This window comes from Megalopta genalis, unplaced genomic scaffold, assembly GCF_051020955.1.
Source record: "Megalopta genalis isolate 19385.01 unplaced genomic scaffold, iyMegGena1_principal scaffold0046, whole genome shotgun sequence".
In the NCBI taxonomy this organism is placed as follows: Eukaryota; Metazoa; Arthropoda; class Insecta; order Hymenoptera; family Halictidae; genus Megalopta; species Megalopta genalis.
In genome coordinates this window covers 256,913-329,001 of record NW_027476115.1, presented here as the reverse complement: position 1 = coordinate 329,001, position 72,089 = coordinate 256,913, and the positions used below count along the sequence as shown (strand labels likewise).

The 72,089-nt window shown below is 38.1% G+C and overlaps 2 protein-coding genes and 1 pseudogene across 3 annotated transcripts; all 3 read left to right on the top strand.

The window, feature by feature from the left end:
* The first annotated feature begins 19,738 nt into the window (after positions 1-19,738).
* LOC143261257 (mast/stem cell growth factor receptor Kit-like) lies at positions 19,739-22,103 on the top strand. The gene is made up of 7 exons (XM_076527841.1): positions 19,739-19,799; positions 19,846-20,070; positions 20,435-20,603; positions 20,747-20,756; positions 20,862-20,965; positions 21,470-21,575; positions 21,975-22,103. Exons 1-7 carry the CDS (start codon positions 19,739-19,741, stop codon positions 22,101-22,103), a joined length of 804 nt encoding a protein of 267 aa, XP_076383956.1.
* A 13,958-nt stretch (positions 22,104-36,061) lies between these two features.
* Positions 36,062-39,778, top strand: LOC143261256 (uncharacterized). Its single transcript, XM_076527840.1, has 6 exons — positions 36,062-36,677; positions 36,767-36,985; positions 37,151-37,330; positions 37,401-37,813; positions 37,997-38,292; positions 38,368-39,778. Exons 1-6 carry the CDS (start codon positions 36,062-36,064, stop codon positions 39,776-39,778), a joined length of 3,135 nt encoding a protein of 1,044 aa, XP_076383955.1.
* Positions 39,779-47,163: 7,385 nt separating this feature from the next.
* On the top strand, positions 47,164-50,001 carry LOC143261253 (uridine 5'-monophosphate synthase-like; annotated as a pseudogene). The gene is made up of 3 exons (XR_013035426.1): positions 47,164-47,352; positions 48,307-48,790; positions 48,855-50,001. The product of XR_013035426.1 is annotated as a uridine 5'-monophosphate synthase-like (transcript).
* The last annotated feature ends 22,088 nt before the right edge of the window (positions 50,002-72,089 follow it).

Below are 72,089 nucleotides of genomic sequence, written 5' to 3'. Positions count from 1 at the left end.
CTATATCGTCAGTGAAAATAAATGAAAGTTTGTGTTATTTTGTGGTTAATTATTTCTTATAAAACTCCACTACATTCCTGATCGATTTTAATTATACACAATAACATTTTAATGTCCCCAAACACGACAGTTTTTCGTAAAATTTTGTATCAACCTGTTTGATCGTAAACTTTTTGCCACAGCTTTTTGCCAACTTCGCTTTATGGGTATGTTTTAATTTTATTTCTAGATATCTAAAACTATCTCTTGAATTGTATAACTTTTATTACCTGATAAGTTTTATACTTCATTTAACTTAAACTCGCTAAATTTTTAATTCTATTTTATCACAATTTCTTAATTAATTTACACTTACATTTAGTGTTGATATTGCTTTTTAAATACTGTAATTAGAAACTGTCTGTTTCATTATTTTATTTCTATATCTTTTATCTTGTTATTACTTATCTATAAATTCTTTTTATTTTTTGTGTAAATCTTTGGTCATGGTTTACTTTTTTCTTATTATTAGTTCTTTTCTTTCTATATAAATCTTTGAAAATATTAACTTTATATAAGCTTTTATAAATTTTTGTCTTTCCAATGTTATTAGTCTTAACAAGTCTATCTATTTTTACATCTTTGTACAGATTACAAAATATCGTACATCAAAACAGTCTCTGCAATTTTTTGTGTGTCTTTTTCAGTCTTAAGTGTTTTTGATTCGAATTACTTATCCAATTTTGATGTTATTTATTTTGTTTCCTATTTTTTGACATTCATATTTTAACTTTTCATTCTTACATTTTCATTGAAATCCCTCAACCTGTTTATTAGGGCCGTAAGCCAAAATCTAGATAGAATTTTATTGTAACATTGTTGATTTTATGTTTGTTTACTGCTATTAACACGTTGAACGACCAGCGTGAATCGGTAGAGTTTCTCCCGGCGCCACGAAGCAAAAAAAAATTAACAAAAGACTATAACGTATTGCCTGAGTGTTCAGAGTCACCCCAATTATGTTTACAATGTTTTGACGAATTCTCCATCGTAACTAATAAAATATTATAATATCTTAATAACAAATTTAAACGTAAGTACAATTTGTTAGTATAAGTATATTTCATATTTTATTATCTTATTTTATTATTAGTATAAGTATATTTTTAATGTTTCTTTTTGTTTACTTTATACTTTATTGTTACCCTATATTGTCTATACCGTCATAGTTGTGTTACAAATAAAATGACTATAAACTACCTCCAAAATCCTGGTTTAACCGTTTGCGTCCCAGGGGATATTCAGATAACACTGTTGAAAAATGACGAACAGTGTGATAGCGCTTGTCTTAATTGATTGCGAAGAGAACCAAGCGAGAAGCAAGAAACCAAACAATAACAAAAAAAAAGAAAATGAAAGCAGCTATGCGATGTACGTGCGTCACTAAAGTTGAGCGCGATACAAAATCAATACAAAATCGCACCTAGATATGTGTGTCATGACGTTCAACGTGTACATTTCCATAATTTTTCTTAACATTTATTAATCTCGTCCCTTAGTTTTGACCTCAGCTGTTGACGCTGGAGGTTATACAGAGAACAGAAGAAAACCATGTATCCAAGGACTCCTGGACCAGTATGCAGTTGCACATCCCTGTTGGTCTGATTCTTTTACGGACTTTTGACTCCTTCAAATTGATTGGTTACAATTTTACTCAATCTCTGTTAATGACTTCTCTATTGCTTTCTTTATTGTAGAAAACGGTTTTCCTTTCAAATCATTCTTATGTATGTTTTCAAAATACGAAGTTCTTACCTTTTTGCTCTGCTAATTGTCTCTAATTCCCACTTTTCCCTTACCTTCCTTTTAGTTGTGCTTAGCATGCTGCTACCGGGATTTTGATGCTTCTACTTTGTATTTCTTCCGTCCTGTTCTTTGCTAGGGCGTGAGCTCTCTACTTACCTGGAATACCGACATGTGCCAGGATTCAGCCTATAACAGTATTATGAAAATAACATTAATTAAGTTATTCTATTATTGTCAAGATCCATGGTTCTTTTTGTTTCTTTTTCCTCAATTATTTATTTATCTTTCTCTAGATTTGCTATTACCGATAATGAGTTTAATAAAGTAATTAGGTTTTTTTGCTACTGTTTATTACTCTCTATTCTGATTTTCTTTAGATTCTTCTTCTATGGCTATTGAGATGGCTATTGTTTCTGTTGTGAAGAGGGTCATTTCTTTGTTAATTGCTAAACTCTTTTCTTCCAATATGTTACCTGTCTTTTTAGTCATTCCTGTATCATTTGCATTTCAGTTTCCTATTTTAGGTCCATCTTTGTATATGAATATTGACTTGCCTTTCTCCATTTCTTATTATTGGGATTATGGAATGGAAATGATTCTAATTCTTTGCTTTAGAAGACTTTATTTTAATCCTTTATTGAGAGAAGGTATATGAGCGAAACCGATCGAGCGACCAAACTCTACTGAGAGTCCGGTAAGAAGAAACGCTTCTTTTATACCCTTTTTGGGTTCGTCGTGTCCACCAATCAGAGACGTTTTATTTGTCGCGTTTTACATTGTATACGTGACGCTGGGACCCTCAAACAGTCAGGGCACGATGTACATCAAAAGGTACCGGCGATGATGTATCGCGGCATCTAATATATACAGTTTACATCACCGTCGCTGCCCGCTGACGGAGCCGGCGAAATGTAAACCGATATCTTAACTGAAGATATCTTACTAAGTAAACTATAGATTAATTTTTGTTCGAGGCTAAAATTTCAACACTTATTTTCCCAGAATTGCTTCTTCTATATGGTTACTTAGTAGAGCTTTTTGCACTAGTAGATTTCCTATCTTCTGTAAAATATTTGTTCCATTGTCTTTTTTTATTTATAATCCAATCTGTCTTTATTATATCTTCTCTTTTGTTATCTATTTTAGTAAAAGGTATCCTCTGTAACCACATAGCTACTTTTGATTTTATCTTTTTGTGGGCCATTATTGATCATTTCTCTATTACTATGTTTTTCATACTAAATTTCTCTCTATATTTCTCTCTGCTTGTTTGCACCAATATCTTTCTGCTAAATATTCTGTTCTGTATTTTATGCTCCATGCACCAGTTTCGGAATTTATTATGTTTATTAGGGTAGATCTTGCACATCCCATTGCTATACGGAGAGCGGATGATTCTACTTTTCTTATTTTTTCCGTTTCCTTTTCTGTATTGATCCATTGATGACTTAGAAGGCATATTCAAGATGCATATTCTATAACCGACCAGATCATTGCTGTATACATATATTTATACCCCAGAAGGGATCTATTCCGCTTCTTCCTTTGCAGAGGTATTTGATAACAGAGATTCTCTTTTTAACTTTTTCTAATAATCGATTTATGTGTTCATAAAATAGTACATTGTTAACGAATTCTATGCCTAAAAATTTGGTGACTTTATTGTTTTAATGCTTTCTTCTTTTTCATTTTCTTGGTATTTAATTTCTATTGACAGTTTCGGTAACTTGATAAAATGTAACATTTTCGATTTTTCTATATTTAAATGCAGGTTTATTGCTTTCAAAAATTTGTTTACTTTAGCTATTGCTTTTTGGTTTGTGTGATCTAATTCGCTCTTTGGCTACCATGAGAATAATGTTGAGGTTGTTCATGGTGGATCGGTGTCTTTTAAATCCGGCTTGATTTTCATGTAGTATGTTATTTTCTTCTGTCTATGAGTTCAATCTTCTATTTATTATTCTTTCCGTTATTTTTCCGCTAACGTTAAAGTTATTGGACGTGGATTCCATTTTTCTATTATCATCTCTGCTAATACATCTTTCATGAAATTAGGTTGTTTTCCTATTATGATATGATTTATTTTATCTGTTCCTATATATAGATCCAATTTGCTCTTCTTGGAGTAATCTATTAACCATTCTATCTCTGCTTTTGTTATATGTCTATTCCATATTTCTATCTGCTATTTTTTTTATTTCCATGTCTTCTTTTTTATTTCTGTTGTTTATTTCTATATTCGATCTTTGTCCTATGAAGGCTTTAGTTACTCTTCAGATCGTATTGCAGATCTTACTAAGGCTGGTATGATCTTGTATTTTCTTTAATCAGTCTTTTCCATTGGAATATGTGGAGGAACTGAATGGGAGGGTTTAAAACCTAACCAAAACGGAAGAGTGAATCGTATATTACGCATTAGGTCACGTTTAAACTGTGTAACAACTTCGGGCAAGTTGCCTTTACGTTTATTTATAAGAATAGTAACAGCGTAGAGTGTTGAGTCTTACAATAATTTTAACGGAAATGAATTTAACAAAGGTGTCAACCGAGTTGACTCCCTTGAATGAACTCACAAACCAATAATTGTCAACCGAAAAGAAAGAAGCTGTTGTCGAAATACGCCGACCGAAATCGCTCACAAGGAGCGATCGAATGAAAAAAGAAAGTTGTCGAAGTACATATGTCGACCGAAACGAATAACGAACAACCGCACACGTAATGAATGCATCATCGAGAAGGAGTTAGAAAGCAAGCGCATGGGAACGTCTAGGCGTTGAATTTTGAAACACCGTAAATTAATAACATTGAAACTCACGCTCTTGTGTTCTTGAGCGGGTTATGCGACTGACAAGGCCTCCTGCTTCAACCTCTGGAGAGCCCGTGCAGTCGAACGCAGAAATCAAATCTCCCCTCAAAGAAATATTCGCACGAACCAAAACAGCCATTATGTACAGTCGTCGCGGAATGTATGTTGACACATCTTAAAAATGCAATTTTCTGTTTTAAATCAAGAATTTAGGAGTTAATATATATTATATATATATATTAGCCGTTGTGTATATAGCCGTTGTTCACCACCGAGGTGTGAAAGTACATCCCACAGTAAAAGATGGTCGGATCCACCTTGACTTTGCATTGGATAACCCGTGCTTCCTCGAAATCCATCAATTGTCGGAGGTCTGTATTACCGGCTTGTAGTCGCGGTATTGCTGGAGTGAGGTTTATTGTGGGCCCGCCGCAGTCATTTCCGATCAAGACTGATCACTGCTGGATGATGGAGAAGACGAAGATATGTGATGCGATGTTCATCGTGCTGGTTACTGAGACTGAATGATCCCGTGAAAGCTCGGCAATGATTATATATCGTTTCGGGTTGGTGATAAGATTATCCGCGAGTGGGGGAGTACGTGATATCTTTGCACTTTCAATTTTTGCGCATGTCGGTGGGGCATGCTTAAGCTTATTAGTGCCTCTCTTTGGTTCTTTGAGGAGATAAACGTTATTCCTGACGGAAAAGGTTCGTGGGTTGATTTTACGGTCATAGTACGCTTTTGATTTGTGTTTCGCCGAGTTCAAGTTCTCTCTTGCTTTTGTAACAGTGCCGAAGATTTTGTTCTATAGATTGTCAAGATATCGCGAGTAAGATTTATCGGATGAATCATGAGCTATCGGATTTGCATAAGGCGTTCTTGCTAAGTAGCTAAACACAAATTGGTGTGGTATAAATAGTGTTCCTTCGTGGACAGTGGTATTGTAGGAGAACATGGCGAAGAGAAGCCATTCATCCCAGTCGCCCTTATTTACGAATTGTTTCACGTTCTTAGTTAACACGTGGTGCGATCCATCGATAGAGCCATTGCTTTGGGATCAGAATGCTGTGGTTCTAAATTGTTTTATTTTAAATCTTTTCACGATATGTCCTCATGGGTACGCTGAGGACGTTAGTTCCTTGATCCGTTAAAATTTCGTTAAGTGAGCCGAAATGATAAATGAATTTTAGGTGAAAGCGTTTGCAATCTAAATAGCAAACGCATTTTTCAAGGGAATAGCGAGAGAATATTTAGTAAGAAGATCTTGAATTGTCAGGATATACGTATGTATAGCAATTGGGGGATGTAAGAAGAGGTCCGACGATATCCATAGAGATTTTCTCGAAGGCTGTCTCCAGAGTATCTATGATGGTCATTGGCTGACGGGTTTTAACACGAGTTAATTTCCTTTTTTGGCAAGTATGGCACAAATTCACAAAATCTTGTACTTCGTGTTTTAATGTTGCCTAGTACTATTTTTCCCTAATACGTCTATAGGTTTTTGTGATGCCTTAATGACCTGCATGTGCTGAACAATGGTTTTCTATGATGATATCGGGATATTCGTTTACTGGAGGAATAATAATTTCGTTCCCGCATGCAAATAGGTCTAATAAAATTTTGTATATGTTTGTCCATGAGATATCGTCTAATGGGCCTTTTGAAATGCTTATTGAATCTAGTTGTAATTCTGTGGTGATGTCTCAGAGAGATCTTAACGATTCTAGTACGTCCGCGTATTTCCGGAATTGATGACTTTCGTGCGCGATAGTGTTACATCAAGAGGTTCGAGGTACGACATTTTCTTTTCGGAGGTACATATGTACATCATATTTGATATGCAGATGTTTCATGAGCTACCGTCAATGAGGATAAAAGGCTCACTAACACTAAAACGATTCTTTATTATAGTAATATTTCTAAAACGAATCGTGTCGCTCGTTGCAAGGATGAGTTTGTTACATAAATGAAAAAACTGAAAATTGTAGATGATCGAAATAGCGAAGAGCAAAAAAGGGCCTAGCAGAATTGGGTATTATTTATATACAAAATATTGTACGTATTACATAAAGCATAAATGTAGAATAAATAGTTGTTTGTATAATGATATTTAATTTTTTTCATTTTTTATGGAAAATATCAATTCAAATTACTGAAAAATGAGAATTGTGTTCCATGCGACGAATAAATGCGCTTTGAATAATGAATACAAGTTCTTGTATCACGTATTCGTTACTCGATATTTTGATTCACATGAATATCTTGTCGAACTGTGATCTTTTGGACAAATTGGTCACTGCTTCTGCAACCTCACTGCTATTTACAATGCATTAATTTAAAGAGAATGTATGGTGTGGGTATTTGGACAAATAATTGAAACTCGTTCGTATGTACAGTGATTCTTATTAATATTCGGACATCATGCTATTCAAATAATTGTTGCTGGATTCGATTGTTTATAATAGTAAATTTCGTTTTCTTGTTTTATAATATAATATTCATAATAGTTTGACATTTATTACTAGTTCATACATAGTAGTTTAACATTCGTTGTAGTTTGTAATAACATAAATTTTATTTATTTATTGCACATACTTGTAATACCAAACAATGAACTAAATTATGTCGAAATTTAACGTCGCGCAAAAATATTGGGACGCTTGACAAACTATAATATTTAAACATGAAAATTATTAACATAAGCAATAATTAATATTTCGTTGGATAGACCTTATCTTTAATTACGTGTCACAGCCGCTTAGGCATATTGTCTATAACTTTTTGTAAGTAACTTAGCAGTATACGTTTCCATTCTTCAATTAATCGTTTTTTAATTCTTCCTCCGATCTTATCGGTGTTTTTCGAATTTATCGAATTTTCCTGCCCAAAAAATCCCATACATTTTCAATAGGATTCAAGTCTGGTGACTGTAGTGACGAATGTAATACTGTGGAGCAATTAAACAGAAGGTATTCTTGAACTATTTTGGTTTTAAGTTTAGGATCATTATGTTCATAATATTTAAATGTGTGTTCTATATCCATTGTGGTCGCACTTTTCTTAAGATTTTGTTTTAAAAAATTTAGATACTTAAATTTATCTAAAATTTCCTCTATAAAAACCAGTTATCCAACTCCTTTTGATGAAATACACCACCACACCATAATACATCATCATGCATTATTGTTGGATTTAAATTTATTCGGTTAAGCTCTTGATTTCGTTTACGCCATACTAGTTTTCGTCCATCAGTGTTAAACAGATTAAATTTACGGAAGTGACACCCGATACCAGTTTGCTTGAATGGCCGATAATTGCATTTTAAGAGCGCAGGGTACCATTGGTAACCTCCGGCGCTGTGCCCGACGCCGTGGTCGCCATGCTCTGATATGATTGGAGTCAAATTGCGGATGAAAATGTTTTAAGATGTTCCAAGGACGGAAGTGGAAAGGCTTTCATTGGGTCCGATAAATTGATCGCGGCGTCATGTGTTTGATGACTTGACCGGTAGGGTTGGTAAGGTTTGGTAAGATTCAGTTCTATTGTTCATGCTTATTTAGATTCACAGTACGGAATGTGTACTAGATTGAAAGAAAAGACTGGATTGTTACCGATCTTGTATCAGCCAACGACCATATCACGTTGCAATGAACCTTCGACACGGTCTGGTTAGATGGATTGCTATGCAAGCTAAAACGGAAAGGATTTCCTTTAATCTTAATTAAGCTAATACAAAACATGATAATGGACAGGTCATTCAGAGTCTGTCCCTCCAACGACGTTTCTTCTCAACCGTTTAAAATATCCAACGACCTTCAACAAAGCACAATAAAATCGCCAATTCTCTTTAACATATTTACCAGCGACATACTGAACTTATTTGGACTGGACCGAACAAAATGCTCAATGATAGCCAATGATAGCAGATGATTTCATCGTGTATTACGCCGCCGTGAACGCAAAACAGGTACAAACAACCCTACAAGATGCAATAAATAGTATTTTCAAATATTACAAATCGTGGAAGCTAAGAGTGAACACAGAAAAATGTGAAACCATCCTATTCAGACCCTCCCTCAAAACAGCAAAGAAGTGTCTGCTCAAATATTACAAATCCTTTCACCTAATAGCCGACTCAGATTCCAGCACCAAAATCCCTCACAAAAACACACACAGTTAAATATTTAGAATTAACAATAGAACCGGAAAACCGTCACCGTAGGTTACGATACTACTTGATTCCAGAGATGATATATCACAAAACAATTTAATATAGGATATATTTTTTCACTTGTCTAATTAGTATGTACTAATTATTAATATTTCTAATAATAACACTTGATACTAAAAATTAAAAATATAGTAAATCCTACCTAGTAATTTTCGAGCTCGAAATAAAAAATGGACATCACAGGAAACTCAACCATGATTCTTCGAGCCGCGTGGTTCGCCTTTATAATTGCCGACATTTTGTGAGAAAGAGAGAAAGAAAAAGAAAGAAAAAGAAAGAAAGAGAAAGAGAGAGAGGGAGAGAGAGAGAGAGAGAGAGAGAACGAAAACCGGGGTAGCCGGAAAACTTAAAAGTCATCTGGCCAGCATGTACATTTATACATATACATAGCAATGCTAAAATAAAAACAATGACATGACTTTTTTATTTCTAATTTTTTATACATGAAATTTTTTTATTGTATTGGTCAGATTTTTCCAATTTAAGATACCAAATACGACATGCTTTAGACCATACTTATTCATTATACGTAGCAAGTAACTTATTTTACTTGCGAAGAAAGCATTAGAAAAACCGATTCTTAAGATATGAAATATTAAAGGCGACGCTAAGAAAGATATGTATATCGTTCGAAAGAAAATATCAGTAAAGTTATGCTATTCGAGCCTACCTTCGACGACGGTAGGAAGAGGACGAGTTAGGTGACGGCAAGGGAGAATGCATTGCTAAGAGTTAATGGCTAAGAGTTAATGGCTTGGTTCGACTACAGCCTGAGAACAAGCCTACGCGCGAAGGATGTAAAGGAACACTTTTTTGTACTTTTTCTATCAACCCTGGAATTTTAAGAGGCCGAAGATCGAGAAAGAACGACACTGTATAGATTCGAGGTCCTTGAAACGGTGCAACGGATGGGTTGCAGATGTGGCGACGAAGGACAAGGGTTGGAACCGAAGTCACGTTTTCCTGTGAAGACAAGAATTAACTCGTCACTCTTGTTCGAATCGTGTTTACGGCGTGACAATGGCAATATTCTTAAAGCAATTAAACTATTACCAAAGTAAAAGTCAATTTGCCTCGATGGTTCTATTCAGTAAAATTCCACGAAAACATGAGATAACAGCCTATAGAAAACAGGTCAAAAATCAGGTAAAGAGTCGCACATAGCCATCCACGGTCCATCGACACAATGCTCACCCGTAGGCCACGATACTAGATAATTCCAAGGATGATACGCAACAAAACAATTTAATGTAGAATATAATTTTGCACTTATCTAATTATGCACAATGTCAATAGAGCTTGTTAATGTACAGTTATTATTAATACGTATAACAATGTATTTTACTTATACAGGGTGTTCCACAATTACTTTAACAGCCGAAAATGAGGGGTAGCTGACGTCATTTGAAGTAACTCTTTCCTTTGCGAAAATGCAATCTGCGGCTTTGTTTACGAGTTATTAACGAAAAACACTGACCAATGAAAGGTGACGGCGCGAAGTTCGAGAGCCCGCAGCACGAGGCTTTGACAGATGGTCGGGACGGACTCGAGCCGCGCTCGAAGTATTGAACAAATCACGAAGCGAGAACTTTCCGGATTTTCTTTTTACTACGTAACAGTGATATTTTTAAGAAAAACACTGTTCACCTTTACTTGAGAACGTCTGAAGAATATTTACCAATTTTTCGGACCCGAAATAATAAGTAATTTAACCGTGACGGCCGTTTTAATTTTCTAGTGTGTATGACACCTCGTGTGTAACATATGAAATGACACACGTACAGTGAAGATAAACAAAGTACGTAAATTTTATTTAAATAATTCCGTGTCCGAACAGAGTTCAACGAATGATTCGCAAAGCTAATTTAATAAATAATAATCGTGTTAAAGGACGTAAGATGACGTAAGATGATGTCCGAGTCAAGACACAAGTGTCGACGAGGACCGACCAAACGAGGGGCCCGAAAAGACGGATCCTTTTTCCGACATCGGCGTGACTGCGAGACTGGACAACACAGTTGGTGTCGACGAAAATCTAGGTAATTCGGTTCAAAATGTTCACAGTTCCGAAGGGGAATGGGAGGAGCGACAGCCCGAGCGCGCACCCGGAAGGCCCCGAATGCTACGCACAGGAATACCAGGAAGACCGCGGAAAGTTTACCAGAAACGAAACCCAGAACCAAGTGACTCGGCTGGTTTGGCAGAAGTCTCCATCAAATCAGCGATCTCTGGATCACAAAAAGACGAATGGATGTTAGCAATGGCCGACGAATTTATCTCCATTCTCAAAAATAAGACATGGGACATGGTTAATCGTCCCGCGAACGAGTCGACAGTCGGAAGCCGCATTGTGCTTCGAAACAAGTACGGACCAGACGGCGAAATTACAAAAAGGAAGGCTAGAGTCGTGGCGAAAGGTTTTTCCCAGAAACCGGGCGCGGACTACAGCGAAACCTTCGCACCGGTAGCCCGACTCAGCTCTATACGACTCGCCGTTGCCTTTGCTGCCAGTCAAAAAATGCACATTCGACAATTCGACGTGACTGCAGCGTACCTGAACGGAGTCATCGAGGAAGAAATCTTCATGGAGGTCCCAAATTATACCATGGAGGTTCTCGAGTTTGTCGTGTCGAAGCAACACACATCCCCCGAAATCGTAGCCGAAGCCAAAAGAATGCTGGCCTCGCTACACAGGGATCGCGTTTGTCGAATCAAGAAGGCCCTGTACGGCCTGAAGCAGGCTGGTCGCTCTTGGTATCGACGTTTAAGCGACGAACTGATAAAGCTCGGTGCTACCCCCACAGCAGGCGATGCGAGCGTCTACGTAAGGGGCGCGGGTGATAATCTTACCTTAATCATCGTTTACGTGGACGACATCTTAATTATATCGCGCAAGTCCGAAGGGATCGACAGAGTCTACGACTTTCTACGAAAATCGTTCGACGTGAAGGACCTGGGGAACGTGAAGTATTGCCTTGGGATCGAGTTCTCCCGCCACAAGAGTGGAATAACCCTGAGGCAAAAGGGTTACATCAACGATTTGTTAAATTGTTTTAACATGGCTGAGTGCAAACCTGCAAGCACACCAATAGAGGCAGGAGTTAAGCTGTCCAAATCGAAACTTTGGACCAAGGACGACAGTGAGAAGCCCCCCTACAGAGAGCTAATAGGTGCACTAATGTACCTAGCTGTCGCAACGCGACCTGACATATCACACGCGGTCAGCGCGTTGTGTCAGTTCAACGATTCCTTCGGCAAAGAACGCTGGCAAGCAGCGAAGAGGATACTACGATACTTAAAGGGTACCTCGGACGTGGGAATCGTGTTCAAGAGCAATATCAGCAACTTAACTGGATACGTGGATGCCGACTGGGCGGCGTGTATCCAAGATCGAAGATCGTACACCGGCTTCGTTTTTACAATGAACGGTGGGGCTGTGTCCTGGGAGTCCAGAAAGCAACGGACCGTAGCGCTGTCGTCGATGGAGGCCGAATATATGGCCCTAAGCGACGCCTCAAAAGAGGCGATGTATCTGCTACGACTGGCAAGAGACATGGGAATCGACGGCCCACGAACCGTCAAGCTATTCAACGACAACCTCGGAGATCAAAAACTAGCAGGAAACCCAGTATTTCACTCTCGCACTAAGCATATCCATGTGCGACACCATTTCGTGCGAGAAGCACTTGCATCGGGGGAGATCGAGCTCGACCACCTGTCAACTGACAGAATGCCAGCAGACGCGTTGACGAAGGGACTGTCAACAGCAAAACACTGGCGGTGCCTAGATAACCTCGGCATTCGAAGGGCGGAATCTTGAGGTCGGCCGAGTCTTCGAGAGAGGGTGTTAGGGATATCTTCGTATCCCTTAGTGTCTCATCCTGGCCGCCCAGAAGTCGCCGCCGACGCGCCACCGGCGCGTCCACCGCGTACCACTCTGCTGTTTCTCATGGACACAGTCTGTGGGACCCATGCGCACGCTAGCCACGTTTTGTACTAATGTTTATTAAACCACGTTGTGTTAAGTAATTAACCTGTGTCTCTCACTTCCATACCTCTTATCATTATGCTTCTCGTCACAGGAGATCAAAGCTGACTTCTCGTCAAGTCGCACAAAAATTAACTTTCTGGAAGGTTGACGAACCTTCCAAAGCAGACACTTTGTTAATTTGAACGGAAATAGTCCTCAATCGTATCTCGACGGTAAAACGGGTAACGTCGAAGAGTAGTTATATTTAAAAAATCCGCAGGTGGAGTTCATCCTATTTCACCTATTAATTTCCTACAATCTGTAGTTTTCACAGTCGGCTCAAAAACCATTTCGTGCATTTCAAAGTTCGATTTTGGTCTATAAGAACCATTTTCTGTGTGTTGAAATACTAATAAAATTGTTAGTTGAACGGAGTAGGTTTTGCTAATAATTTTCGGTAATAATTATGTGATTTATAGGAAAATACCTGGAAAGCAGCGCGTTCAGTGTAGTTTTGAAAGCGGAAGTTCTAGGCATTTGCGAATGCGAGACGGTTAGTAGTGTAGCGGTAAAAATTTTCCGCCGTGGTCCTAATCTCTCATATATCTGTGCATTTGCCAGCGAACTCAAGATAATGGTACATTTTGGCAAAGATCTGAATATTGCCAACCTTCTTGGAGCTTGTACAAAAAACATCTTGAAACGTACATCTTTTACCCATTAATTAATTTAGGGTATGATAGGAACAAATATACCATTCTTCACATAAATTAGCACTCAGTATCGAAGTATGTACATTGTCTCACAAAAGTGTGCGTACACCTTTTAAAACGCAATAACTTTTTTGAAACTGGACTAACCCTTGATCGTGCGAGGTCGGCCATCAGGTATGTACGTGTATCTGAGATAGTCGGACCCGTCATGAGCCAAAGACCATCGCTGGGATGACGGTGTTAACCCGGACGAGTCTGGTTGCCAGATCTGTTTAAAAAAGAGCCGTTACAAGCAGGCTTGCACAGAGTCCTGGTAAAAATTATGGCTTTTAAAGAAAGTCAGAGTTTCCCGGGACCAAGTAGCGTCCGGGCCTTTTCATTCTCTAACGAACGAATTATTGCACAGTTTAGCCAATTTAAAATTATGACTGGGTATTCGAAATCACCTCAACTAAATTAATGCAACTGCTTGCTTCCGGTGATTAACACGATGAAATTACTTTCTTGTTCTTCTCTGTCTGTGCAATAGTGTAAAATCTGCGGAATTATCATATCTTGCCATTATTAACCATAATTCAAAATCTGATTCAGTGCAGTGTCACGCCACTGCTACAGATTTTCAGAGCGTCGGTATGTCGGCAGATGATCCCGTACTTAATAACGGTTCCAATCAACCTGGATGGTCCAACTGTCGGTGAGACTACAAGGACTCTAATTTAAAAGCAATTTCTACGCAGGATCTATTGTCCTGGGCGTTCCAAGTAGCGCGTGAAAGGAAATATCTCAGCAAGAGAGATGAGTGAGTTTCTACGACTTCTTATCGTAGATAATTCTATCAGAGCAGAATTATACGGAAAGTTTCTGTTTCCAACTGAATCATTTCTTATAATCAAAAGGAAATTAAAATATTAATCATTTTTGTTACTATTCACGTTTTTACGAGCCTTACGATTTTATATATGTACTTAACTCAAGTTAACATAAAATCAGCTGAAAATCAAATACTAGTAATTCTCCAAATTTGAAAAAATATATTTCTATAATATCTTCTATACAAAATCGAATTGTGTAAAAATTAATTTTCCAACTTCTATCTTTAAGTAACAAATAAAACTTTTTGTGAAAAAATTATTGGATTGCAAAATCCATACACAATCGCGTACACAAATCATAGAACAAATTTCAACTTGAAAATTTCATTATTGCTATCCGTTGCAGCATGTTGTTTCTTCCGATAATATTGCCATCGTTTCCTTTGTTTGTTCCGATTTATTTCATTATTTTTCTTTGGTCTACCCATTTTTTGATCAAACACTTTCTAAATTATGGAAATTACCGATGTACACTTGGATCACTGAAAGGTTTCAAAGATCTCTCACAAACAGAAATCAGTTTTATACATTCCGTTTATGTTTACATAGTATAGAGAATAGGTCAAAGTCAGTAAATCCGACAAAGTATTTCCATACCTAACACGCATCACGCGTATTGACGCGTAGGTGTTTCTTTTATCCTGCACATTCAAAATTTCATCGTTGATTTTGTTTATATGAAAAAATGTGTCGTAACAAATTTATTTGGTTCAAAGATAGAAATATTATGATTGATGGATTCTTCGTTCATTTTTTTCGAGTTTTGATGGTCATCGTCACTTCTTGCGTATTAACACCTATTGTTTACGATACGGCATTCTAGTTTATGTTAAAACGAATTAATGACCTACAACACTATGATCACGTACTATGATTTATTACGTGATATTGAAGAAAATTGTGCAAGAACTGTGTTTACTGAACTTGTTTTCACAAAAGAACATTTTTTTCTTACACAGAAATAAAAATTGGAAAATTAATTTGTACATAATTCGATTTCGCATAAAAAATACTATAGAAATATATCTTCTCAAAATTTTATTTGGAAAATTACTAGTATTTAATTCTCAACTAAATGCTCCCCCTTTAATGCAAACCTGTTTACGTCACAGAAAGATAGTATTGTTATGAATTACTGCATTTCTCTCGCGTCGCAGCATTTTATTTACAATAAAGTACATAAACTATAATACAACTCAATTCAATTATGTTAGAGATGTTTGAAACGTTGATCGCTCGACGGTCCGAACTCGACTCCTCGATTGTCCGTTGATAACACACGTCCGTGGCAACCCCTCTCTTCTAGTTTTCTTTAAGGAATTGCTCACAACAGGGCAGTTTCACATTACAGCGACTTGATTTGGACAAGTCGCCGTAACAGTATTTAGAACAAATAAATCATAACAAATAAATAAAAAACAGTGCTTATGTCAGAGTGACGTCTGATTTTTCGTTTTGCATTTTGCACTTTACACTTTCTGTAACATATACAAGATCAGTCATATTAATAGATAAGAGTGTCGATTTTCATAAAAATCGGACAAAGTTATGAATTCAAACTAATTTTCAAGGAAAGGTACCACTATGCGGCAAGTCTCAGTGAATTGCACTGACAAAAGAAGTTGCGGTCAGCTTCGATCGGAGTACGAAATAACGACGAATGATGATTAAGATGAGGTTGTCGTTGATAAGTGGCGGTCAGAAAATGATTAGGAAGTGGTCTGATCCTAGAAAGGTTACTATAATTCGTTCGTTCAGCTGAGACAACACATTAAGGCTGTAGTCCTTGCCAATGAGTGATGTGTTTCCAGAATGTGTTTCCGAATGAGTATACCAGTGGGATGTCGTTCCGTGGTGCCATGTCAATTATACAAAGAGTCGAAGCTCAGTGATAGATAGAAGAAAGGAAGCATCAAGGAGAGCATCACGAAAAAATGCTGTGCCGCCACCGTCAGTTCTTCTTTGCTGTCGTTCTTCTCTTATACCTGTGCAGAGGTAATTGCAACTTTATCTGACATCCATCCACCCGTGGCTCACGAAGCATTCGGCGTGCAACGTCGCGAGTATGTAGTCAACGTAATTGTGAGCAACAAAACTCGAAAAACCACTTCTTTATTATATTTGTTAGATGACTAAGATAATCTCCATTGAGATTCTGTCAGAGTAAATCTGGTTGCCGGATCTATGTATCTGCTATTCCGCTTCATTCACCCGTGCTCGGCCTCTTGATTGTCCGAAAAGCAACCGACTATTTTGGAGCATTGGCTGATTACTCCATTACTAATGTTATTGCGTGATTTATGCGCACGCTTGTCCTATTTTTAACGTTGAAAGTATTGCAGAAATGACGTGAAGATTGAGATATTGTATGGTCGAATCAGAATATTCGAACGTTACAAGTCTCGGGTAATATATGTGCGATGTTGCATATTTGTGTTCTTTTAAGCAACAGTGTTGAAAATTGGATATTATTTCTATTGCATTTCTGTGCATTGTAGCTTATCTCTACAAGACCATACGTTCTTTTCTATCCTTTATCTGCCGGCCGCTTCCTATCGCAGTTTCTTCCTGCGATTATGCGGTTTCCTGTAAATATTGCATTTGCAAGGGTATGTGCCTCACACTTCCGTGAATGACATAATTTTCTCTAATAATTTACACGCGATCAAGTATGATGGCATCAGGAAGGCATTTGAACTATATTTGAAATGGAGAAACTCTCTTGAAATTTAACGGAACAACTTGAATATTTTTCTGACATCCGAAAGGAGTTTTGAAAATTTTTCATAAAATGCAAGCATTATTTGTGATGCAGATTTCATAGATTACCAAATCAGAATGTTTTTCAATTTTCTATACTCAAAGAAGACTCCAATCTCCCGTTAGCAAAGTCAACGAATGGAATGTAGTAAAACGATACAAGAAGTAAAAATTCTCTTCTTATATTAGTATAGGAACGATTAAGATCGAGATAGTACAACTGGTTCGGGATAAACGGTGAAACTTTTGACACATTTCTAGACTTTCGCTGTATCTTTATTCGCGAAATAAGAACGCTATTGGATTATCAATACATAACCATCATAATGAACTCTTTGTCCGAGAGCAAAAACAGATAAATGTTCTCAGAATCGCCTTTTAAATAAACATATGAAATTATACAACGTGTTGATTCATGATCTCAAGGCTGTGGAGTCCAAGCATAACAAGATCAGAGATGGAGGTAACCACAATTTTTATCTACGGGGTTCCAAAGTCAGACGCTGCTAAAGATTCGTTCAGTACTGAGCTTCTTCACGTGCCGTAACATAAAGACAGTTTCTTTACTGAATGTACCAGTAACAGTACCAGATTACGTTTCATTTTGCACCCATTTCCAATAAACGTAATTCATTTCCAGGGATTTATGAGGCAACTTAAGAACGCGGACGTCCAGTAAATTGTATCACTATTCGTATCGTTGCGTGGTTAACTGTTACATTATTTAGATAGATCAGTGTAGATTATAAACCAAGCAAAAAAATATATATATGATCTAAATATTGATTAACCACGATATAATGACATTGTTAAGATAATATCATTGATAAAATAACTGTAATATTCACTTCGATCTATAAGTTTGAATTGAATTAAGTAATCGTATATATGTATAAACCAATTATCGTCTCAGTCGAATCTTATTTATTTATTTCATTTATTAGACGAATTGTGAGAATTATTATGTTTCGTTATTGACCGAATAATCTTCTTCCAGACTCAACAGCCCTAAAACCAAATATATCATCGACAACTGACCAGATTATTATAAAAGACGGCGAGCCTCTGCGTCTACATTGCTCTGGCAACTCTTACATTTTCTTCACGTATCCAACTAACCGAACATATTTTGTAAGTAATAAAATAATAAGATAATATTGTTTTACAGAACGGAACCGGAATCCGAACCCGGATATTTCATTTTCCGGACTATTGTTTTAACCAATCAAACTATCCCAGCCGATCGACAACACATTCTCTCCTAGATCTTATAAACACAAGTCAGAAATATGTCAAACTCCTACATATTATATTTCTAAATCAGAGCAATATTTTACTGTCTATGTTATTTACTATTTTATTGTTTTATCATATTCGGAAATTTATTTTGATGCAAGTTATTAAAAATTGACATAATTTTTCCAGGACGGAACACAGTTGGTAATTAATAACGAAAAGTATAAGTTTTCCAATAACTCCCAAAAAATTTAACTGGAATATCCATTGGAAGTCGACAGCGGCGAGTACGTGTGTCGGACGGAGAATCGAAATGGGAAAGTAAAAGTTTCTCAACGAATAACGATAAAAGGTAATTTGTTAAATTGTGTAGTGTTGACGTGTAGAATAAGAAAATTTACTTTACGCGTGTTTTAATTAACAGGGTTCGGAATTGTAAGTAACCGACCTATAGGTCTGATTATTTTAGTTGTTATGTTAGTAGTGCTCGTTCTGATCCTGGTGATCTACGTCGCCATGAGGATTCGCCGTGATAGGGTAATTTCGGTTTGTGGTATTACACCATGCAATTTGATTGTACAACAATCTCATCCATTTTTATGATGTTGCAGAAAATGAGAAAGGAATTAATGGAGGCTGGTCTTACGCATTTCGAGAAAGGAGCTGTCGAGAGTTTGAATCCGGACTTGACAGTAGACGATCAGGCAGATCTCCTCCCTTATGATAAGAAATAGGAATTTCCCAGAGAAAAGTTGAAATTAGGTAAGCTTCGATTAAAAATCTTTCCTCGACATTTTTCCTGAAATAAAGTGTTTTTTTACTATGTAATTTTGTTCTATTACTAAAATTCGTTCTCAGACGTATAACTTTCAAATTAAATAAGAATAAGTTTGATGATGTTGGTGTGTTAAATCTGCTTTATTTAAATATTGTTTGAATATGTTGAAATAGTTTGAATGTTATATAAAAATATATCGTCATACTGTGGAAACTCTAAAAAAACAACCGTAATTAAGAAATAACCATTGCAAGGCGATATATGTACTGAGGTAGGAGATACGTTAAGTACCTGCGATAACCATCGCCTTATGTTTCTCGTCGCAGGAGATAAGTCGTACAAAAATTAACTTTCTGGAAGCTTGAAGAACCTTCCAAAGTGGACACTTTGTAAAAAGCCGACGAGAACCATATAGTGAGGATAGAAACAATTCGCAGTCGCTTTTCATCGACTTATATTTAAAAAATCAGCGGCTGGAGTTCATCTTATTTTACCCAAATTCCTATAATATGTAGTTTTTACAGTTGGCTCAGAAATCATTTCGTACACTTCAAAGTTCGATCTTTTTTCCGTGATTAGAAAAATGGCTTCTGGATGGCATCTGCCGTATGTTGAAAAACTAATAAAAATGTTAGATCAACGGAGTAGGTTGTGCTAATAATTTTCAGTAAATAACTACGTAATCTACAGGAAAACACTTGGGAAGCGGCGCATTCGGTGTAGTTTTGAAAGCGGAAGCTCTGGGCATTTGCGATGGTGAGGCGGTTACTACTGTAGCGGTGAAAATGATCCGCCGTGCTCCCAATCTCATGTATATCTCTGCACTTGCCAGCGAACTCAAGATCATGGTACATCTTGGCAAACATCTGAATGTTGTCAACCTTTTTGGCGCTTGTACAAAAAATATCTTGAAACGTATGTCTTTTACCTACTAATTAATTTAGGATACGCTAGGAACAAAAGTACCATTTTTCACATAAATTTGCACCGAGTATCAAAGCATGTGCATATATTCATGTGATGCTTATTAATGATCACTTAAAGACACTTTTTTAATTATTTATTTACTATAACTATTTTATTTGGCTTCTCAAAGTTTGTTGATTGATGCTGCTAGAGGAGTTGTAAATTTCTTGCGAATTCAAAATTACTTTTGTTCAATTCTATTCACTGAATTTTTTTTTACAACAATCAAAATCAATTATGATATTGTAAATTCGTTTGTTTATCTTTTAAGTAAATTTCATGTCTATTTAAGTGATTTCTGTTGATTCTCCAGGTGAATTGTTAGTAATCGTAGAATTCTGCCGATTTGGAAATTTGCATAATTACTTATTGAGGTATAGAAACAGCTTTATCAATCAGATCAATCCAGCTACTGGTAAATTAGATCTCAGTATCGATCTCGATCTATCGACTAGACTTGCCTATCTTCGCAGCATTAACAGGTTCATTAATATTATTTTTCTTATATGCTTTCTTTTATTTATTAACAATTCTATGACGAAGAATCCATCTCATGTGGTTGTAAATGAACATCCGATATTTAGCAAATAACACTGTCAGTGTTGAATTTCAAAATGTTATGCAGATTAGCTAATGTGCTTTAATTTCTATAAAGAACGAATTGTTGCACAGTTCAGCCAATTTAAAATTATAATTAGGTATTTGAAATCACATTAAATGCACTTAACTAAATTAACAAGGGCATAGTTCTGTGGGAGTTTCTTGCCCTGGCTGAGACTCCGTATCTGAGAATGGAAGCGGAAACAGTGTATCAGAAGTTGATCGAAGGTTACAGATTGGAGCAGTAAGAATATGCCACCCTTGAAGTGTAGATTGGCTCAAGATATTTGATTTGGAAAGGAATCGGAACAGTTCTTTTTCAATTATATTCGAAAACAAGTTAAATTACCGAGTTTTCAAAATTTGCATGCAAAAAGCCACTTATTACTTCCTGAAACATTTCTGGAAATTTTTGATCGAGTTGACATTTGTTTGACAAGATATATAATATAATATAAAAATATATAAAATATAATATATAATATATTATAATATAACTACCAGATTAAAGATTTCTGAATTTCAAAACATATGTTAATAAAGGCATCTCATCGAGTACCTACAGAATTTCGAGCTGCTTTACATCATTTGTGGTTCTTCCTCCCTATGCCGAATGTAAGTTTTCAAATCTTTTCAGCATGTTAATTACGATTACGATTACGAGTAATCGTAATTTACGACTGACGAGTCGATCGTACGTACAGTGTAATTTGTAATCGATAACTCATCCTTTACTTTTCATTTCTAGGTACGACATAATGTGCCAGTGTTGGAAGGCTAAGCCTTCTCTACGCCCGAGTTTCACGGAGCTTATCGACAGTGTAGGAAAATTGTTGGAGGACAATGTTAGAGCGGTAAGTTCGTCAACGTGTTCTTCATATCACTTTATACAGGTCGACACATTCATATCAATGAAATCATTTCGGAAAGATTGCCATGTCGGAACACGTTTTCGCATAATGCACATTTTACTGGATAATTGGAGTCCTCTATTTTCACGTTATGTATCTTCAAAATTGATCTATACGTGAATTGCGTCTTCCCTCGATCGATAGAGATTTTGTCTAAAAGTTTAAACATATCATTTTCGGTTCGTTCAATTTCTTGTTGCACTTTGTTGGTCTTTAAACTTAATTGTATAAAAGAACATTTTTAAAGCGATCTTAGCGTTACTGTCGGAAATAAATAGAATTACCAGATTGTACCCCCTCCAATCAAAGATGTCCCAATAATTGTCATTCGAAACAGCGCAGATCAGCTCTCAGTGGTCACTTTCTGCTAATTGGTTCCATCGTGAGAGTGATACGAAAATCCCTGACTTCATTTACAATATTTTGAAACACATTGCAACATTTAGACAACACGTGATCGTAGATAAATGACAATGAGATAGGTATTACGTGAACTTTTCTATACAATACCCAGTGAACGTTGAACGAGACAAATTATAACAAAGTTAAATAATTAAACGGAAACTTATTTCGTCCTTTAAAACTTTTATAACATTGTTGCATAAAATTTGCGCTCTAGCTCTCATATAAAAGCACTCTGGTTTGCTAATCATGAAGAGTGAATCTGGTCCCGTTCTTACCAGAAACAGACACGCCAATGTTTTGTGATAGTGTAGTGAAAGTGAACGTTAGAATAACCTGCCCGGAGATATGGTTCTGTTCGTCATTCTCGTTTATAGATGAGCTATGCAGTCCATCATACATTATACAAGGTCAATGCGCTATTCTCCTAACACATATTTCCGATCATGGAGTGAACTAAATGGAAGATATTTTTATTAATACTATTTTTCACATTTCTCAAACAAACGAATCCTTTAAGTTCTTTAATTATTTATGTACTTCCACGGAGTTACTTATTGTTAATCATCATTGTACACATCGTATAAAAATTTCACATGGCTCACATGAGGTGCAATGCATACCAGAAAATTAAAACGGCTCTCACGGTTAAACTACTTATTATTTCGGGTCCGAAAAATTAGTACATATTCTTCTGAAATAAGGATGAACGGTCTTTTTGGTAAAATTATCACTGTTACGTAATTAAAAAAAATTGGAAAGTTCACGTTCCGTGACTTGACACGGAGCCTGTGCGTAGTTCCTTCCTTCCGTCGCAATCCGGAGCGAAGCATGGTTCCACTCGCTGGCTCGATCACGTTGGAGTTCCCGCGCTCGCCTCTCATTGATCACTGTTTTTCGTTAATAACTCGTAAACAAAGCCGCAGATTGCATTTTCGCTAAGGAAAAAATTACTACAAATAATCTCAGATAGTCCCCATTTCCGGGTGTTAACATAATCATGGAATACCCTTTATATATGTATTGCACAAAAACAGTCAAAATGACTGCATTGTGAAAGAATAACTAATGTGTAAAGAAATTTGTTTAAAATTAATTTTTTATATTTTTTTATATTATTTACAGTTATATAACAGGTTATTAGTAAATATTAACAATAAACAAAATTTACGTCACTTGGAAAAAATATAATTTATGCATTATTATTTGTACATTTTATGCAAATAAAAGTGTACATCTTTTATGTGTACATCTTCCGCAAACATACTTTTGACATTTTTCACATATATTACTTGTTTTGTTGTTGTGGCAAAGTCGTACTTGACAAATTTGGCGTTTGTTAGAATGAGTTGCATTTAATGATGTTGCAGCTGATCTTTGTGGGTCTTCATGTTCTGGTGAATTTTTCTGTCTTGCAGCTCTGTATTCGGTGGAAAGCTGTTCTGCTAATTGAAACAAGAACTCTTTTCGTTGTATTTGTATTCCTGTCGTTTCTTTGTGAAGAATCCAAGCATTTATAGCAGCTAAATCTAAAATATTGAAAAATATTTGGAGGGGTCATCTACGAGAATTAGCTTTTACTGTATATTTTCTGACCATTTGATCCGCCATATCAACTCCAAATTTTATGCTGTTATAAAATAGAACAGCTACTCTTTTATTTGGTTTGCTTTTATATATTGTAAGAACACAATTCTCTGATTTATATAGCAGAGTAGAAGAACGAGGCATGTTATCCTTCGTTTGTTTGGCTGCTTTTGGTAGTTCTCTTTTGTTTCCTCTAATAGTTCCAATTAGAGTTGTGTTTTTTTGGCCAATAATTTTGTCGCGAGTGACATGCTAGTGGAAAAGTTATCGGTCGTAATATTTCTTCCACACCTTGTATATGGCTCGACAAGTTTCAGAACAACGTGTTCACTCAGAAGCATTGACGATAGTCGTTGTTCATCTTTCCCCAAATAAGGAAAACCATTCAAAATATATTTGCTATGAACATCTGATGCAAGCTAGAATTTGATACCAAATTTCTTGGGTTTATTAGGCATATTTATTAGGCACCTGGCCTTTGAAGGAAATAATTGCTCGTCAACTGTTATATTTTGTCCTGGTTGATAGCAAGCTTGACTATTTTCAATGAACTTATCCCATATTTTCGAAATCAAGGCAAATTTATTTGTTTGTAGGCGCCTACTTCTTTCGGTTCTTTTGTCAAAACGAATAAATCGTAGAATTTGCTTGAACTTTTCTCTAGCCATAGTTTTTCTAAAAAATTCGGAACCCCAATTTGCTGACCATAAATAACTCAATTTTAAATTTTTTGCCTCGTAAGCTCCACGAGCATATAAAATCTCAATAAATGCATGTATTTCCGGTAATGATGTTGTCCAATCGTTCCTCAAAATTCGACTACCTTCTTCTTCTGTGCACTTTCTTATATGTTTGATAATATGGTTATCTATTATCAACGAGAATGCACTGATAAGATTATCTGCCATAATGTTCCTCTTTGCGTAGCCTGTTGGCCCTTTCACACCCTTGAAAATACAAGTAGATGGTAACCTTCCAGAAATACCACGTTCGTCAAATTTTGACCACACAAGTACCATCGCCAGCTGTTTCGGTCTCCTGAAAGGTGTTTTCAGTTTCTTCATCAGAGTCTGAACTACTTAGCACTCTACACCTTTTCCTGGGCATATTGATGACGCTTTCATTTTTATCATTGGTGATCGACTCTTCATCGTTATTTTCAGTTTCAGATGTTTCACTTTGCATATGAACCGTTTCATCTTCAGATTGTAGTTCAGAATTTATTCCATCTAATTCTATATCGGAGCACTCTTCACTTATGTTCGTTAGCTTTTCCAATAACTCATTTCTATTCGACATTTCTTTCATGAATTTAGGGCGTAAATGATATAAAATAAACAACTTGTCAGAACAAGTACCACTGCATAAAGATACGAATAACAAGTACTAATTTAGCTTATTGAGCAACTGCAACTTATCTAATATACGCCCAAATCGACAATTTATCATGTACTTGTATGTTATCATGTAACAGTAATCGAAAAATATGAAAAATGTTATTTCAATACAGAGCCGAACTGGTCATGTACGAAATTTACTCAATTCAATAATAAGAGTCATTTGATTATTTTAAATTTCCCAAGCAGTCAAAACGACTGCTTTTGGGCAATATAGGTATAACATATATGTAGGATCGGGTTTTAGTGATTGACTCCCGCAATATCGCAATACCTTTATAACGAAAAAGCAACTTTATTAATAGAAAAAAAACGAAATACAGTGACTCGCTCTTTCCCGGAGCTACGACCGATCACAACTGAGGATCGCTTCGGCGATCCTCTCTGCGTTACCGCCGATCGCCTTCCTTTGTTTTTTCTCATCGCGCTTGCAGCGTCCTACACTCGGCCATTCCTGCATACTCTTCGTCCTCCGAAGAGTTCACATCATACAGCTTCATACAGTCAACCGCAGTTGTGGTGATACGAGACCTTTCGCTGCCTCCTACATGGATGACCTCGTACCTATCATTACGTCTGACTCCGGACACTCGATATGGCCCGACAAATTTCGCTTTCAATTTAGAGCCAGGATCGTACTGAGTCTTTTTAATTACGTCTAAATCGCCTACCACATACTTTGTTGGCGCTTTACGTTTCTTATTGTACACCCGTCGATTCTCTTCTTGTATTTTTAACAAGTTCTTCTTCGCATTGATCCTTAACTCGTTACGTTCGTTATCAAAATTATCCACTACTTCTTGCTGTATTATATCAAAAATTCGTATATCCTCCGCTTGTCGCATTTTTGTTCCGAACATTAATTCAAACGGGGACATGCCGATACTTCGCTGATAAGTAGTATTTATGCTACGCTGTACACGGTCTACCATGCGATACCACTTATCCGAATTATTTAAACATAGTTTCGTCAATACTGGTATAACTATTCTGTTTACCCTTTCGACCTGTCCATTTCCGCGTGGAACACCCGTTGTAACGAGAATATGTTCAATGTCTTCCTTGTCACAATACTGCTTAAAGTCGGCTGATGTAAAAGCCGCAACGCGATCCGAAATTATACGCGTCGGATTACCAAATATTTTCTGTTGATTTTCTAACTTATCTAATACTTCTTTTGTATTGGTTGTTTTTGTTGGATAAAGCCACGCAAATTTGGAGAAGCCATCGAGTATTACAAAAATATACTTATACGCTTTACTTGTGCTTGTCATTGGTCCTAAATGGTCGATATGATAAGTCGATAACGATCGATCTCCCTTTGGAATCGGTGTCAGTTCACCCTCGGCTTTCCCTTTCTTTCTCTCTGCTAAAATACACGGAACGCAACAACTAATAAACTTCTCGAGCTTAGCTTCTAAATTAGGTATGTAATACTCGTCTTTTATTCGCTCCGTCATCTTTTTTATTCCAAAATGTCCATTTTCATGTACTTTTCTAATAATTTCTGTAACCATACTGGCTGGTAGAACGATAACTGTTTTGTTATTTATTTATTTCATTAACACGCTGTTTTCTATAACATAATTTTCGTAAGGTTCCGTTCGTAACACTTGCTTCATCACACGAATACGTTCATCTTCATCTTGTTTCTTACGCACTAACGCTAATACAGCATCTTCTACTATTAAAACTGGGTAACGACTTAATGCATCTACATGAGGCTACTGTGAGCCTGGGCGGTGCTCGACTTCGTAATCAAATTCTTCTAGAATTAATGCCCATCTCGCAATCTTTGGCGATAGATCGAACTTGTGCAAAGTCTTACGCAATGCATCGCAGTCGGTAACTAACTTGAACTTTATTCCTAATAAATATACCCTAAACTTTTGTACGGCTTTAATAACAGCTAAAATTTCGAGTTCATAGGAGTGATAATTTCTCTCCGCATCCGAAGTCTTCCTACTCATGAAATAAACTGGATGAAAATGTTTCTCGTCAACGTCTTTTTGCAACAATATTGCACCGAATCCGTCTTTACTTGCGTCGGTATGCAATTCTGTAATTGCCGTAGGATTATAAATTCGCAATGTCGGTTTATTAGCTGCTTTTAACATTTCAAACGATCTTAGCTGTTCTATGCTGAAACTAAATTTAACGTTGTCCTTTAGTAAATCTGATAAAGGGCGGGCTATTTTGGCATAATCGCGAATAAACTTTCGGAAGTATCCTGTGAGTCCTAAAAAACTCTGAATTTGTTTCCTAGATGAAGGAGTTGGAAAATATTGTACTGCTTTGATTTTCGCTGGCGATGGATATACGAATCCATCTTCTATTTCGTAGCCGAGATGTTCTACGCGTTTCTGCAGAAATGTGGACTTTTTCCAATTAATATCCAAACCATTTTCTTCCGCGACTTTCAACGTTTGAACCAGCTTCTGAAATGAATCTTCATTATCAACGCCAGGTACGATCAGATCGTCCATGTATGTGAGAACAACTTTACACGGAGTCACGAATGACGTATATTTCTGACTTTCCTTTTCTACTGGTACGTGAAAAAAACCATTCCTCAAATCAATCACCGAGAATACCCGAGCACCCGCTAACGCATCCAAACTATCTTCTATAAGCGGCATCGGAAATCTATCCCTAACTATCTATTTATTTATCTTGCGATAATCGACGCAGACGCGATACTCGCCGTTTTTCTTCGGTACGATTACTACCGGACTTGTGTATTCGCTGATGCTGGGATGAATCACATTGCTCTGCAACCATTCCTTGATTTGTTCGGACAGGACGTCCTTCTCTTTCGGCGATAATCGTCTCGGACGAGAGTAGATGGGATCCTGGTTTCGTAATACGATCTTGGTCTCGACTGCTGTCTTCACAATCTCAGCGGGCTTATAGTTTGAAACTACGGTCTTTATCTTATCGGCGTAGGAAGTGTACGCACTTAACTCATCTTTTCCGATAAAATTTATTGATAATAAGTCAATAATGTCTTTATCCACGTTAGAGTCTCTCTTATTCATTTCACTGTGTTCGGTATAGCTTTCACTTTTATTGTCGCCTGCTGTTTTCACCGTTATCAGCCCCTTATTAATGCATAGTTCCACTCGATTTAAAAAATCACGTCCTAGTATCACTTCCGATATCATGGATTCTCGCGGAACCACCAACATGGTGGTCATGTGTTCGCCCTCGTCAATAACCAGTTTCGCGTCAAATCGCCCGATCGGGATAATTCGCGCGTTACCGAATCCCGTGAGCGTGCGCGAGGTTTCGTTTAGCCGCACTTTGCCTATTTTGTCAAAAAGATCTTTTCGAATAAGGCTTACTTCACTACCTGTGTCCACTAATGCGCAACACGTTACATTGTCAATGCTCACTCTGAGTTCGCCGCCGTTACATTGTATAGAGTTCACCTTCGCCCCACTTTGCTTCGATTTCTTTCCTTCGGGACAATTTGGTGCAATGTGACCAAAATTGTTACAATTAAAACATTTTAGTCCTTTTGCTTTGTCTGGGCAGTTTGAATACTCATGATCTATCGAACCACATCCGCAACAGTGAGTCTTGCCGTATTTGCCATGAGGTATTTTCTTTTTCTCTATTTCTGCTTTTTTGATAAACGGGGCTTCTTGTTTCCCATCATCTTTTCTTTCCTTCTGTCGAAGAGTTCCAAACGTTTCCTCATTTCGTGTAACGAACATGCACCATACAACATTGTTTTGTTCATTCCTTCGTCCTGTATTCCGTTGATGATGTGTTCTATTAGTGCTTCGTCCTCCACGTTTCCTTGGCTTGCTATTTCTTGCAGGGCACCGATGTATTGCCGTGCGCTTTCGTTTTGTCTTCTTCTTCGCTTTGTAAGCTGCGCGCGAACTATGGCACTATTCACTTCGGTCTCAAACTCATGTTTTAATCTTTTCTTTAATATCTTCCATGAAGTTAAACCCGTTTCGTACGTTACGAACTGTTTGGCCAAACCTTTCAGCATACGTTTATCATACAGTAGCATCTGCACATCGTTCCATTCCAATAATGTGCTCAATTCCTCAAAGTCTGCGATCCATTTTTCAATTGGCAGTCTATCGTCTCCCGTAAAGTACGCTAGACTTTCGTCAACATCTTTTATCATAAATTTAACGCCACGTGTAGCACGTTGCTTGCGTGTCCACTCTTTACTTTTGTGTCTTGCTGTCCTCGTCGCGCCCTTGCTAGATGCATAGGCATCTTCATCTGAAACGTCGCTATCCGCCTCCTCGCTGTCGGAAACTTTTTCCGCTGTGTTCCTTTGTAATTGGTTTATTAGTATGTTCCTCAATTCCTCTTTTTTACCAATGGGTTTTATGTTTAACTTCATTAATTCACGTTTCAGCTGATCCACTTTCATTTTCTTTATTCTGTCTTCTGTGAGTGCATCGGTCGTTTCTCCGCTTGCGTCTTTCCACTTCTCTTTTGCGAAGTTCACCATCGTTTGATCGAGAATATCGTCTATCTCTTCTGACGTTGTACTACGCGTTTCAACCATATCGCTTCTCTTCTCCATCGCCTCACACAAATATTCCACACGCTTATCGCTATTCTTCTTACCGAAATTCGTCACTTTCGACTTTTGCAACACAACTTATATTGCATTTAACGATTTCGATACCGTATAACTTTTACGATATTATCTGTCGTCAATTCACTTCGATCCCAGGACGAGTCCCCACTTGTAGGATCGGGTTTTAGTGATTGACTCCCGCAATATCGCAATACCTTTATAACGAAAAAGCAACTTTATTAATAGAAAAAAAACGAAATACAGTGACTCGCTCTTTACCGGAGCTACGACCGATCACAACTGAGGATCGCTTCGGCGATCCTCTCTGCGTTACCGCCGATCGCCTTCCTTTGTTTTTTCTCATCGCGCTCGCGGCGTCCTACATATATATACCGGAAATGAAGGAGGAGGGGGAGGTAACTACAATTATTAATAAACGCATTTACATGTTGTACAAACAGTCACAAAATTCTAAGAAATTGTATCATTATATACATAATTTTTTTTCTAATTAAAATTAAAAAGCAGTCAAAATGACTTCCTTGGGCAATCTAGTTTTAAGATCGCGCACGATAGTCAACAGTTCACATCATTCGTTACTCCAGACGGACAATTTGAATTCCTTAAGACGCCTTTTGGATAGTGCACTAGTCCTACCAGTTCCCTACAATTTGTCGATGAGGTATTTGGCAATCTAGTAAGAAGTAAAATGGTATTAACTTACATGGATGTCCTTGTTATCCCAGGTATCGGTAGAGAAGATGCATTTAAGAAATTTGAGGAAATGGTCAAGAAAAAAGAGAAATTTGTTTACTTGTTAGGTGTTGGATTTAAATTAGTTACAGATTGTTAGTCATTTCAAAAGACGCTTAAAAAGAAAGATCTATCACCAAAGGTCGCAAGGTGGACGCTATTGTTAGAAGAATTCGACTTTGAAGTTGAGCACCGCGCAGGAGAAAAATTATGCCTCGCGGATGTGCTCAGTTGTTTTCCAGTTTTGTGCATCGAAGATACATTGTTATAAAATATCAGGAAAAAACAAGAAGAAGAGGAAAGATTAGGCGTGTGTTAGAAAGAGAGCCTTACGAAAATTACTTAATAAAAAATAATATTTTAATGAAGCCCGTAAATAATAAAAGCGTAATAGTCGTACCAATAAGCACGTAAGCGAATATAATTAAAAGATTCACGAGAATGGGTATTTTTGTGTGCGTAAAGTAGTTGAAAAGATAGAAAAGGTTATCGGTTATAGTATACCATGCATTTTAACGGAACGTAAGAGACGGAAGAGAGGTCAGTTATAGCCGATTCCAAAGGGGAACAGACCTCTCGAAACATATCACATAGATCACATAGGACCAATGACAACGACGAGTAAAATGTACAAGCATATTTTAGTTATAGTAGACGGATTCTCCAAGTTTGTTTGGTTATATGCCACAGAGTCGAAGAAAAGTCGTAGAACAAAAAACATTCGGTAACACGACACGTATAATTACAGACCGAGGTACGATAGATCGAACACATTTTGATGATTACAGGTGTTCGAAAAGGAAACGGTCAAGTCGAAAGGATCAAAAGCATTATTATTTGTTTTAGCTAAGCTTTAAATAGACACAAAGAGGAATTAATAAGTACAGAGAGGAATTAATAGTATTTATCAGCGTAGTATAGATACATCGCCTTTTGTAGTTATATTCGATATAAAAATGAAGCAGCGCGAGAATGTCACTATGTTACAATTAATACAAAAGGAAGCGATAGCACAATATCTAGATGACCATGAAGAATTAAAAAAGACAGCGAAAGCAAATTAGTTAAAACTTCAAGAAGAAAATCGACGTAATTATAATCGTAGTTGTAAGAAAGCGAAATTATGTAAGCAAGGCGATCTAATTGCAATAAAGCGTACGCAATTCGGCACGGGGTTGAAGATCCATAAGAAGTTTTTAGGACCTTATAAAGTGTCTAGGTTTATTGGACGGAATAGATATGAAGAGGAGTGATTCGCGAAGGATCAAGCATCACGACAACCGCAGTTTATTACATGAAGCCTTATGAAGAGTTCACTTCGGGGTCTAGAGAATTTGCAGGAATGGCCGAGTGTAGCAAGTGAAGTGCGTACGCATTAAGAATGTGTGCGCGCGCGCGCGCGCGCAAGCGTGTGCCGTGTGTGGGCGAAACGAGATAGTGGCCCGAAAGTATGTACAAAATGAGTGCAGCGTCGCGAGCGAGAAGATAAAGAAGGAAAATGGGCGAAAGTAGTCAGCGTTCAGCCTCGAAGCATTATACGTCGAACTTTGCATTAAAACATATTTATTTCTTTAAAATATTAAATTAGATCCCACATTAACGTACATTTTTTCGTGTCTCGATTCAGTTGTTTTTTTTCTATCAACGACTCGAATCGCTCTCGTTGTTATTCGATCTGTTGTATTTGCTGATATACGTCGTCGAGTTTCAACTCGACATTTTGAAATCCGCGTCACAATTTTTGTCTGCATATATCGTTTGGTTTCACAGCAATTCCAACGAATACTCATTTCGTCGAACCATCTGACAAACTTAAAAATTGACATTCCATTCGATACTAACCTAACGAATATTTGTGGAATTTAATTTATAATCAATTAATAATCAATCCAGCTTCACGAAGTTCTTCGATTATTGACATTATTTCAAGGTGTGCGAACACTTTTGTGGGCCACTGTATGTCTACTTGTAGCTTTGTGTTTTGATGAGAATATTTCTGTAAACTTCCTCGTCACTCTTGGTATACAATTTCTCGTCAGGCATTCTTTTAAGTATCAATTCGTAGAGAATTGCTAAATAACTTTGCTACGTAGCCCCTCTCTTTCGCAATCATAGTTCGCTGTTTTTCAATCTGCGACATTGGCGGCGGTTACATACCTATGAGCGATGTTACTCCAACAGCTCTAATCGAGCTAATATGTCGATTACAGTACGACAAACTGTTAAATCCGCGTCTGTAACGGTCGATCCGGATCCCTGAGGAGCATCGCCGGCAGCCCAAACCCAACCCCCATACACCACAACACAACAACAACACCACAACACACGCACGTATGCATCACCAAACAGGCATACGCACGCAAGTACACACACACACACACACACACACACACAACCCACACCAGCCCCGACCGCGGTAGCAGGCAACACCTCGGTGTTGATGCGGTGGCGCTTCGTCGGCAACAGTCTCGACTGAAGCCAACCTGCACGGGATCGAGCGAAAGCCGGCGACTCTACCTCCCCGTGGTCCCCGCTGGACAGCGCTGGCCGGCGCCAAGCGACGGCCAGGGCTGACTAAATGAGTCGCTTCCTACTAGGTAGATCCAACTTGTCCAATGAGGCGTACTGCCGAGGGCAGGGTTTTTCCAAGCCAATCCTGGCATAACATCTAGCCAGCGGTTCCCCTGGCGGTGGCTCGCTGGAGAGTGGCGGCCAAACAACATCTGGCCGGTCCAAGCCGATATGGGCGCAAGCCTCGGATGCGGCCGGGTCGACTCTCGACCCATGGACCACAGCAAACTGTCTGTAACGGTCACCGGTTTATAGGACTGTTTTTGTCGCTTACAAGGAATCCATATTTGTTTTACCAATATTTCGTGCAAAGTGTATTAAACGTTTCGAATGGCATATCGGTATTCACGTGATCCTGATGGACGTGCCGCAGATTCGTAGCGTCTTGTTTGAATAGAATCAACAGATTGGCACTGTCGCGAATTAAGTGCTTAGGTATTCTGCCCATCAAAATATCCTCTTATGATATTTTGATCGTCAGAAGCAACGTCGTCGAAGATCAATATCGAATCTGATCGAGCATCTGCCGGAGAGATTACGTCCACGTTGCCCGAGTAGGCAAAGTATCCTACATCCTTTCCTACGGATGGGAACAGTTTGTTGAAGTATTGATACTTCGGTTGACGAAACGAGCAAGCTAATTATTACGTTCGTTCTACCATATCCTGATAGACCGCTCTATAACGTGTTCGTTGAACATGCGACACGTCGGAACCTAGATATTCAGGGATTCCCGTACGAAACCCATTCTCTCTCTCTCTCTCTCTCTCTCTCTCTCTCTCTCTCTCTCTCTCCCTCTCTATAAATTATATATTATTTCGGTTCCGAAAAATTAGTAAATATTCTTCAGACATTCTGATATAAGGATGAACAGCGTTTTTCTGAAAATTATCACTGTCATGTGGTAACAAAAATATCGAAAGTTTATGCTCCGTGACTTGTTCATTGATTCGAACGCGGCACAGAGTCCCCCTTAAGCTGTCAAACTCAGTAGTAGGAGGACGTGTCGCTGGATCGATCGACCACGTTATGGTTCGCAGCATCGCCTCTCATTGCTGAGTGTGTTTCGTTAATAACTCGTAAACGAAGCCGCAGATTGCATTTTCGCAAAGGAAAAAGTTACTTAGAATTACCTCAGCTATCCCACATCTCCGTAATGCGAGACATTTTAGGAGCACCCTGTATTTCGAGCAGGTCAAGAAATTATTCATCGGCAACGCGGGCACGACATTTTGCCGCCATATGTTCTGCTGCTCACTTCTCTCGGCTCGGCAGGGCCGAAGCTATGGGTAACACTGTCCGACAAAATCAAACTTTTTTTCTGGGTTCCTATAGCCACTATGAAATTCTTGTAGAGCTTCACTCTCTGAACAAGAATCCGAAAACCGAATGGCTCCATCACCCTCAGTTTTTGAAAAAAACGAACTTTTGTAAAAACATAAAATTTTCGACAAAAATGAGGTATTGCATGAAAAGTTTTTACTTTTCGTTAGAAAGTTCTAATCGATCTCAAAAGATAGAGGAAATCTTTCCGAATATAGTGACATACAACTTATTAATTGCTTTTGGTCTTAAATAACTATAAATTAATGTCAAAGTTTAAAAAAGTGTCGACGTGAGCAGTTTCTGCGCAATATTTTTGTATTTTTACGAAAAGTTTTTTGTTCAGCACGAAAACTCTACCCAGGATCGGATTCTGTAGACATTTCTGAAGAAGAAACGGCCAGATAGAAGTGTCGGAACGATGTACATTTCGAGTAGGTCGAGAAAATGTTCGTCGGCAACATGTACACGACGTTTTGCCGCCATGTGCTTCGCTGCTCGCTTCTCTCTGTCCGACAGGGCCGAAGCTATGGGTAATCAACACCGATGGAGGGATCCAATGGGGCACCCACTTAGCGTGTGGGGCGTGCCATTTTTTTTTAGTACTTCAATGTGCTGTCTTCTTTTACATATTTTTATGGATAATAATCGCCAAACTGTGAATCATAAATTAAAAATGGAGAAATAATAAAAGAAAAATAATGAACAAAAAATATTCATTTTATTCTGAATCTGTTCGAATTACAAGTATATCATGTATACATTTATCATTAAAATTATAACGATAATTTATATTTAAATTATAAAAATAAAAAAAAAAAATAATCATTTTCAAAACGTTAAACTTCTTGAAACATATCGTTAAATATATATTTAAATATTTATTTACTTATATGGCGTAGAAGTCAAAATTATGCTAGTGTTAGAATATACTTTCGTTACCAACTCCAAATACTCTGGTGTGATTTTTTGTGTGAAATATATATCACAGTTTGGTGATTATTATTAACAGAAATATGTAAAAAAAAAGAACATTGAAATACTAAAAAAATTCAAATATTATTTACGAAAAGTGGGTGCCCCATTGGATCCCTCCATCGGTGTTGATTACGCATAGCTTCGACCCTGCCGGACAGAGAGAAGCGAGCAGCGAAGGACATGGCGGCAAAACGTCGTGCACATGTTGCCGACGAACATTTTCTCGATCCATTCGAAATGTACATCGTTCCGACACTTTTACCGGGCCGTTCCTTCTTCAAAAATGTCTACAGAATCCGATCCTGGGTAGAGTTTTCGTGCTGAACAAAAAACTTTTCGTAAAAATACAAAAATATTGCGCAGAAACAGCTCACGTCGACACTTTTTTAAACTTTCACATTAATTTATTGCTATTTAGGATCAAAAACAATTAATAAATTGCATGCCACTATATTCGGGAAACTCTCCTCTATCTTTTAACACCAATTAGAACCTTCTAACGTTTATACTTTTCATGCAATACCTCATTTTTGTCGAAAATTTTGGGTTTGTACAAAAGTTCGTTTATTTAAAAAACTGAGGGTGATGGAGCAATTCGGTTTTCGGATTCTTGTTCAGGAAGTGAAGCTCTACAAGAATTTCATAGTGGCTATAGAAACCCAGAAAAAAAGTTTGATTTTGTGTTGTGTTGTGTTGTGTGTGTGTGTGTGTGTGTGTGTGTGTGTGTGTGTGTGTGTGTGTGTGTGTGTCGGACAGTGTTATTAGGGACAGCGATCGTTACCTTTGTAGCTCGCGATAAGAGTGAACACGATTGTCGTGTGCTGTTAGACAGCGGTTCACAAACAAATTTCATAACCGAAAGAATGGCCGATAAGCTACAATTGAGAAAACGGGAAATAGATTCTTCGGTAGGTGGAATTGCCAATGTCGAGACCCGCGTCAAATATCTGGTCAATGCCGTAATTAAATCACGCACCACCCAATTTAATGATACGGTAACTTTAGTGACGCTTCCTTCCATCACTGGAATGCTACCTTTGCGCCAGGTAAAACGTACCGAAATTGATATTCCGACCGAAATAATGTTAGCTGATCCTGAGTTCAATATTCCGGGCCCAATAGATGCAATTCTCGGGAATCAACTGTTTTTCACACTTTTATGTTTGGGTCGAATCAAACTTTGTGCACAAAATATTATCATTCAAGAAACATTAGTAGGTTGGATAGTCACGGGAGCTACAACCAAACAAGAACAAGTAGCAAAGGGAAAATCCTCAAGATCACTGCACGCATCCTCCTTAGACAATGCGCTAACAAAGTTTTGGGAGATAGAAGAAATAGCAGAGCGCAAAAATTTATCTAGCGAAGAACAGGCATGTGAAAATCACTTCGTAGAAAATACAGTTCGCGATGTACATGGACGCTATATCGTGCGCTTGCCATTTAACGATAGGAAGAATTTCATAGGCGAATCTCGAGGTCTTGCTCTCAAGAGATTTTATTCACTCGAACGCAAATTCTGCAAAGACCCTGATATCTTCTTACACATTATAAACAATTCCTGTCAGAATATCTAGCATTAGGCCACATGACAGAAATCAGTGATGCACGAGATGGCAAGGAGTTTTACTTACCACACCACGCGGTAATAAAGGAGTGCAGCTTCACTACTAAGGTCAAGGTAGTTTTCGATGCCTCGGCTAAATCCTCATCGGGCGTATCCTTAAATGACGCACTTTTGGTCGGTCCCACCATTCAAGATAACTTATGGGCAATTTTACTACGATGTTCGTCCTGACAGCAGACATAGAAAAAATTTTTAAGGCAGATTAAAATGCATCCCGATGATGCGAAATTTCAAAAAATATTATGGCGCGATTCGAAGGAAGAGTCAATCAAAACGTTCCAATTAAATACGGTCACGTATGAAACCGCTTCGGCTCCTTTTTTAGCGGTACGATGTCTACAGCAACTAGCCGAAGATGAACAGATCAGATTTCCGAATGCGTCGCGAACCTTTAAAGAAGATTTCTATGTCGATGATTTGCTCACCGGCGCATCTACCTTCAATGAAGCAATCAACTTACGCAATGAGTTGATTGATTTAGCTGGAAATGGGGGCTTCCAACTACGTCAATGGGCGTCAAATAACCATAAGTTGATTAGCGATTGACGATGACGATCGACAAGCGATATGCTTAGATCTCAGTCAGACAAAGAAAACTCTGGGAGTTTTTTGGAATCCATCCAGTGATTCCGTAACTTACGCGGTGAACTCCTTTAGCGAAACTAGACTCACTAAGCGACTAGTTTTATCTCAAATAGCGCAATTATTCGACCCCCTTGGACTTCTCGGTCCCGTGATTATACGGGCAAAAATAATTATGCAAGACATTTGGAAGTCGAAAGTCACTTGGGATCAACCAATTCCGCAGGATATAGCCGAGGTGTGGTTAGAAACCAGAAATGAACTGGCTCAATTAGACAATTTTTCGTGCCCTCGGAGGGTAATGTTAGAAACCTCACGAGAAATACAACTCCACGGCTACTGCGATGCTAGTGAAAGGACCTACGGCGCTTGCATATACATTCGTACCCTAGACCACTCAGGTAGGGTACGGGTATCTCTATTATGCGCAAAATCCAAAGTAGCCCCTCTTAAAATCCTATCATTACCGCGGTTAGAGCTTTGCGCGGCTAGGTTATTAACGCGATTGTATAAGGAGGTAGCGAAGGCGTTGACCAATATAACTTTTGACGCGATTAGGTTTTGGTCAGATTCAACTATTGTGTTGCAGTGGATTAGGACAGCTCCACATTTGCTGAAAACCTTTGTAGCCAATAGAGACAGCGAAATTCAAACAGACTCGGACCCACGTAACTGGATGCACGTATCAGGACGTGATAATCCAGCAGATTATATTTCTCGCGGACAATTGGCATCCACATTTATGAATAATAAGGTATGGCTAAACGGTCCTGCGTGGCTCTCCCTAGACGAATGCTTTTGGCCACAATTGGACATTCCGCAAAGAGAAATTCTCGAGCGGAAAACCACAATAACGTTCCTTGCACGAGAAGGGACGAATGACCTGTTAACGCGATACTCTTCCATTGCGCGACTTAATAGAATTGTAGCTTACACACTACGATTCATTCACAATTGTAGATCGAAAAACAGACTTACGGGAAATTTATCAACTACAGAAATTCGCAAGGCGCATTTAGTTATCATTAAACAAGCCCAGTTAGAGGCATTTCCGATAGAAATAAACTGTTTGGAACGAAAAACAGCTATGCCCAAAGGGAGCAGAATATTAAATTTAAATCCATTCCTCGATCAGGATAAGCTTCTACGAGTAGGAGGTCGGCTAAGACATGCCCCATTAAGTTACTGTCAAAAACACCCATTGTTATTACCCCATAGGCACCATATTACAAATTTGATAATTGAAAGCGAGCATCTACGTCACTGGCACGCAGGCACACAGGCAACTCTTAATGCGGTCCGACAAATTTATTGGCCAATAGATGGAATGAGAGCCACAAAGAACGTCATACACAAATGTATAAGGTGTTTTAGAGTAAAACCAAAGGTCCCAGCATATATAATGGGCGACTTACCCAAGAATAGAGTCACCAGGGCACGACCGTTTCAAAACGTAGGCGTGGATTATTGTGGTCCATTTTTTATAAAGGAAAAAAAGGTTCGTAATCGTTGCAAAATCAAGACGTACGTAGCGATTTTTGTATGCTTCGTGACCAAGGCCGTTCATCTAGAACTTACATCGGACCTTACCACTGAATCTTGCTTAGGAGCATTCAAGCGATTCTTTGCCAGAAGAGGAAAGGCCACGAACATTTACTCCGACAACGGCACTAATTTCGTCGGCGCCAAGAACGAAATTACAGAAGTTCAAAGATTTCTCAGCTCCAACGAGCACAATAGTAAAATTAATCGTTTTTTATCGGACCAGGGAATTAATTGGCACTTCTCTCCGCCTCGGTCTCCACACTTTGGTGGATTATGGGAGGCCGCCGTAAAGTCTTTTAAAGGACATTTGTACAAAACTATAGGAAACGAGCTGTTCACATTCGAGCAACTGAACACCTATATTATCGAAGTAGAAGCCATATTGAATTCCCGTCCCCTAACTCCCCTCTCCTCAGATCCGAACGATCTTACTGCTTTATCACCCAGTCACTTCCTAATAGGTGATTCGTTAATGCAACTCCCTGAGTACGATTTGCGAGACACACCCGTTAACAAACTTTCGTCATGGCAACACATCCAGCGAGTGAAACAACACTTCTGGAATCGGTGGAGTAATGAATATTTACAGACGCTGCACACCAGAAACAAATGGCATATCCCGAATGACACCCAGCACAAGAAGGGTACATTGGTGATCATCCGGGAAGACAACACACCTCCGTTAACCTGGAAACTAGGACGGATCATTGACATTTGTCCAGGCCGGGACAAAATAGTGAGAGTCGCGACTGTCAAGACGGCCCAGGGGACCTACCAGCGGGCCATTAAAAAATTGTCCCCACTTCCCATTGATGACCCGGAATAAGATAATACACCCAAACACCGTTAGAACTTGTAATCACTCAGAAATTTGTGAATACTTATTCCCATTATGTATACATGCGTATTAGTGTAACTAGAGTTAAGTTAGGACAGTAGTATTGTCAATCATTCGTTACAACGACAAACTAGACCAGCCCTCTTCAAATGTAAATTGAGCGGTACACTATCAATTTAGTAATTTCGAACGTAACCGTTCAAGGTGGTCGGTATGTTAGTGCACAGCACTAATGTCTTTATGACACGGACGTGCATCACCGGCTGTTTTTCGAGACCAGGTTTTTTGAGAAATCGTTTCTCTCGGTCTCGATGGCCGGGACTAGTTATAAAGAAGGAAAGGTTCCGAAGGGTCAGCCTGGCATTGTTTTATGACGGTCATGCCTGGAGGAACTTTCCTGTCTTTGCCGGGGCCTTGCGGCCGTCTGCTTTGAAACGGACTAGCTGATTGGCTATTGCCAAAATCGGGCAGGACCAATCGGCGAATAGTGTAGGTGCGTTGGAGGGATGGTAGTCTGCTACGAGCGAGGGTATTCTCTGATAGAGCACCAGAGTTGTAATAGAAGTCGTAGCATCAAGACATCCTGACCAAGGGTGTACTGTAGTCAGGGGCTCAATACAAAATAGCAGGCAGAATCCGGTTCTTTATTTTATACAGTCCACAAATATAGTGTCATAATTCGTCGCTATTATTGACGACGCTGTGACGCCCCAACATATGTGATGTTAGTGATTACCCCTTCAATAAACAGTCTCTATGTTCCATTCAACAACTTGTTGACAACATTAAAACTTTAACTTGTTTACTTACTATAATAATTCTTGACGAATTACCTGACTAAATGCAATAAATAAAAGCTCTATCAAACGTAACAGTACTTCATACAACGTTACGAGGAAAAAAGGAAAAATATTACTTTCATGCATAAAAAAATATTAAATGTCTGTTATACCCTGTCAGACATGTCTGGTTCGACCAAATGCATGTAAAACGCTTGCTAGTGTACTCTGCGTAAAAATTTATATCAATTTGGTGCAAAACCACTGCTTTTGGACAAAATCCCTGACGTAATACGGACACAGATGGCTCGGCATTTGGAAGCAGACGCATTGCACTGCCAAATTAATGGCGAACTTGGCGCAATCTTATAGCGAAACATTTTGTTTGAAGAGGACAAGTCGGTAGCACTTATGTGTCAGATGTAGCAGTGCTATAAGGTTTGTCCTCGATTTATTTGATACAACAGCGTGCGGTAGAATTCTGTACTGTACTAATTCTACGGATAAATTTCCTTATGGAGAACTAATGGGTGGCTTACGGTACTTATTGTCAGCAACTAAAACTTGTCCCGACATTGCATTCGCGATAAATTATTCTAGCAGATCTACAGAAAAACTGGCAAAACAAGATGTATCAAATGTAAGGAGACTTTTAAGACAATCGAACATACATAGAACATACATAGAAAATACAATATATAAATTTACGTATATATGCATGTGCTCAGCTTTGTCCAATAATTCTTAATGAACTCCTAGAGAAGTATAATGAAATGGACTTACCAGAGATGAACTCATTGATATATGTAGATGCCACCTACTACTAGCAACTCAGTAATTCAACAACCTGACGTCGTATACGCATTCACCAATTCCATTATCAATTATAGTCACATCACGACCTACGAATCGTAATAGAAATTAGTACAAGGTTTACATGGAATCTTCAAAACATAAAGAGCAAAGGATATAAGATTATTAAAAGAACAAAGAAGCACATTTAGAGTGCAATATAAGTTCAAAATTTGATAACTAGTATCGTGTCTCATTAGGCTTATAAAGTATACACTATATTTGACTTGGAAATGCTCTTAAGTAATTAAAAAACTGTGGTTTATATTATTTTGTCCTAAATTTGGCTTCTGCGATACTATTTTGTCTACATACATTTGTACAATCATAAAATTATGTGTTTAACATCCATACACAAATCTACTGAAAATAATGACTCATTATTTATTTTAGTACAGGATTTCCCAGAGAAATAACTGCCCCTTTCAAACCTTGCAATCGCGGAGGTGAGATAATTCTTAACCAATTATGTACGTTTATTTAACCCATACAAGACAAATATTACTATGATCACACAAAAATATTATAATGCAGGAAATATATATATATTATAAAATAATTAAAATGATCAGAGATAGAGAGAGAGAGAGAGAGAGAGAGAGAGAAACTGACATAAATGATAGTGAAAGATTACCTTACTCCATCGAAGTGATAATTATCAGTCTTGATGAGTGCCTAGAAATTATATCTGTCTTGAGATTTGTAAAACTCTGCCAAGTATCTAAAATACATTAAAAAAATTAATATTTTGCGAAAATTCATTTTACACCCTGATAGAAAATTCTAATTTACAATTATTATGATTGTCATTTCTTAAATTTTAATAATAACAACAAAATTTTCAACTCAAAAGTAATAAAAATCATTAGAAGTAGAAAATAATAGAAAAAAAAAATCAACAAGTTCAATAAGTATAAAGCATGGCATTACAGTTGACTAGGACATTTGAAACTTACACAGATTATTTGAAAATTCTATTACATTACCTAGTTCACAGGATTTTTCCGAGGGGAAAATGCGAGAAAAATATCGAATTTGAACCACTACACCACCGAGTAAGTAACGCGTAGTAAAAATCGAGAAATTTCGAAAAATGCAATTTACATATCCGCGCTGCGAATAATAGAAAATGAAAGATAATGCTTCGGTTATTAATTTCTGTATCACTCACGGCAACACACTGACTTTATTGTACAAAATATTAATTGTTGAAGGAAGCACTCACCTGTAGCTGCGTACGGCTTGCCGGTCGGTAAGAGACAGCAACTCTCTGTTGGATTGTAGACACTAGGTGCTACGTTGTTCGGTTTGAAGAAGGCAACAATAACAAATATGGCTAGCCTCACCGTTTCGTCAGCCAATCGTACGCAAATCTTTTGGAAATGCGGAAAAATACATTTCTCGGCATAAAATTGCGAGAAAATCACGAAAATGATGGGAAACGTCGCATGAAAACGCTAAAAAAGCACAGTCCCTTTGATTTTACGAGAATATGTTGGAATATGCGCCATATATTAAAACTAATTACATCATCTGTGTACGGTTGAATGTATGCGTAAATTAATAGGTATGTGTGTATAAGAACGCTTTATTATGATCGCCGTTTTGCTCGTCCTTGTTTCAACAGCGATAGATTTCTACAGTTCTAGCAAATATGAAATTGTACATTTCTGCGTATAAAGTTGTAGCGACCAGTCGGCGCACATAAAAAAGATTTATTTCTCGTGCAAACGACTAGCGTATTTATGACTCTCCTTCGAAAAGGCTATTTTTGAGTGAGCTGTTTTCTGTCCAGATGGCAATAAGTCAGTAGAGTTTTTTACCTAATTCTCGATAGTCAACGAGACCGTCATAAATAACCGGAAATTCCGAAGGGCACGCAAAACGGACCCGAACGCCGGACGTCCGAGCGCAACAGCCCTGAGGAAAAGCCCGGCCGTTACATCACAAAAAACGCAACCACTCCGATCACCACGCGGTCCCAAAACAGGACGCGCTCAGGGCGTAAGGGACAAGGCGGTGAGAAGGAAATGGACAACGCTGATTGGGAAAACCCATTCGCGGGTCAACCAATCAGGAGGTGTCCAGAGCCCTTGCCGGGGGCAAACTACTAGTATAAAAAGAGCGGTAGTTAGACGCTCGCCCTGATATATCTCGGACGGAAAAAGACTTGTAAGCGTGTGGTACGCGCAACGCCGTTACTCTTACTACGACGATACGCTGCCCGAAGTGACTCTGCGCGATTTTTTCTAATAAAGTTAGTAGTTACACCGCACGCAACAATTATTTATCCGAACACCCCCAATAACCAAAAAGTCATTGCCTTCTCTATAACCAAAATCGAACAACATACGGTATATACGAATTATGTAATTTATTTTAAAAAATGAAAAAGAATAAAAAAAATTAATACTTCGTTGTCGCATTTTTAAGTTAAAAAGAAATAATTATTTTGATAAACAACACGAAAATCGAGCCGAGATGCGAAGTAACTTGCAATTACCGCTGAAACGCTCTATAAAAATTGTAAAACCTATCTTTGTCTTTGTTTCATAAAGATTTTGAATAAAAGTATCATGAAAAAGTCTAGAAAAATCACAAGAATACAGAAAATATGTTTAAATTTCTATTATTAATGGTTGGTTATTTTCACGACCACCATAGCGTGATTGTACACTTCTGGATCGGTGAAGATCGGTTACAAAAATGGACCACACAATTGTCTTTGATAAAGATGAATAGGTGAATTTCTTTTATTGCATCGTACAGTACTTGTGTCGCGTAGAACAAAAGACTAAAAAGTAAATTCATTACATTACAAGATCATGTTACAAACGGCATAAAAATTATATGTCGCGACCATCGCGGTACATCCGGCCAAGTAGTGATTCTAGACGGAAAAGTAAGTCCAGAAAAAGAATAACGTTTTTTCATTAAAGGCTGTGTTCTCGAGCGCACTGCGGTGAAATGTGAGTCAAGTTCGCGAAGTTTGGAATTGGTATGTCGTGGCCGGCACAACTATATGATTTCCATTAAGTAGTATTATTTTTCAACATAGTTTTTCTCGGAAACGAGCCTTGAATGAAAAAATGTTATTCCCTTTGCCCCACTTATTTTCGCATGTAGAATCAATGTCCGGCCTGTTATACCACGATTTCGGGGATACACTAATCAATTTTTATCTTTTTTAATATCGTCTCTTACGCAAAGGACTGGAATTGTACTGTTTTTGCAACGCAGTATCGTCGAGGAAAATTTCCGGACATTAAAATCCGCGACACGAATATCCGTCAAACGTTCTCTACGTGGGCACGACACAAGAATCATCTTGCGATTGCGAAAATTTTACTCGGAATCTAATTCACTTAAAATTTCAGCTACTGATTATTATGCAAGAGGTGGACATCTTCATAGTGGAATCTTGACTTGAATCCGATAATGAGATCAACTTCACTCGTTTTGTTACATTTAGAAAGGACAGAACTTATGCCAGGGGCGAAGGAATTATTATTTTCGTCCTTAAGAGACATTTGCTGAATTGTGCAATATTTCACCTGATCAATCGGTTGAAATGTGCGGATAACCAACTTTTGATTTGATTATTTGTTATAGAGTTCCAGGACATGTCCTTTCGGAATTCCAATGGGACGAAATTTTTTACAACTTTAAGATAAATAACTGCTATTTAGTTTTACGGTTTTTAATACACTGAGGTCAGTATTGCTACTCATAAATCGGTAAAGTATCCTGAGTTTCTCAGCTCATTTTCATGAATTTAGTCACAGCGTTTATCTTGTATATTTCATTTCTACTACCAATGTTGAATATTATATGGAGGCAATAAGAGTATTAATCGTACAGAATATATTTTCTCTCTCACTCTCTCTCTCTCTCACTCTCTCTCTCTCTCTCTCTCTCTTGCAGATGGTATTTATAACATTAATAAATTTATACACTTTACAATGATAGCATCCTTTTTAGAACTTAACGAATAATATTAATTTTTACGAACGATGTTGAATGGGAGACAATGGAAAATGGGTAACTGATTTAATATTAGGATTATTGAAAGGATGACCCAAGTGACGAATACAAAGCGACGGTGTATACATGCGCAGATCCCATGTATAACGTCGTGAGGTGGTTTAACCCCGAATAGGCATCGGACTCGTCAATATAAAAACAGCCGACACGCACGCGGCGGGAGGTGAACGTTGAAGACGATACGGCTAATTCAAAATTAGCACAGTTGACATAATTTTAAACAATCTATTTATTTTTAAATAGTTTGTACAATTTGCACACGTATATAGGATTTAAACGGAAATTAATACTTTTGGCAAATTTTCTAAAGCAATCCTTTTTCTTTTCTTTTTAAATACTTTGTTGGCTTAGGCGCTTTTTTGATAAGATTTCATTTTTTATACGTTGCACCTCTCAAACGTTTACCCAACAAACATCTCACCATGCAATAAGATTATTTTTATTTCTAACATAACCAGTTTTTTCTAGGAGTAATAGAGATTATGGATTCTTGACCAACATTCACGAAGAAGTCACATTTCGCGCTTGAAAAAGATGCTCATATTTTAAGCTGAGGAACTCGGGATACTTTACCGATTCATAATTAGGCCAATGTGTACGTTTGATAACAAGTTTGAAAGACTTTTCGATATAATAATTTTTCCGTGTATTAACACAAACACAAACAGGATAATGATCCCCCCACGTTTCGTCCTGAACTTCAGCATCAACTTTATTTTCAAAATTCACGCTAAAAAACTTCTATTAATTAACTTCTTCAATTCTACGTCTATGGCACTCGATTTTTCGCACATAATTTCTGTCTATTGAAATTAAAACACACATGGTCCCCGAAAGCATGATCAACAAAGCGATATTTAAATTAATAAGGATAACCTGTTGCACATAGCTATTTTTATTTCGTATTATATTTCATTCAAGTGTACAGTTCATTCTAGGATAAGAATAAATAATGAAATAACTACAGATTAATATTGTCTGACGTTAAAGATGTAGGATTAGGTATTCTGGCACTGCGTGATCGGAACGCTAGCTTCTCACCTATGTAATCGCTGTCGGAAAGCGGCTCGCAAGGAAGAGATAAGTCGTAAGTGTTGACTCGAGTGAGAAAGTGAGTTAACTCGAGCGTGCACGTTAAAGGGGTTAAAGGAAATAAAGAAATATATTATTGATATACTCGATATGTTTACTTAACACACCCTACGGATTTTTATATCTGCTCAAACCTATTGAAATTTACAAGCGAAGATATTACCTTAGAATTTTTCCATTTCCATCTTTTATAATGCAAGTGCGTCCTACAATAAAACTGAATTTTGAGGGAGAAATTTTCAATCTTTGAGGATGAAATTGGAGGGCAAGAATTTTAACAGAATCTAATTATTTACAAAGTTTCCATTGTTCGATCATTTTAGAGTTTGAGAGCTTCACTTGTTTGCCACAGGTGGAGTATTTATACTTTGATATCTGCAGCAAAGCGATTACATAGGTGAGAAGCTGCCGTTCCGATCACGCAGTGCCAGAAAACCTAATCCCTCATCGTTAACGTTAAAATTGTTATTAATCTGTACGTATTGCATAATTTATTCTTATCCTAAAATGAACTGTACACTTGAATGAAATATAATACGAAATAGAAACAGCTATGTGCAACAGGTTAAATATCGCTCTGTGCATCATGCTTTCAGGGAGCACGCGGTGTTTTAATTTCAATAGACAGAAATCATGTGCGAAAAATCGAGTGCCATGGACGTAGAATTGAAGAAGTTAGCCATTTCACTTTTTGAGATCGACGCGATCAAATTTGGAGAATTTGTGACCAAAGTTGGTTTGAAAAGTCCAGTGTATTTTGACTTGAGAGTAATAATCTCTCAGCCAAAAGTTATGGTATGAGTAATTTATAAATTCTATCAAGCATACTCTGTCATTTGTATAATTTTTAACCCTTAAATGCATGATTTTTTGTTTTGAATTTTAAAAAATTGTTTTTTATAGGAATGTAGTCATAGGTTACGTAAAAAATAAATAAAAAAATCTAGGTAATAATATTGAGTATTTATTTTGAAAAAAAGTTGTACGTAGACTTTTGGCAAAAATATGCGTTTATTACGAAAATTATTGTAGACGTAAACAAATGGTCATGTATTTATATTATCTATTAGTATAGGAATCAAATGCAACATCAAACATTCATAGCTTATCTGACAACAGATGAGAAGTAATTTTCTCTCTCTCTCTTTTTCAATTAGATAAATCACTCATTTATAGGAAACTCAAAAAAAGAAAATATCTCTTCAAGTAACACATTGAAGGTTACCACCCACCACATTCAAATGTCAAAAAATATATAACTTACTCGCCAAAAGTAATGTCAAGTCTTTTATTTCACACATGGTCTATTTTCTATTGTTGTCAACGTGTGTTCGGAAACGCACATACTCAGGTTTTTGAATAAAATTAAGTTGAACTAGAATGTAGACAATTGGCAAAAATATGCATTTAAGGGTTAATAAATAAGAGCCTTACCTTTAGAAAATATTGTTTGTTTAACGAATACACCAAAATATTTCTAAATAATCCACTTCCAAAAGTACGTAAATGAACCCGCTATCAAAAATGCGCGCCAATTGGTATAACGTCAGAAAGATACAAATATTGAAGTCAAATGTAATTATTTTAGTTAATTTTTGATAAGTCAATGGACAAAGGAATCACTGCCATTCAGCCAAATGTATCGATATCAAAACTGTTGTCGGGTATCCGCGCAAAAAGTTATTGATTCATTTTTGGGACTCTATGCATTTAAGGGTTAAATTGTTTATATTCCTTGATATTTCGAAGGCTCAACTGGCGAAGGCACTGTGGAGACTGTCAGAGGACCGTGGAAACGTATCTCAGATCTGTGGTGTACCTTACACTGCTTTACCATTAGCTACTTTGATATCTGTCGATTTTAATATCCCCATGTTAATCAAAAGAAAAGAGGGAAAGGCATATGGCACAAAGAAAATGATAGAAGGCCATTTTAAATTAGGAGATAATTGTGTGATCATTGAGGATGTAGTCACTAGCGGCAGCAGTATCCTAGAGACTGTACAAACTTTAAGGAAAGAGGGTTTGAAGGTAACAGATGCTCTTGTAGTGATTGACAGAGAACAGGGTGGCAAAAAGAATATTGAAGCTGATGGTATAAACATGTGGAGTTTGTACTCGGTCACCAGTCTCTTGGCTTACCTCGTGGAAGCCGACAAGATTACGCCAACGATAAGAAAAGATGTACTAAACTACTTGTCGCTATCTCAAGCTCCTGTTATCGTTAATCAAGGTAAATAACATTTTACGCAGCGTCATTTTCTGCTTCATAGAATATTAAATAGCTTCTTTTAAAGTTCCAGAATGCAGACTGAAAATACCATTTTACTGTCGCGCTAATAAGGCTACAAACGAGATTGCATCTAAAATATTCAATCTAATGGAAACAAAAGAATCTACTTTGTGCTTGGCAGCAGACTTGACCAAAGCAGACTCTATTTTACAATTAGCAAATTTGGTAGGACCACACATTGTGGTACTAAAAAAAAACGCACGTAGATATAGTAGAAGACTTCAGCTGCGATTTTATAAAGCGTTTGCAAGATTTGGCTAAGAAGCACGATTTTCTTTTAATGGAGGACCGGAAGTTCGCGGATATCGGCAACACGGTGTCTTTGCAATACCAAAAGGGTATTTACAAAATTGCGGAATGGGCAGATATTGTTACTGTGCATGCGATAGCAGGAAAGAGCATAGTAGATGGATTAAAAAATGCGTTAGGAAATGTTAACGAACCGCGTGGTATTTTTATATTGGCGCAGATGTCCTCTAAAGGCGCGTTAACAAATGACGAGTACGTTCGGCACGCAGTGTCGATCGCACAAAATTCGAACATAGTCGCTGGCATCGTTTGTCAGTCGAGTATATTCACGAATCCAGGTCTCGTTCAGCTGACCCCTGGAGTGAAGCTCGGCCAAAGTTCCGACAATTTCGGTCAACAGTACAATACTCCAGAATCTGTTGTAAAATCTGGAGCAGATTTAGCTGTTGTTGGTAGAGGTATCACCGAGGCAAAGGACAAGTTAGCTGCCGCGTTGGAATATAAGAAGGAACTTTGGACTGCTTACAAAAAACGATTGAAATAAAAAGTATTTTCCAATTATAAACTAATAGCATCATCCATGCAGCCTATCCCTTGCAAACCGTTGTTCTTCGACTTGGCCTGCAACATGGTCGAGTTTCCGGATTTGAGTGAGAAATTGGGAGATCAAGCCAAGAAGGGCGGCCAGGCTGGACTCGCAGGATTCGTTAAAGGTTTACGGGGCTGGGGAAATAAATGAAACAAGTCTATTTTAAGCGAAAGATACTGGATTTTTGATGTTATCGCACGTGGTGCGGTAATGCGTTTTTAGAAAGGCTCTCAAATATCTCGATGAGCATCGAGTTTTCAGTTATACAAACAGCAATATTGATTAAAGGAAATAAAGAAATATATTATTGATATACTCGATATGTTTACTTAACACACCCTACGGATTTTTATATCTGCTCAAACCTATTGAAATTTACAAGCGAAGATATTACCTTAGAATTTTTCCATTTCCATCTTTTATAATGCAAGTGCGTCCTACAATAAAACTGAATTTTGAGGGAGAAATTTTCAATCTTTGAGGATGAAATTGGAGGGCAAGAATTTTAACAGAATCTAATTATTTACAAAGTTTCCATTGTTCGATCATTTTAGAGTTTGAGAGCTTCACTTGTTTGCCACAGGTGGAGTATTTATACTTTGATATCTGTTGAAATAAGCAGACTAATAAGAGACAAAAAAAGTGGGATATAAAAAATTGCTGCACGACGGCGTGGGAAATATCAAATTTAACATCACAGAGGCAAGATACTGGAGTTAGTAGTACGTATAGATATTTAAGAATTTTATCTCGGCATCTGGCATCTTGGCAGATTATCGTGTGAGTGATTACATAGGTGATTAGCTACGTTCCGGTCACCAGATTACGAGAGAAAACCAAATCTTTTACTACCCTAACACGAGGGTCACACGAAGCCACTCATGTTTTCGATAATGCCATATATGTGAATGCCATATAAAAACCTCTCTCTACCTTGAAAAATGATTCAAATATATATTTACTTTATACGATAGTTTTGTATTATGAAAACATTAGTTTTGTTATTAAGTGTATTTAGAATACTTAAAAAACGCTTTTTGATGTTTTTTTATAAATTGAATTAAGTTCTCCTATGTCTTGTTTAAATTGTCTTCAAACGAATTAAATAGTTACAGTGTTTATAGAAAATTTTATGTACAAATTATATCACATTTTGCTGCATACATGTTTATTAGTTCATTATAGTTCATAACCATTCTTAATAATATTTTTTATTTTGTGCAAATGTAGGAATTTTGTTTTTTTTAATTCCAATATACAAATTATCTAATATAACATTTATACCTTCTGGTTTATTGACTAAGATGATATCACTACAGGGGAAAATGAATCTACTTGTTTTATTTGACTGTTTACCTAACATTTTTTTAGTATATTCAATAAACTAGTTTTTTCTGTCGAACCTTCAAATTTATAAAATATTTTGGAAAATTAACTTTTAAGCTTAATTGTCGAACACGTTGTATTTTTATATTTTGTTTATTTAAACCGCTCATTAATAACATTTATAGATATTAACCGGTTCAATATTCGATATTAAAAATTTAATTTAGTTAATAATCTTTTAGTTTTAAACTCAACATAATATAAAATTACGACTCACTACAACCAAAACAATAATTTTAATGTTTTGATATGTATTTAAAGTAAAATGTTTTTCTTTATGTATTTAAAGCAGCCTTATCGATTAATCGTAAGCGGTTTGTAAGTTTTTTTTTTTAATAAATAATTTTAAACAAATATATATGTAATAATCCTGTTTATACTTTTATTTTCTTGTTATCATTAAAAAATAATTCATGAAAAAAAATAGTCATTAAAACTCAAATATTTTAAGAACATTATAAAAAATAGTAAAAGTAGAACATAAAACTTGTTTTTATATATTAACATTAAAATTTCAATGATAATCTCGTTCTAATATAGAAAAGGGTTAAGTTTTTGTTTTTTTATCAAACTGTTATTTATAAATTTTACAGCTAAAATAAAAAAAAAATATTTTGGAAAAGTGACTGTTAAAATAATTATAATACGGTATCTATAAAGAGTTTTTTTAAATCTATATTGTATATATAATTAAAGGCCTTAAATATCTCTTTAAGGTTTAAATTATTTTTTGTTTTACTTCACAGTTTTTAACCCTTTCTTTGTATCATTATATAAATTACAAAATCGAAAAATTTGCATAGTATTTTATACATGAACATTAAGAATAACAAGAAGGCCAATATTTACACATAAATACAATTTTCAAGAGAGATTTCTCATTTAGTATAACATAAATTGCTTGCTGGTTTACTTTATTATTTATTCCTTTTTATTTAGTAGAATACTATAAGTTTTACTTGATATGTTACTATTTTCAGCAAAATAATAAAATTGTTTTAAGTTTTTAATTCTATTAATTTTAACAAACCATTAAATTTTGTAAATTTTTTATAGCGTTTTGTACTGATATTTAAAATTATGACGTGTTTTAAATATTTTTAATCCGCTGTTGTTTTTTATAGTAACATGATACTCTTTTTGACAGTAAAAATACTATTTTTTTTTTAAAAACATCTCTGTTTGACAGTAAAAACATTATTTTTTAAAAAAACATTTTCTATCATAAAGTTTTATAGTATAATGGTAAACGTCTTTTTTCTGAAAATTAAACACTTAAATTTCTTTATTAGGTAGAACATTTTTTAAATGTTATGCATAAGAACTTTGCTATTATTCTAAAATTCAAAATTAATAAGTAAAAAAGGCTTACAGTTTATTATTCTTCAAAGATTAAGAAATGAATATAAATGTTTTATTTAGAAGAACAAATAGTAATGTATTTTAGAAAGATTATATTTTATTTTACATAAATAAAAAATAGAATCTTGTTTTTTATTTGTTGCTTTTCTCCTTTATTTTTAAAAAGCTCAAATCATCTCAAAGGGTATGCCAGGAAAATAATGCAGTATGCAATCAAAATTACTGTTGGTACACACTACCATTCTGGATTCTTCTTCAGTAGTTCAAATTCTTTTTTAACACTTAATTTTTTGTAATATCAGTTACACAATGCTTTGACAGGTTTAGAATATTCTCACCAATTTCATCTCTTGGTCCTTGGATAATGGTTATTATTGCATGTTTGTTTAAAGAATCTTATAATGATTACAGAAGATATATTAGAGATTGTTTTATAAACAATCAATTCTATATAAAATATACTGAAAATGAGGGATTTAAACGTGTTCATAGCTCAGATATTAAAGTTGGGGACATAATATCTTTAGAGAAAGATGAGAGAATTCCTGCTGATATGGTTCTTCTTAAGACATCTGGACATAACGGGGCAAATATTTCTTAGAACCGATCAACTTGATGGAGAAACCGACTGGAAGCTTTGTACTGCTGTTCCAAGTACACAAACAGTACCTTTCGAACAATTAAAAGATATAATTGTTTTGGCGGAAGAGATACATAAAGATATTTACTCGTTTAAGGGGATGCTTATTATTGGAGAGCTCAATGAAAATGATTTAGCGGATGTTAAGCTGAAGAAACCCAATGTTTTTTGATGATTTATTGAAGTTACTGACAAATGATTCCAATAAAAAATCTGAGAATGCAGAACTCGTAAACGCTTCTATAAGAAGTGAGGTATATGATTGGGTTTATACAAACTCTACATCTAAAGATTCTAAAAAGAACTTACCAGAAGAAAATAACAACGATCCAATTATAAACTCAGCAAACTTATCCAATAATGAAGTTTAATAGTCAACCAATAGAAGAAGATGGTGAATGTTGCGTACGACACAAAATAATTGCCGGAGGTCGTAAGGAGACGAAAACGATTTAGTCCGACGTCGTGTCGCTTGCTGATTTATTTTTGGACTCCACAGTCCACGTAAACTTGTATAAAATCTACAAATGTTTCGGATTATCAGTGATTAATTAAGTGATCAGTGTTTGGTGACAGTGCAGTGAAAGATCAGCTGTACGTTGTACAAGGTCAGTGCCCTTCGACATCGTGAATTTCAGCCAGCAAATGCATCCTCAACTAAATGGGTGAGTTTCTTACTGATAATATTTTTCATATCTCTCTAATAAACAAATCCTTTATGTCCCTTATTTATTATTAAATCAGCTTAGGAAATCATTCGTTAATCTTCACTGTATACCTTGCATAAAAATTTCATATAGTACACACGAGGTGTCATGCACACCAGAAAATTAAAACGGCTGTCACGGTTAAACTTCATATTATTTCGGGTCCGAAAAATTAGTAAATATTCTTCAGACGTTCTAAAGTAAAGGTGAACAGCGTTTTTCTTAAAAATATCACTGTTATGTAGTAAAAAAAATCCGGAAAGTTCTCACCTTGTGACTTGTTCAATACTTCGAACGCGGCTCGAGTCCGTCCCGACCTTCTGTCAAAGCCTCGTGCTGCAGACTCTCTCGCGGACCCTCTCTCTCGCACCGTCACCTCTCATTGGCCAGTGTTTTTCGTTAATAACTCGTAAACAAAGCCCTAGATTGCATTTTCGCAAAGGAAAAAGTTACTTCAAATGACCTCAGCTACCCCTCATTTTCGGCTGTTAAAATAATTGTGGAACACCCTGTATAATAGAAAAGTTATAAGCACACTCGCTCTCACGGTTCTACTTGATGCGAAGCTCACACGGAAGTGAAGGACAGTCGCAACACAAAACACGCTCGATCACACAACCTGCAGGCATTGCTCACATGTATATTAGGGCGTATTTTCAACAGTTTTTTTATTTTTGTAATGCTAAATTAAACATTTTGACGTTAAAATAAAAAAATTAAATAGTTGGTATGCTTAAATTTAAATATTTACAAATATTATACATATTCTTAATAAAGGCAGTGATGAGTGCGTCTTGCAATTTTGAAATATATACATCCGGTCAATAGTTGTTCTTTTATTATTTGGTTTGTAATTTGTATATTTTTTCAAAACTACATGTGGAAAAAAAGAAGTTAGAGTAGAATGATCAAATAAAAAAAGCAAAAAAAATTTTATAAATTGTATACTTTAAAAAAAGAATAATTTAGGTTTTATAATTGTCTATGAATGTTTAAATGATGGCATGTAAAGGTAATTATTACAAAATACAAATATCGTGGTTAACAGAAGAAATGAATTAAACAAATTTTTAGTTATAAATTTAAAAATCATATAAAAATACTTCATAAATATTTACAGGATGGCGTTGAAAATATAAAATGATAAAAAATGTCTAATATGATAAGAAACTGCCATAAATTCAAAAAATACATTTAATAAACTAAAAAAGTATCAAAATTAAACCCGTGATTTTCTAAACAAGAACTACATAGTTAAAGGAGTTATATAAAAAAACATAGTCCTCATTGATTCCAAATAAACAAGAGGCATGGATCGGTAACATTCTAATATAGTTGACTTTTCGAACATATGATTTAATTGGTCTTGCCTCTCTTAAATCGTTGTTTAAATCTATGAAGGAGAGTTATAGACTTTTTAATGTTTTCTTTGTATTCTTCAAGTAATGAATTATATTTCGCAATTTCCTCCGAATATTTGTCTTCAAATTCTTTTTTATCCATGGAATAATTTTTATTTTATTTGAAAAAAAGTTGTTTCGTAAGAATGTCAAAATTAGTTTGTGATTATAATTAAGATAGTTTGTTATATCTAAGTCTAAAATATACGTCAACATAGAGTTTAAAGTTTAATGAGTTAAATCGATATCATAAAAGGTTGATAAGATAATATTATAAATTAACCCATGCGATATGATGTATTGAGACTGTAAAACCAAAAAATATTTATATAACTATCCCTATAAATATAGTTTATGTAATCAATTTCGAATTCTAAAAATTTTACTAAAAAAAAAATGTTCCATTTTTAAATATATTAAACACTCATAGGTCAATTAAAAATTGTATTATAAGGAGTGTTGCGACGGCAACACCGAAGGTCGAACGTCCCTGGCCATCCCTTGAGCAATTAAGCAATATACCTGCGACAGTAAAAAATGCATCCGAACGAAAATACCCTTCGACCCGACGAACGGACAACACGTGCGACAGACTCATAAATTCCATATTTCACAAAACGGAAAAATTACAACCCGAACTTTCGAACAGTTTCCCACTCCTCATTTCAAGTTCCTTCCGACACACCCATCTCCAATCAAAAACGCTTCATTTCCTCCACCAAAACCCACCATCCACCAATCAACAAAAAACCGAGGTGACAAGCGGAAAGGCACCTAGAACGTTAGCCAGAACTGTTAGAACTCCAGAACTCGTAGAACTCTAAGAACGCAGATAGAACGCAAATAACGCATCGCTAACACCATAGCTGTACTGTAATATTATTAAAGTGTACATAAAGGCAACCAGCGACTTCGTTCAACTTAATTCCATTTGGAAACAACGCGCATATACAAGGAGGAATGTTGATTAAAATATAGCACTAAACGTGTCTTTATCACGAAGATGGACTCTGCATATAATACTCAATACACATCTGCTGGCCAGACACCCACGCCCCGCCCGGGGGGGGGGGCGGGACGAGGGTAGTGCGAGGTTTGACCCGCTAAAACCCCCACGGCGGCCTAGGGCGCTGGCGATTACTGGGGGAGCCACGGGAACTCTTAACGAACACAACCGCGGCTGCCCCTCGCCTGGCCGGCCACCAGGATGGAATGGCGGTGGCCGGCCGCGTCCCGGGGGGAGATTTATCCTCCCCCATGAATAATCTTGGTTCGGCGGTGCGGGGGACCGCTCCCCGCACCGCCTCGTCACGACGGCCGTCGGGGGCGACGATGTTCGTCGCCCCACTCCCGGTATAGGGAGGACATCTTCGGTTAGCGGGCGGCGGGCAATTAAACCAGCATAATCTGGTACACCCGCCGCCCGCCTATTCTCAGCTGCTCGGGGGAGAGGGGGCTCTAGGCGTGGGCGCACACGCCGCACCCCCCGCTCACGGCGACCCCGCTCGGCAGCCTCCTTCTGCAACATTACCTGTTCGCAGAAGGCGATGGCTGCCGCCCATTTTCTCGGGCTCTCCAGCATGGCCCCAACTAAGCTGGAGAGAGCGAAGTCGCGACCAACTTCCCTTCTTAGGACTCGGCGCAGCACTGAAAAGGCGGGGCATACCTCTAGTGTATGCTGCGCCGAGTCCTCCTCCGCGCCACAGTGGTGGCACACCGTCGTCGCTTCCCGACCGATGCGACACAGGTAGACACCGAAGCAGCCATGCCCGGTGAATACCTGCGTCGCACGGTAGGAGAGCCTGCCAAACCGCCTCTCCCGCCACGAGGTGAAGTGCGGCAGGAGAGCCCCAGGGACGCGCTCGCCGGCATGGGAACAAAGCTCCGCATGCCATCTGGCGAGCGCAAGTCCCCGGGCTTGGAGCTCGAAGCACTGGACCGCCTCCTGCTCCGGCGGGTCCCCCCGAGCCCGGCCAGCTCGAAGGGAATTTCTCCCGCCAGAGCAAGCGCCGCCACGGTAGACGTGGTGCGGTAGCCTCTTATGAGGCGAAGGGCCATCTGCCTCTGAAGCCGGTGCAACAACAGTGTGTTGCGCCGGTTTGCCCTCACGGACGGCGCCCAAATCGGGGCGCCGTACAAGGTCATGGACCGCACCACGCCCAGGTATAGGCGGCGCACCATATCGCCCGGCCCCCCGAGATTGGGCAACAGGCGGCCTAGCGCAGCCTCCGCCCTCTCAACTCGGGGGACGAGGCGGCCGAAATGTGCTCCGAACCTCCAGTGGCTGTCGAGGATCAGTCCGAGATACTTGATCTCAGACTTCACCTCGACGCAGGCTTCTCCAACCCGGATCCACGAACCGGCCGGTGGCCGCGACCGAGGCCGTCCAAACCAGACGGCCTCGGCCTTCTCCGGGGCCATCTTCAGCTCCAGATCGTGGATCCTCGCGATGACGGCTGCCACCGCAACCTCCGCTCGTCGGATGGTCCTCTCGAATGTGTCACCGACGGTGACCACCAACGTGTCGTCTGCATAGCAGACAAGAGTGGCACCGTTGGGCAGGAAGGCCTTCTCCAGGACCGCGTTATACCCCAGGTCCCACAGGAGTGGTCCTAGCACGGACCCCTGTGGGACCCCGCAGTCCACCTCCTTCCGAATCATCCCGTACCGGCCCGGGTATTCTACCCACCTGTCCCGCAGGTAGGCCCCAATCACCCGCCTCAGATAGTAGAATGTCTACGTATTGAGCTAATGGGGCGTTAGCCGGCTCTGCCATACCGAAGCCGCAAAGTGCGGCTTATACTGGCGGTGTTAAAGTAGCGAAACCAGTACGAGGGGAACCTGCTGTGAAAAACCCTTCCATCACCTTTGGTGGGGATCATCAGGAAGGAGGACTGTCCTTTTCAGGAGACAACCCACTTAGCCACTGCTCCACTGTGCAAGCCTCGCTTGGAGGTGAGTGGAGCAGTGTTTACAGCGGGGGCCACGTGGAGGACCCGCCTCAGATAGGGAGGCACCTGATGCTCAACCAGGGCCTCCCTAATGGCGGACCAGGGCAGGGTGTTGAAGGCATTGACGACGTCAATGGACACCGCCAAGCACACCCCGCCCCGTGCCACGGCATTGTCCGAGAGGGACTTAAGACGATCTATTGCGTCGATCGTCGACCGTCCCTCTCGGAAGCCGAACTGGCAGTCCGCCAGATCGGGGCCATCGCGGGACAGGTGCCTGGCGAGGCGGGCGGCAATGATCTTCTCAAAGATCTTGCCCACCTCGTCCAGGAGACAAATGGGCCGGTACGCGGAGGGAGAATCCGCAGGCCTCCCATCCTTCCTTAAGAGGACCATCCGACTTCTCCTCCAGAGGTCCGGGAACACCCCGGACCTCAGGAGCCCGGAGTAGAGGCTTCTCAGCCTCTCGCCCAGGACGCTCATGGCAAGCAACCAGACCCGGCCGGGGATACCGTCCGGCCCCGGGGCAGTATTCTCGCCCCCATGGGTCTCGGTTTAAGGTACCGAGAAGGTCGCGCCAGGCCTGGCTCTTCGCCTGCCTGATGCTGCAGGGCGACCACCTTCTCCCTGTATCGCCCATACAGCTGGCCAGCTCCACGTCGGAACGTCGTCGTCGACGGGCGCGGGCGTACTGGCGTCGCGCGCGGACGCACTCTGTGCGCAAATCCGCTATCGCGCGCGACCACCAGTACACCGCCTTCCTCGGGAAGACCTTGGCCCGCGGCATCGCAAATCGACGTCATTGCGCCCCGGAACCAATGGGCCTCCCTTGTCCCGTCGACTGGCCCGGCCGGTTTTGCCGGCCAGGCCACGACGTGGGCTGCCGCCATCAGAGCGTCCTGGTCGAGGCGCTTCAGCGCCCACCGCGGCTGAGGCGATCCCTCATCAGCGGGGCGACGTCGGGGCGACGATGGGGCGGCGGAGAGGCCGAGAACAATGTACCTGTGGTCGGACAGCGTCTCGACCTCCTCCGCCACCCTCCACCCCGTAATACAGCGCGCGGCTGGGGGCGTTGCCCATGAAAGGTCAACGATGGACCCCCCATTGTGCCGCACGCACGTATGGACCGAGCCCGAGTTTAAAAGACGGAGCTCGAGTTCCGCCGCCCAATCAAGCACCTCCCGGCCCCTCGGGTCTGTCCTGGGGGAACCCCAAGCTGTAGACTTGGCGTTGAAATCCCCCAGGACCAGCACCGGACGTGGCTGGCAGCGGGGATCTCCCCACCACGTCCAGATACTGCTCGAATTCCTCGAGGTGCGTAGATCGCCACAACCGCGGTGCCGCCCCAGTCAACGGCCAGGTATCCCCGGCCGCGCTCGATAACGGAGCACGCCGGGGACCCCGGCCGGCCTCCCCATATTATAACGGCGGAGCCGCTCAGGTCCCCCATCCAATGTGGATGGTCGGGAATCCTGTACGGCTCCGCCGCTACGGCCAACCCGGCACCCCGCTCGGCCATGAATTGCACAAGAAGGTCCTGTGCCCTGGCCGAGCGGTTCAGGTTGGCCTGTATTATAGGGCCCTTGGGCCCCATTATAGGCAGGCCTCAACATCCATCGCCGCCGCGGGAGCGGTGGCGTCTGGGGTCTCTTTGGCCCCATCCGCCCCCGCGGGCGCGACGATGGCACCTTTTGGTGCCTCCTTCGGTTTGTTGACCACGGTGGCCGCCGCCTTAGCCACCGTGGTCTTTCTTCCCCTGCTCCCTCTGCCGCATCTCGCGCTGGCAGGGCACTCCCGGCTACCGAGGCGGTGATCGGCTGGCTTGCCTACGCTCGCACAAAGCGGGCAATTTGGCTTTGCCATACAGCCGGTCACTTTGTGGTCCCGACTGCCGCACCCAAAGCAGCAGTCGGAACGATCCTCGGCCGCAGTGCACCGCTGCCTAGTGTGGCCCAGGCCAAGGCAGCGATAGCACTGCAAGGGCGGGGCGCTGAGGGCCTCCACCGTCGCCTGAGTCCAGCCCACCGTGATTTTGCCCGCGACCGCAACTTGGCGTGCGGCCGCAGCAGGGCACTGGACCCAGAGGGTGCCCAAACTAGAGGGGGAAGGCCGGATTTCGCCGGTCCTCACATCCCCCTGGTCGCACCCTCCCACACGGGCGACAGCTGTGGCAACCTCCGCCGGCGTGGTCGAGTCGACCAGGCCGCGCACCCTAAGGTCGGCCTTCTTTATTGGGCGCGCGACCTTCATGCCGGTTCCCGCCAGCGCGTCCGCCATCTTTGCGGCAAGGACAGTGGCCTTGGCAGCCCCATCTGCTCCGGGGACCTCCAAAATAATCCCCCCCGTCACCGCCCTCCTGGGCTTCAATGAGGCGATGCCAATTTCTGCCAGGTCTATTTTGGACCTGGCAGTGGTCATCGCATCGGCATAACTCATCGCCCCGCCGGCCGGTACCGTTATTGTAACGGCAGCCGTGCGGGGCGGACGCGGCGGCAGAGGAGCCCTTCTGGGGGCAGCCGGTGCCATCCGTTTGGCCGCCCTCCCGTTCGGAGCGGCCTTGGCAGCTGCCGCAGATTTACCTGCGGCAGCCGCCTTTTTGGCCTTCCGGCCAACTACCTGGGACCACACCTCAGTTGGAGGTGTGGTGGAAGGCAGCGCAACCGCAGGGGCGGCCCGCGGCTGAGCGGGCTGACTCTGGGCCGCCTTAGCGGTCACAGCCCCCCCTTACCGCCATCCTTTTTTCCCCCCTACCTGTTCGTCGGCAGTGGGGGGGGGGGGCAGATGGCACGGGTGCCACCGACTGCGGGCCCCGCACCCGCGGAACCAGCTCCCTCCTGAATGATGCCAGTTTGGCATCAATCAGGGAGCCGATCTGCGCCAGCAAGTCTGCTGGCGCAGCCGCGGGCGGGGGGAAGGACCTTCCTCGTCCAGGGCATTTGGGCCCTCGGACATCGGCAACCGGCAGCTGCCCCGTGTCCCCCCCGGGGGACAGCGGCGGAGGCATCCCGGCAACAGCCGGCCCCGCCTCCACCGCTTGACGGAGTCGGGCAACCTCAGCCCGCAACTCCGCCATCTGGTCCTTCAATTGGGCGTTTTCCGCCTCCAACAGCCGGGCAGCGTTGGGAGCTGACCTAATTGTCAGCTCCGCAACACCCACCCGGCTGTTCAGGGCCGCCGTCCGCAGGGACCTGACCGTACTGGCCTTTAGACCCATTGCAGAGATGGAGATCCTGGCCACGTCGCCCAGGCACTCCATCACTGCCGCCGCTACGTCCCGCGTCGGGCGGCCGCGGAAATCCGCAGCGACTTCCACCTCATCGGGAAGTGGGTCGCTCGAACTCGCGGGCCTCGGCCCCGGGGCAACCGGGTCAAAGATGCCCGCGATGAGGCTTTTTTCGGCCTCAGCCTGCTTACGCTTGGCCTCGTGGAGACCAACGTACACGCCAGTCGACGGTGGCCGGCCTCTCTTCCTTGTTGAAGAGGTGCCCGGGACGCTCTGCGCTGAGTGATGGGAGGAGACAGAAAAGTGTGACTCCTCCCCCCCATCGCAGTCGCCAAGGCCCTCTGCCGGCCTCTTCATTGCTCTGTGTCTTCGCGACACCGGCTCCACATATCTCTCGAGGCGCACGATGGGTTCGCACGCCTCCACCTCACGCTCGTTACCCCCCTCCCCGGTTGTTTTTGTAAATGAATCCATAACTGATCCCACGAGTGTGGTCGGAAAGGAGGTCACCCCGGGTAGAGCCGCCATACCCGGGGAAGGCTAATACGCTCGGGGGGTCGCCAGGTACCCCGGGGTTGTCCGCTAACGATTGGTGCATCCACCAACCATAGCTGGCGCTTACTCCAGCTACGCCCTCTTCACCGCGCAACACTGCTTGGGGCTAGGGATTTTTTAGAGAGGTTGTCATCCTCGCGGCCCGGCCGGCTAAGGCAAGACCCCCGTTCCTGTAAAACATGACCACAGGTTTACGGTATGTGTCCGACTTTAGTAGGCCCCTCACCTCAAGCCACTCCAGCTAGGTAGAACCTGCCAGGGAATAAATTCCCGCTGGCACAGCCTTGAGGATCATTAGGGCACGAAGCCCCCCCCCCCCCCACCACGACAAGGTAGCGGACACGGGGGGGATACTCAATATACAAGCTCCTATACCTCTTTGGATTTTTTAAAAATTGCATGATGAAATAAATTACACACGAATTACACAGTCTCTATTTATAAAATCAACATAGCATCTCAATGGAATTTTTATTTTTTAAAAAAGAAGATGATATTGTATTGAGTTATTTAACTTAAAAATAAAAACAATTTTATTTTTAAATACAGTGGTATAAAATTGAGGCTCTGAATGATGGCCAAATTGAGGAAAGTAAAAAAATAAAGAATTCTTATAAAGTTTCTGATTAGACAGATTATAAACTGTCACAAGACGCATACAATTGAAAGTAAGATCCTGTACAAGATGTTAATGTTGAAAAAGCCAATTATAATAGAGGGGATAAATCTGCATCTATTTAAAGATCTTTAAGCCTTTAATCAGAGTACTAAATTTGTAAATCATTTTTATCTATACTAAAAAAAAACGTATCTTAACTTGTCTGTTTTTATGTTTTATCATGGCATTAAACTGTTAAACAATCTGTTTTGAAATATATCGACTAAAGTATTCAAAATTTTAACAATAAATTTTTTTTACATGAAAAAATATACATGTAAGACGATACTTTTTTCCGAATTGTAGATATAATTCTAATCAAAATAATTTTTTAAAAATTGCTTCTATATTATATCACACTATAAATATTAAAAAATGAAGCACTTAATTTATTTTTCTTGGATTGTTTTTACTTTAAAATTACTTCTATGAACTTTTGTTTCCTTTAATTAAAAGAGAATGTAAATGACGAGTTGGATATTGATTTTAACGATATAAAACATATTCATGTTAGATGCTACTCATTTTTTTATGTTTTAAATAATTCATACAATATTAAATGCTATTTTGTTTAAGATTGTAAATAAAAGTCTTTAAAAGCGCAGTATAATTAATTATACAGTGGTTTTTAAAGCTTATAAATCATATATAATCATGGTTTATTTATATTTCATATATAAATCCTCATTAAACTACTCAACTGCTAAATATTGTTTAAATAAAGAGTACTTCATTAATAATAAATAATTATTTATTATTATTGATTATAATTGCACTTGAGTACAAGAGTTAAGGTAGTATTGAGACAAAAAAAGATGATATTTTTCCTCCCTTTTTACTACTAAAATAATCTCTTAAAATTCTTTGTAACAAATAAATCAAATTTTTTTTTTATATAAATTAATATAGTATATTCATAAAACAGCACATTCTCTGATATTTAATTTTTTAAATTTATGCCAAATATTTTGTAATAAAATTTTATAAACAAAAACAATCAAAATATTTCAAAACTATCAATACATTCATTATTTTCTACTTATTTCATCAAAATTCATGATCAAATCATCTATCAAGTAATATATTTCTTATAAACAATTCTCTGCGACGATTATAAATCCTTCTCTCCTTAACATCATTTCTACCTATCCCCTAAAAATGTCAAATCAAAAAATAGACTACAGATACAAATTGATAGTGATAGGAGAAAGTAACGTAGGAAAAACATCTCTTTTACGCAGATATAAACTAGACGAGTTTCACACAGACGTAATGAATACAATTGGTGTGGATACTCGTATAAACACCTCGAGACGGCGCAGAAATATTTGAATGCAACACCTAGTAGGAGTACCAACACTACACCGTTTCATTTGTTATTTGGAACACACATGAAGCTGCGAGAAGATTTCGAAATTCGAAAGCTAATCGAGGATGAGTGAGTTATGATGTTTCAAGAAGATCGTGACCAATTACGTGCGAAAGCAAGGAATAAAATTGCTGAGATTCAGGCTCAAAACCGGAGAACTTTCAACAAAAGGCGAAAGGAAGCAGCACGATATAGAGAGGGAGATTTGGTAGCAGTGAAAAGGACACAGGCTGGTCCGGGGTTAAAATTCTACCCGAAGTTTCTTGGGCCATACCGTGTGATAAGAGTACTGCGGAATGACCGCTACGTGGTGCAGAAGGTGGGTAATCATGAAGGGCCGCAGAAAACATCCACTGCAGCCGATTACATGAAGCTATGGGTCACCAACGAAGAGGACGATTTTTCCAGTGAAAGTGAAAGTTCGTGCAATGGCGATGAGAACATCTGAGGGCAGATGTTCGGTCAGGACGGCCGAGTGTAGTATCGTAATTTAATGGGTACGCGTTTAGGACGAGGAGTGTTTAGGCTTAGGAGACCGTAGATGAAAAAAACCCTTGGCGATGGAGAGCCGGCGGATGCGATTGTCACGTTTTTGGAAAAGGCAAACAGTGTGTCAAAGGAGCGTGCTGGGAGTGGACAGAGTGTGTTCGAGAGTCGTCGAGTGAGGAGCGTTGCGAGTTGTAGAATTAAGTGCAATAGTTGTAATCCTAGTTGTAGATACAGTACGCGATATTTCCTGTTTTCTTCACGTTTAGTTCTTTCCTAATCAATACATATTCTATATTGTTTAAATATTGAACAATTTCTACAATACTATGTCCAAGAAGCTGGTTATTGATTCTAAGGTTATTATGCTAAATATGTGGGACACAGCTGGATAAGAAAGGTTCAGATCTATAACAAAAAATTATTATAGAAACATTGACGGTGTTTTGTTAGCTTGTTATCTTACTGATGAGCGCACATTTGCTTGTATCGATAAATGGTACATGTTCCGTGCTGGACGGAACAACACCGAACAATCTGTCAGGTCACTCGAGGGCCTACGGGGCCTAAACTACGACCCCGAGAAAAGGTGCCTGACAGACCTATAAAATAAACCGAACCCTACGGGACAAGGGTCAATATTTCGGATTTACAACGACAACCCGCTGTAACGACATTTTTATTGCTGCAGTTTAGCCGGAGACCCAAGGTGGTCTCCAACTGCCTTCCGTCGACTTGCCCCTTTTTCAAGGCCCTAGAGCAACGTCTTCGGAAGTGGGGGCAGGTTGGGGGTGAAGCCAATCAGGCTCCAAAAATGGGCCGCACAAAATTGACTCCACCCCGAGCAAGTCAACCTGCAACCCAAAACTTGTTGAGTCAGTCAGTCTTTTCGGTAACTCTCACGAGAGATTGTCAAACACTCTCACACACAACTTGTAAACCCCTGGACCTTCTTCAAATAAACTGTGGTGCTTTGAGTTACAATATACTTTAAACCTTTTTTACAAATCAACTTCACCGCCATTAAGTTGACGTTGGAGGCGCAGTATTTGGAGGAGCAACCTTCAATCTGTGCACCGTGCGACACATTCGTACGGCCCTAACAGTACAACAGCTTACAAGAAGAATCTCCTAATACACCTCTCTTTCTTGTGGGAAACAAATCTGATCAAATACCGAATATTGATGATATATGAAATGTATATGTTGAAAAAGCACATCAAATGGGAACGGAATTTCATGCCACTAGTACAAAAGAAAATGTGGGTGTTAGTGCTATTTTTGAGGATATGGCTGTAAAGTTAACTAAGACTACTCGTAAAGAGCCAGTTGAAAACGTTTCTAGTAGAGTTAGGATTAAGTCACGTAGAAAATGGTGCTGTTAATAAATTTTATTATTTCAATGAATTTTTAAATTAAATAAAAAAATTGTATCGCATTTTAATACCCAATTTGTGAAGTGGTTTACTGCTTGCATATTAAATAAAATATTTTTAAATTTGGATCCGATTGTTTACAAGTGAAAAAAAGAGTTACCTCTGCATCTATTTATAATAATTGTCAAATTATATAATTTCTTATAATTTGTCATAATTGAATGTTTTTTATTTTTGTTCTAGTAAACAAGCTTTTTATTACATCTAATATTTAATACGTTGTTATTCTAATAATTGTTAAACAATTAAATAAATACGCAAAATGCCACAATTCAATTCAAATTGCGTTATAAAACGTGCGTGTTATAATGTAATTTTTATTTCTTTAATATAATAAAAAAATTTTTACATTTTTTTAGAAGATGCAAATATATTTTTTACAAACAAAGATATAAATTATGTATTATTACACAACTTAATAATGTCAATACATGTATTCCATAATAAAACTTTTAATAATATGTTTTTAATATATCATTTACAGCCACTTGAGAGACACTTTATAATTTGCTTTTAATTCCATAATTGATAAATAGAGTATGATTAATATTTTACATATTTTTCTTATTTATTATAAATGTAGAAATATTTAAAGCAAATTAGCTTCATTTTTTTATAAACAAAATGAATATGTAATAAAAAACTGCCATAGGGGAGAATTATGAATAAGTAAAAATGATGAAAATTTATAATAGATTGTCATCTAACATGATTAAATCATATTTACCTTTATTTCATTGCTATATTTAATTCCAAAAAAATTATTTGATATTTAAAGCCTAAATATTTCATTCAAAAAAATTCAATATAAAAATTTTAAACAAAGAAAACTTTTAATTTAAAGATACAAAAAACTGTTATCTGCCTAAATAAAAGCAAATTCTGTTTTAAAAAGTTTTCAAGTTTTTAAACTCCAAAAGTGATCTTATAATTCGACGCTATCCTGTGCAAACACATTTTGGTACATACTCAAAAATATCTTTTTCATTATACTTAAACTAAAATAAATGGAAAAGGAGTAATGCCGTTATAATACTATATACCTTGGAATTTTACAACAAGAAAAAAGTTACACACTCAAATGTTACTTTACCTAAAAATCCTTTATTTCAGTAATATACGACCGTAATTTCATAACTTTCGCAATCTATATAGCCGTTTTTTATAATACGTTCTAAAAATTAAAACAAATTGTCTACCACATATATTTAAAATATTTTAATGTATATTTTTGATTCTTAAAATAATACACAGTATTCCGTTAGTGGTAACTCTTCTGATATACACGAATCGGAACAACACTCAACACACTCAAGGATCCAATTTCGCACTCAATGTTTATTTTATCAATAACTACACATCCATTCCATAAACATATTAATCCACTTCTATCACATGAATAAACAAATTTACCACAGAAACTGTGTGCGAGTCTGACAACTTTATCTTTATGATACTTAATAATGTGCGGCTTCTTGTCACATAAAGGATAGCATATTATGTCATTGTTATTTAAAGCAAAATATAAATTTGTAACCACCTTATCGAGAGTAATGAGCTCAACGTTGTCGTTGTGGTAAAATATTGTTTTAAGTTTTCTCTCTCACTCTCTCTCTAGTCTTTTATATAAATAGGAACCTTATTATTAAATGATATAACAAGAATATCTCTTACTGTACAAAAAGCAATACAAGAATATGACTGTGGCTTATAATCATTATCATAACAAAGACTATGTAAGTCGTAAATTTCTATTTTTTGCGAATGCTTAATAATTAGTTTTCCATCAAAATCATACAGATGGCAATTAGTAAAATTTCCACCAATATCACGAGATCCTTCCTTCGAATGTATTGAAACCTTTTTCTCGTTAAGAATGACAGTAAAATCTTTTATAAAGCAGATATCCTTTACTTTGTGTTTATAGGAGATTTCCTTAACAAGAGTATATGGAAATAATTTGTAAATCGTGATTTTGTTTTCATGAAAGTAATATACATATCTATTGAAATGGTTTTCGTAAATGGAATGGCTTCTTGGATCAATTATAATCTTAGATGTGTAAGATAGTGATATATCAGACTTCGAAGGACTTTTTATTATTAGTGTCGAAGAAAAGTCCATTTGACTGGGATAAAAAAATAAAAAATTTTAAAACCTAAATATTGAGTTTAAAAAATAACTAAAAAGGAATTTCTAAAAAATTCGATTATTGATTTTCATACGTAGAATTTAAATAGTATCTGTTTTTTGTATTGTTTTAAAATAATGATTAGTATCAGGTCCGTCTTTCTATATTTTAGAACCGGTGCAAGAAACAAATTGGGCCCCTTCATTTTTTATTTTTCGCATTATAAGTTACATTAGCATGACTTTTATAAAATGTAGTCCCCTCAATCGCGGGCCTATGTACATTGCACTCATTTCACCTCCTAGAAGGACGATCCTTATTATTATAAAAACATAAAATTCCGTTATAAAATAAAATATATTTTCGATAAAAATTTTTGACATTTAATGCCTTGATAATAGCCATTAAGTCTATAATGAAAAGCAAAAATTCATCTTGTCTAACAATTGTAGTTTTTGAAATTAATAAGTTAAAATTTAGAACTATATTTTCAGAAAATTCAGAGAAAAACAAAGCCACATCAGTTGTTATAAAAAATAGTGTTTTGGTTTTTTTTAAATACATTGTTATTATTGGAGAATTTCTATCTTTTTACATTTTTTATTTTTTGATAACCCCCTAATGAATATAAGCGAAAAAATACTTTCATCTCTTTCAACTAAAACACTATTTGACAAATTTCGTAAAACATTGAGTAACAAGAAGAAGCTTCCTCAGAATGAATGGAAGGATTTGTGCAGTATAGTCCACACAAAAGTGATTTATATGATATAATCCGCTTAGACTTAAATACTAAAGAGGCTAGAATTTTGCGTAATGCCATGATTAAAACTTCATTTGAACACGTCGATGATGTTATAAAACTTAGAATTAATAAAAAAGACGATACTGTGCCTATTCTTTTAGCATCTGTACTATATAAGAAGAGTAATATAAATCTTGTTCCTGTTAAAAAATATATTTTGGAGTGTTTAGATGGAAAAATTAGACTTGCACATTTAAACTTGCTTTATGTAACCTATAAGAACTACCCCAATATAATGTGTGATAAAATAAGTAGTTTCTGTAATACAAATGGACATGAAATTTGCAAAGACATTTTAAAAATGCACGAGAAGTCTTCAAAATATAGTTTACTTATAATTATGATATAATACAGTCGTGAATAAATGATGGTTATTTATTTTGTTTTAAAATTTTTTTATCATTTTGGTTTAATTTTTATATTTTAAGGAAGTTTGTTTGGTAATGGCTCGGCAATGAGGGGGGGGGCAAAAAATAACCCCTAAAATATGAAAAAAATAATTTTTTAAGAACACAGACTGAGAAAGAAGTTTTTAAATTTGCAGCGGAGTTAATATTAATAAATATAGGTCATAAATATCGTGTTTGTTGCTGAAGTATGAGGATTGAAAAAGGCAAAACCAGACACTCGATACATGGAAGCTGGAGTTGTGGTTTTGAGATGTGTAGGAAGATCTATTAAATGTTTTAAAATACTATTTTTCACAAATCCATATTTGAAATTTCAACTATTATACAAGTACTAGCAAAGCTAGCCCGTTTTAAAAACGGGAATGAATTATTACCTGTATCGTTTTAAATGTCTTTGTTGTTCATAAAATAATCATCGTTGTTTTTTGAATTTTTTATATTTTTTCGTATTTTTCAAAAATAGGGGTTAAAAAAATAAAAAGGGACCAAAAATAATGAAAATTTTTAAAAATAGAAAGACTTGTTTTTTATAAGTTAGATAAGTCGCCAAATAAAGAAGCAATATAAAACTTTATGGTAACTTATCATATCGATAAGAATAAGATAAAAACGAAAACATTAATTTAAGTGCATTTAAAAACAGTTTTCGCTCTTTTTGTTTTAACTTTCATGAAAAAACGAAGGGTAAAAATAAATAAATAGGCCAAAAGTTGTCTTTTTATATATAGTGACTAGCAAAGCTAGCCTGTTTTGAAAATGGGAATAAACAATTATTTGCATCCTTCTAAACGCCTTTATTATTCATAAAATAAACATTAACACTATTTTTGGCACTTTTATTTTAAAATTTTAAAATTTTTCAAAAATAGGGGTTAAAAAAAGTAAGGAAGCACTAAAAATAAATAAAATTCTAAATAATAGAAAGATGTAAAAAGTTTCATAACTTGCTTAATATATGAGTAGCATAAAATTTTACGGTACCCCCCTTATCATATCGATCGAAACGGGATAAACACGGTTTTAAAACTTTAAAAGGGTTTTTTTGATGTTTTCTATACTTTTTGTTTTAATTTTCATGAAAAATGAAGGGTAAAATAAAAAACCGACCAAAAGTTATCTTTCTATACATAGTGATAACGTTATTTGAAGATATAAAGGTCAAATATACTGCAATAGATTATGAACAAATTGGTAAATATGTTAAAAAAATTTATTTTGTATGAAATTTTCTTGTAAAAATACCTCTTCCAAAGTCTTCAATATTTTTATATTTTTGAAAATTTTTAGGGATTATTTTTTAATATATTTTTTGTCCCCCTCTCCTCCATTGCCGGGCCATTACCTAAATTTATTTAATTATTATTGTTCCTTTTAAAAAAAACATGATATATAAAAATTTATATTCAGTACGGGTAGAAAACAAAACTTTTCTTTTTATTATCCATTTGTTCATCATTTTTGCTTTTTATTAAAACGCCATATCCTGATAAATTATATATAACTTGTTTATAAAAAGCTATATATATATAAATGTTATTTCGACTGCTCATAAATTTAAGGGACAATATGTTCTATAGTGGTTTGGATTGAAAATCTTTGTAAATATAAATGCCCTCTGCTCTACAACTCTGATCTCGTAGTAACATATCTGAAACTTTTGGATCGATTAAAAATATGTACTACTCGATTAAAAACATCTACCATTTTACATTTTCGACTATTTCATCATGAATACGGTACGATATTTTTACAGGATACTTTATGCTGATATTCATTTGCATCTTCCGAATAGTATGCTGTATAATTTGCTGTATAAAAAAAGATATTAAAAATTGCAGATTATTGTAATTGCGAAACAAATGACAACCCAACAAAGTTGTACATTATTTAGACAATAAATTATAAAAACTTTTCGAACAAAAGATACTTTATCTTTATTGGATATTGGAGAGTCCGAATAAAATAAGTATCTTTATTCGACGAGTACGAAATAAATAATTTTATTCGTCGAGAATTTGCCCGACTAATAAAAATACTATTTAATTATCAACACGTACGTTATATTGTTTGAGAACAAAAACAAATCAACATTCATAAAATCGTTTTTCAAATAAAGATAGGAAGGTGTGGATGATTGGTCTCAAGACTCCGATTATGCGTTCTAAGCATCCTGGTTTTCGTTTCGAGGTAATATAGTGTGGGAGTCGAGAGCCATTCGTGATTTACCGTTTATTCGTGATCGCTCGAGAATCAACGTTAACCCTTTCGCTACGGCGGTTCAGTCCGCCGTAGCGCCCCTCCTGAACGGAACCACCCGCCGAAATTGTGCACATTGCGCGTGGATAGTGTATTTGGGAAGAAAAGGGATTTTTCTTTAAAACAATATAGTTATAATTTCTGCATAAGGTATAAAGTTATTTAATAGGTAAAAAAAGTTTCATTAACAATGGAAAAAGTGAAGAAATAATATATAATATACAGTAATAAAATAAAACATAATATTCATAATACACAAAACATAATACATAATAATTAGTCCTAAAGTTAGTACTTTCGATTTTCTATCCCTTTATGACATGTAACACAATAATAATGGGAAATGCAGGTAGAACAAATATAACTTGAATGGTGTGTCGTTTATTTCGGACTGTCGTTTGTTTGTTTCGTCAAAAGATTCACGCAATAGTAACAAGAGGCGGTGCAGTCCAAAAATTAGGTCGCGATTTTACCAGCATGTCGGATATATCCGGCGTTCGTCCCCAGAGGGCGATCATGTGGATGTCGGATATATCCGGCGTTCGGCTCCGCGAGTGTTCATATGGATGACGGATATATCCGTCGTTCAGAGCGAAAGGGTTAACGAAACTAACTAACTTTTTACA

Bases quoted from the DNA above. Each gene is read 5' to 3' on its own strand.
- LOC143261256 (XM_076527840.1), top strand. From the start codon at position 36,062: ATGGCCGATAAGCTACAATTGAGAAAACGGGAAATAGATTCTTCGGTA. The intron at 36,678-36,766 runs GTCTTGCTCTCA...AATTCCTGTCAG, and splicing joins TTTCATAGGCGAATCTCGAG to AATATCTAGCATTAGGCCAC. The intron at 37,331-37,400 runs GTCAATGGGCGT...CGATATGCTTAG, and splicing joins AAATGGGGGCTTCCAACTAC to ATCTCAGTCAGACAAAGAAA.
- LOC143261257 (XM_076527841.1), top strand. From the start codon at position 19,739: ATGGCTTCTGGATGGCATCTGCCGTATGTTGAAAAACTAATAAAAATG. The intron at 19,800-19,845 runs GTAGGTTGTGCT...CGTAATCTACAG, and splicing joins AAAAATGTTAGATCAACGGA to GAAAACACTTGGGAAGCGGC. The intron at 21,576-21,974 runs GTAAGTTCGTCA...GAAACAGCGCAG, and splicing joins TGGAGGACAATGTTAGAGCG to ATCAGCTCTCAGTGGTCACT.